Source organism: Quercus lobata, chromosome 12 (genome assembly GCF_001633185.2).
Source record: "Quercus lobata isolate SW786 chromosome 12, ValleyOak3.0 Primary Assembly, whole genome shotgun sequence".
NCBI classification, from domain to species: domain Eukaryota; kingdom Viridiplantae; phylum Streptophyta; class Magnoliopsida; order Fagales; family Fagaceae; genus Quercus; species Quercus lobata.
The window spans coordinates 24,150,142-24,220,601 of record NC_044915.1 but is presented as its reverse complement, the minus strand read 5'-3'; the positions used below and the strand labels follow the sequence as shown (position 1 = coordinate 24,220,601).

At 33.2% G+C, this 70,460-nt stretch overlaps 8 protein-coding genes across 13 annotated transcripts; 6 read left to right on the top strand and 2 right to left on the bottom strand.

Annotated features, from left to right (window-relative positions):
* Positions 1–17,378: 17,378 nt before the first annotated feature.
* On the top strand, positions 17,379–18,532 carry LOC115971398 (glycine-rich cell wall structural protein-like). The gene is made up of 2 exons (XM_031091300.1): positions 17,379–17,961; positions 18,266–18,532. Exons 1-2 carry the CDS (start codon positions 17,702–17,704, stop codon positions 18,363–18,365), a joined length of 360 nt encoding a protein of 119 aa, XP_030947160.1. The 5' UTR covers positions 17,379–17,701; the 3' UTR covers positions 18,366–18,532.
* A 1,621-nt stretch (positions 18,533–20,153) lies between these two features.
* Positions 20,154–25,185, bottom strand: LOC115971397 (tubby-like F-box protein 3). 4 transcript variants are annotated; one of them, XM_031091298.1, is made up of 8 exons: positions 25,007–25,185; positions 24,843–24,921; positions 23,929–24,315; positions 22,191–22,278; positions 21,895–22,024; positions 21,639–21,815; positions 21,021–21,503; positions 20,204–20,552 (listed from the first exon to the last, which is right to left on the bottom strand). In XM_031091298.1, the coding sequence occupies exons 3-7, from the start codon at positions 24,280–24,282 to the stop codon at positions 21,032–21,034; spliced, it is 1,221 nt and encodes a 406-aa protein (XP_030947158.1). In that variant the 5' UTR covers positions 24,283–24,315; positions 24,843–24,921; positions 25,007–25,185; the 3' UTR covers positions 20,204–20,552; positions 21,021–21,031. The 4 variants fall into 4 exon arrangements, with proteins under 4 accessions (XP_030947156.1, XP_030947158.1, XP_030947157.1 ...); XM_031091296.1 differs by having other exon boundaries at positions 20,154–20,552; positions 23,929–24,921; XM_031091297.1 differs by having other exon boundaries at positions 24,843–25,185.
* A 4,671-nt stretch (positions 25,186–29,856) lies between these two features.
* On the top strand, positions 29,857–37,584 carry LOC115971396 (sodium/hydrogen exchanger 2-like). 3 transcript variants are annotated; one of them, XM_031091294.1, is made up of 16 exons: positions 29,857–29,998; positions 30,307–30,409; positions 30,882–31,089; positions 31,210–31,328; positions 32,101–32,198; positions 32,381–32,440; positions 32,891–32,937; positions 33,039–33,233; positions 34,050–34,096; positions 34,641–34,707; positions 34,809–34,909; positions 35,045–35,146; positions 35,335–35,473; positions 35,551–35,613; positions 36,072–36,155; positions 37,014–37,584. In XM_031091294.1, the coding sequence occupies exons 3-16, from the start codon at positions 30,919–30,921 to the stop codon at positions 37,338–37,340; spliced, it is 1,620 nt and encodes a 539-aa protein (XP_030947154.1). In that variant the 5' UTR covers positions 29,857–29,998; positions 30,307–30,409; positions 30,882–30,918; the 3' UTR covers positions 37,341–37,584. The 3 variants fall into 3 exon arrangements, with proteins under 3 accessions (XP_030947154.1, XP_030947155.1, XP_030947153.1); XM_031091295.1 differs by lacking the exon at positions 30,307–30,409 and having other exon boundaries at positions 29,857–29,994; XM_031091293.1 differs by lacking the exon at positions 30,307–30,409.
* Positions 37,585–41,203: 3,619 nt separating this feature from the next.
* Positions 41,204–41,734, top strand: LOC115970430 (uncharacterized mitochondrial protein AtMg00310-like). Its single transcript, XM_031090067.1, has one exon. The coding sequence runs from the start codon at positions 41,204–41,206 to the stop codon at positions 41,732–41,734; it is 531 nt and encodes a 176-aa protein (XP_030945927.1).
* Positions 41,735–41,761: 27 nt separating this feature from the next.
* Positions 41,762–43,278, top strand: LOC115970429. The gene is made up of 3 exons (XM_031090066.1): positions 41,762–42,226; positions 42,325–42,639; positions 43,237–43,278. Exons 1-3 carry the CDS (start codon positions 41,762–41,764, stop codon positions 43,276–43,278), a joined length of 822 nt encoding a protein of 273 aa, XP_030945926.1.
* A 3,588-nt stretch (positions 43,279–46,866) lies between these two features.
* Positions 46,867–50,431, top strand: LOC115972580 (protein NETWORKED 3A-like). The gene is made up of 3 exons (XM_031092912.1): positions 46,867–46,973; positions 47,926–48,040; positions 49,551–50,431. The coding sequence occupies exons 2-3, from the start codon at positions 47,950–47,952 to the stop codon at positions 50,228–50,230; spliced, it is 771 nt and encodes a 256-aa protein (XP_030948772.1). The 5' UTR covers positions 46,867–46,973; positions 47,926–47,949; the 3' UTR covers positions 50,231–50,431.
* Positions 50,432–50,786: 355 nt separating this feature from the next.
* Positions 50,787–51,682, bottom strand: LOC115971987 (classical arabinogalactan protein 26-like). The gene has a single exon (XM_031092116.1). It carries the CDS (start codon positions 51,532–51,534, stop codon positions 51,121–51,123), a length of 414 nt encoding a protein of 137 aa, XP_030947976.1. The 5' UTR covers positions 51,535–51,682; the 3' UTR covers positions 50,787–51,120.
* A 13,915-nt stretch (positions 51,683–65,597) lies between these two features.
* Positions 65,598–69,625, top strand: LOC115969877 (probable indole-3-pyruvate monooxygenase YUCCA10). Its single transcript, XM_031089512.1, has 4 exons — positions 65,598–66,281; positions 66,406–66,639; positions 67,793–67,918; positions 69,151–69,625. Exons 1-4 carry the CDS (start codon positions 65,670–65,672, stop codon positions 69,313–69,315), a joined length of 1,137 nt encoding a protein of 378 aa, XP_030945372.1. The 5' UTR covers positions 65,598–65,669; the 3' UTR covers positions 69,316–69,625.
* Positions 69,626–70,460: the final 835 nt, after the last annotated feature.

Sequence of the window (70,460 nt, the reverse complement as noted above, 5' to 3'; positions counted from 1 at the left end):
TACATTAATTAATCCTTTTTTTTTAAGCAAGTCATAAGTCATGAATAAGCCCCATGACTCTGTATATATAGTACCACTGCACATCATCAATTGATACAAACAAAATCATAGAAATTAGCATCACGTGACAGAAAGCTAAGTTCGATTATGTTAATGTTTCAAAAAATGACTTTTTATTAGTGGAAGAGTCTCAATCTTATAATTAATTAAAGCTTAATTAAGCTCCATCTCTCTCTGATATTCATGTGCATATACTTCCAAAATGTGTAACAGTGTATCTCTTATATTAAATAAATTAAAAAAAAAAAAACCCATATAGTAGAGAGCCTTTTTCTAAGCTGAAATATAGTTTGTGTGAGCATAGAGCAAAGGCTTGGGGCAAGCTTTTGTTGACCAAAACTTGATAAGAGAGCGGGGGCCTCTCATTTTGACTACTGTATAATATGGCTCCCACATAGGCACATCTTTATAAAAATGATGCACCAACGACTCTTTTTAATAATTTTATTTTGAGGATTATAATCATCGACTAAGGAACCTTTGACTATTTATAGCCATGATAAATGGTGAAAGGCTAAAATAAGTTAATACTAATTATTATTTCATCTATCATTCAATTTCAATCAACCTTTTTGTTTTGATTTTTTTTGTTGGGGGGGGGGGGGTCTAAATGATTTGAAGTATATAAATGTTAATAATCTGAAATTAATTTAAATAGTGACAAACATGGTAGCTATATAAAGTATACAAAATTTGAAATTCAAAATTAAGTCATTAATGAGAAAATTGAATTGATAGGATCCAATATCAATTTGTGAGATTTGATTTTGTTGAATGACTAAATCTATGAGTCCTACCCAAACTATTATTGCTTGATTGATTACTGTGTGTTGTTATGATTTAGATAGTTATAGCCATAATGATCATAATTGACTTAGTTACATTATTAATAGAGAAAAGTTATATGGGGCCTATTCAGCATAATTTTAATTTTCGGCTTCAAAAAAGTATTTTAAGTGTTTCGATCTAGTGTTTAGAAGAGGGAATACATTGTGTTTTGGTCTCCTTTTTTTTTTTTTTTTTTTTTTTTTTTAAATAGTAGGTTAATAATCTCCAAGTTCCTCTATACATAGCTAGATATATTACAGTCCTAAATTTACTCTCTCAAATGAAAGACAGATCCTACTTTTGTAAAGTTGAATAGTTAGATAAGCTTTTTGTTGAAGTTTTATTTTCTTATTTGTTAAAAGTCGACAAAAATAAAATTATGCTTAAAAAAAAGTTTTAAAAAAATGTACATAAACAAATATGCTAAAAAAGAAAGAAAGAAAATTTAACTCACCTTTAGACGCAGAAAACACACTAATGTTATAATTGTATTTTGAAAAAATAATCTGAACTCACCTTTAGACACAGAAAACACACTAACATTCTTGAAATAAAGTTTTCAAACTCACAATCAAAAATCACTTTTCAAACATGGAATTATGCTTGTAAGTTCAATTACTTCGTTTAATAATTAATGTTAGGTAACTGTCAATGAAGATCAAACAAAAATATCTCTCTGTCTGCCAAAAATTTTCCGCATCTTTTTTTATCTTTTTTCTTCTTTTGCTTCCAAGCGTAAAAACAAAGATTTGAAATTGTCCAACACTACTTACTACCAAAAAAGAAAAAAGATTGGGAGAAATTACACATGTTAATGGGTATTCGATTTCACTCATTAAGGGGTAATCGAGCGGATCTCACTGCATTGGGAAATGAAAAAGGCCAATAAACAAATACCGATTCCCTAAAGAAAGTTGATCAATTGCAATAAACAAACTCTATCTTAACCAATCCGCTTTCTTAATATATAAATTTTCTTCAACACTTTTATAAAATTAAATGATTCTTTAACAAATATTTTTAAAACACCCGTTAACCGAACTTGCTTAATATATAAACTTTATGTTATCTTTATTTAATTTTGTTAAAAAAAATAGTCCAAAAAACTTATCCGATAGCAAGAATCTTTGGTTTTTACCCAATCAAGTGTAGCCCAAAGTTTGACATTTCCTACGAGGGAGCAAAAAATGAGTGGACTAACCCCTCATCCCCTAGTTCATAAATAAAAAAATAAAATAAAATAACCCACAAAGTAAAATTGACTAACTAAAAAAAAAAAAAAACCAAATCTTATTACAAAGCCCAAAAACTGTGCTTTTCTGGGGCCCCCAATCCATCAAACAAAAAACTGGCTTGAGGTGTGAGTAGATTTAGATGGTGGCCAAAGCCAAGTGTGCCTGCCCCTATTGCCGGCCTGCAACGTCCAATCAAACCTTAGAGATTGTGACACCAACTTTTGCTTTTCTTTTTCTTTCTTACTTAGCGTGAAGTTGAGCTTTACAAAACTTTTTACATTGTGGTTTTGACGCAAAAATAGAAAAAAGAAGATAGCTTTACAAAAGTTAACAGCCCTGATATGATTATCACCGACAGTAACCTCTCTTCAAAACTTTTTACGTATGTCTTTCTACTTACGTGTCCTTCTCTCATTTGCTCTCACTTTCCCTTTCATAAATAATAGTTGACTGTGTTTTTCTTTTTATTAATTACTATATTGTAAACGTTGTATTCTTTATTAGTATTTTTTTTCCTAACCCAAAATATTACTTCGGAACTTAGGGGGTATTAGGTATGATATTATAAGTAATATTTTTCAGTTTTTAAACAATATTATATATATTTTTATATAATTTTTTACTTATGCATATTTTTTTAAAAATGTAAATAACACTATTAGAATAATGTCAGCAAACGCCGTCTTAGACTTTTGACGAAGCAAAGGGTTGCAATGTTACCTAATTTTTTGGGTCTAATCAAGTGTAGATGATGACACTTGGCGATATGGGTATTATTGTGCTTATGTGGGTCATGGATATGCTAAGATTAGAAGGAATATAGATTAGAGTCATTAGACTTAATTGGTTTGACCAAGAATAAAGCACAATTGAAATGTGGGCATAGGATCTTGAGGATAATCTTAAACAAAGACTTTTATCTACGAAGTGAATGTGATAAACGAATTTAGACCTTGGTAATAAGTTGTTAGAACTTAGAAGTAATTGCTTAGAAAAAAACATATAAAAGTTGTTAGAAGTTAGGTTCAGTTTAGACCAACCAAAGCATAAGTTAAGCCTTGAGTCAGAATGTGATCCAGCCTTGAGATATTATTATTGACCTCAATTTTGATGGTAAGATATTACAAATTATTTTAAAATAAGTGAAGATATGATTACTAGCTTAATGAGGTATTATTGCTTTTTTTTTTTTTTTTTTTATGTGAAAAAGATATGTGAGAAATTGAGAACTCTTTTTCAAATCATCAAGCAGTTTTGGCAAGTAGTACACACCTCTTTCTTTTTAATTGGTGGGGAATGAGCATTTTAATCCGAATTCTACTCATTTATTTTTTTTTTTTTTGAAAGAATTGAACAATATTATTGAACTATAAAACTATTAACAATACCTTAAAGTAATTATTAATACTAGAAAAAATTATAATGATGTAGGTAGTAGTTGGTTTAGAAAATAATTTTTATGACAACATACATAAACCCATAAGCTGAAGATGGCTATTTTTTTAAAGCTATTATTGGATATATATGATTATCCGACGATAAGATAATTGTTTCATCGCTAGTTATAAGTTGTATCACATTTGAACATGTTTTATCAATTTTTTTTATTTTTACAAAACAGTAATATTTATTAGAACACACAAACACAAAAATAGTATATAGAGTTTCTTCGCTAAATGAAAAGAAAAATGAAATAAAGAAAGGATTTTTATAAATTTTGATTAGGTTTTTCTTCCCTAAATGAAAAGAAAAATGAAATAAAGAAAGGCTTTTCCTAAAATTTGATTAGGTTTGGGATAAGGTATATATGCATCTGAGCATGAGAATATTAATGACCCAAAAAGGAGAAAAAAGATACCAGTTTCTATCCACTTAATTATGACTCGTGCAACACTTTTTTTTATGACTCGTGCACAACTTTGGTTGTGATTCTTATGAACTACTATTAAGTTAGTGGATACATAGATATGATTTTAACAAATAGTAATAAACGAGTTGAAAAAAAAAAAAAAGCCTTGCCAATGTGAAGTAAGCAAAGCATGAAACATGAAAAAGTGCTTCTTCAACATCTGATTAGCTTAGCCATATTTCAAAGAAATATGGAGCAGTTGCCTCTCCTATAGAACCATAGTCTCACACCAGTTGTTGATTTCACCAACAAAAGTAGCAGAGCCCATGTTCTATAAAAATTGTCTTTCTAAAAACCCTTTTTAGCTAGTTGGTCCACTATAAGACAAATTTAGATTCGGCATGCTTGAGTTTGATCAAATAAACTATACTGTTAAACTAGTCAATAGTCATGCATGATTTGGTAGAAATTATAGATTCTGATTTTGTTTTGACAAATTGGGCTAATGACACAAAGTACACCCACATGACTATTTTGAAACATACCACACAAAAGATGGCAAAAGTGGTAGCTAGCTAGGCATTCATATTGTTCTAAGGTGTGTGACCTTTTTCTCTAGCTCCAGCCAATTGTCATAAAGGACTTAAATGGTGTTATAAAAATGCAAAAGTATAGTTATTACCATTAATTGCTAGTATGACCCGTTATGATTAGTGTATAAAAATGTGGGGTTACTTAAAATATCCAACCACAACAAGCCATATTAACGTTTGTGAAGAAAAAAAACTGCGAACAAAAAATTGTACACTTAGGCTGCGTTTGAATCGACTTCAAAGTGATTCCGGAAATGATTTTCCGGAAAATAGGTGTGTTTGGTTGGTCCGGAAAATTCTATTTTCCGGAAATTGAAATCCGTTGACCGAAAAAAAAGGCCTTTGACCACGGAAATCAATTACCACTTCTATTTTCACTTCAAAGGATTTCCGGAAAAAGAGAGAGAGAGAGAGAGCGCGCGCGCGTGAGAGGAGAAGACCAGTCCGCGCCGATCTCCAGTCCGAGCTCCAGTCCGCGAGAGGATAAGACCAATTCGACGACGGCGATCGACGCTTCGCGAGATCGCGCCGTCGATCGCGATCTCGCCTTCGTGAGATCGCGCCGGATCGAGATCGTGATCGACGGCGCGATCTCGCGAAGCGTCGTTCACGAGATCGCGCCGTTGATCGCGATCTCGCATTTGCGAGATCGCGCCGGATCGAGATCGCGCCGTCGCGAGATCGCGATCTCGGATCGCGATCGTGTTTTCTGGATTTGTGTTTTCTGGGTTGTGGCTTGTGTCTGGATTTGTGTTTTCCTTTCTTCTTTTCCAAACACTAGAAAATATTTTCTGGAAAATTTTTTGAAATGCAACCAAACACACAGAAATATTTTCCTTTTCCAGAAATTAGCATTTCCGAAAAATATGTATTTTCCGGAAAACATTTTACGGCAACCAAACACAGCCTTATTCCTTAGCATTACTCATGAAAATGCGAGTTGAATAAGATAGAGACATAAAAATGTTTGAAAATTCAACCCTCTTCAAGTGGGTGCACAAAGGCACAAAATAGTTAATGGTAAACATCAAGTGATATATGCGGTAAGTTTTAAGGACCCACTAGTTGGGAAACTCTCTATCACACACACAATGATATAGCTTTGAGTTATCAATTCCTTCTGTAGGTTTTTAACAGTATGTATCATGGTCCCCTGCTAAACTCATTTCTTTCATTTAATGGCCCCCTTGTGGTCCTGATTATGAATCCCCTTCCCTGATGGATACAAGGGCTATAATTCATTGATTAAGTTACTTTTGGCCACTCATGGTCCCCCTAATATATGTGGACCACTCATCCAATGGTCAATCTGTCCAAAAGCCTTTGCTTCTGGGGACCAATTTTTTTTCTCTCTTTTTTCTTGTGACATTGATTTCTTTGTGTGCCATGCACAAGAGGCTGATATTGATATCCCAGGTGAAGGGCCATCCGGGGAATATGATATACCAGCTTGACTAGAAATGAAAAGATTGGGGGTACTGATATAAGGCCCAACAGTGCCAAGAATCTATCTAAAATGGTTTCTACTATATGAAAGTACATCTATAATTTTAGCAATAATGGGTTAAGTAATGGAACATGCTAATAGTGAAGCTTGATTTATAATCAAGTGAAATGATAAACTGTTCAAATTACTATATATTCACTTAATAAAACCTTTTTTTTTTTTGGGTAATAAACAAGTAAATATTTGATCCCCCAATTTTCTTTTTCAGGGGCATGGGTTAGGGGAGCAATAAGGGTCTATTTAAGGCTAGAATCTAACCTATGTCTTAAATTCCCACACTACTACACTCTATATGTTTATATTTGGATGACAGAGGAATAAAATTGAGCTCCACAATTGTTGCTGCACAACTTGAATGCTTGTATGCTTGAATTTAAGCTCCCAGCTGCATGTAAGGAAAAAAAACATTATTGTTGCTGCAATGATTATTAGTTAAGTTCTGCCATCTTTGTTCACACAATTTTTTGTTTTTTTGTTTTTATAAATAATTATTGAGGTGATATGTTATGATTGATACTAATAAAAATGATAGAAATGAAAGATCTATCTAAAAATGATACTAATTAAATCACAATTTATTATCTCAATAATTGTGAACATTTTTGTGTCTTATTGGATGTACGATAACTCCCATTTTCCTCACAAGTTGCTAATAATTTTCTGAAAATGGAAGATCCAAAAACCTGTCCAAATTAAGGAGTAGACAGCTTTACACCACTAAATCACAAATGCTTGTTCTAAAAGTCTAAACAAAAACCACCCAAATTCAAAGTCCTATATCTCTCCTTTAAATGGCTTCCAGGCCCTACTTTCCACTTGTATCAACAATCGGTCACAAAAAAAAAAAATGCATGTATTATTGTATTCTTTTTCATTATTACTCATTTATAGTATTTAAAAATCCCATCACTTTAGCTTGAGCTAGTCCACATCTCTCTCTCTCTCACAAAGTTTATACAACCATCATTAATTGTATATAGGTACGTGGCGGTGAGGGGCGGCATATGCTTTTTTGAAGATAGCTTGTATCATATAATCATGGTGTTATTTTTCATGTTTATGGGCACCAATACTTTCAATCTCCACAAACACGTGGATTGTGGAAATTTAATGTATGGCAATTTTTTTGGATCTCTTTCTCATAATACTATAGATATTGGACCATGTCGTTAGGAAGCTCAAGTTGTTGAAAATTGATATGATATGCATAATTGTCCTTGACATTATTTTTTTCTTTTCAGTGCTAGTAGTTGTGTACACGGTATACAGAAAAAACACACACACACACACACAAGAAATAAACTATATTATTGTACTACCAATTCCTCAGTGGATACGTTTTGAGTACATAACTCTATGACTTGGTCTTAAAAAAAAACAAAAAATAGATTACTCTCTGTTTTATGGAAGTTGACCTAAATGAACATGATCTTAATTAAGAGTTGTTTTGTTGAAATGTTCATTACTTATTTGTTTAAACTTGAAAGTGTGTATAGCTCTAAGATATTACACCACCCAATAACTTGTTATAGAATTTATATTTTCAAAATCTCATCGTTGAATTACATGTTCTATATGTTTTTAACATATATGCCAATTTTCATACCAATCGAATTTAATTTACCATTCGATTTATAAACTATCTTTTATGCATTATTTTAAGAGTAATCCTACAGACACAAACTATTTTACAACATTTTTATAAAGTGTTGATATAGCCAAACTCTTATTGGTTTTTATCTAGACCTACCATTAATATCACATTTTCATTTACCAATAATTACTCACCACATCAGCAATTTGTAAAAAAATTTGTAAAATAGTTTGTATCTTTAACATTATTCTTATTTTAAACTACAAAAACTTGAATTTAAACAATTGATTGATGACATGGCTATTGACATCCAATTAAAAAAATATTGGGTGGTGTAACATTGTTTAAAGTCACAACAAGTGTAACTTGAACTCAACCTCTCTCTATATATATAATTCAATATTTATAATGGGGGTGCATTTAAACATTGGAGATATTCATTGAAAATCACTAGAAAGTGTCAATTGAATTATAGCACAAAGATACAATAATTTTTTTTTTTTTAAAGAATGGAAAAGTTAACGGATGTCCTATAGCCATTGATTTAGAAACAAATTTTTAAAATATTTTATGGGAAAATGATAAACAATTTTTTTGACAGATTTTTATATTTTTTATTAAAATTGTATCAAAACTTTCTTAAAATAGTTTATTAACAATTACTTTAAGGACATCCGTTAACATGAACCAACAAAGAAAATTTTGAAAATACTATATATAAGTGAATAAACTAACCAAAAGAAGAAAGAAATCCAATGGTTCAACTGTTTAAGTATGGCCTTTATGCATATCAAAAAACCAAAAAGTATATGGTCTCTATGGAAATGCCTGGCAGGCCCATTAAGATCTGGGCTTATGAGAAAACCATTACTGGCCTGAGAGAACAATCACAAGTTTGGGTCCAACACCATGATTGAATGTAAAGGAGCTTGGATTTAATGGTCCTTTAAATAACTACCAAACCCAAACCTTCGAACAAAACAACAACGAAATTGAGTTGAAGAGTTGTCTATTGGGCCAATGGGCCTTAGACTCAGTCGGCCATTCTAAATAATTAATGATTGCTAGTAGGATTGGGCCTCAGACTCTCAGTTGGGTCCGTATCAATATTACCTATTGGGTCAAATTCGCAAAAAAAAAAAAAGGGGCCTAGTAGTAATAGTCATCTCTCACTAACCAAAATACATAAAACCATAAGGGCACTATTGCAAATTCTCAAAACAATAAATACATCTTATTTGTTTTCAGTCTCAGAGTTCAGAAACCAAACCCTAATCAAACCAGACCTTCATATGTTCCTCAAAAATTCACTGTAAGTCATTAGTTTGGGCAATCCAATCACGCTCTTGTTTGGTTGCCTATAAACACTTGGTTCAGAAAACCAAAAATGATTTTATTTTATTTTTGTTTTGTTATGTTTTTGTTCTTCCCTATTTTATTTTTCTTTTAATTATTATTTTGGGTTTGAGAAACAAGAATCTTATCCCATCTGAGCATAATTCAATTGGGTTTTTTTTTTTTTTTTTTAATTTGGAAGTGTAAAGATTCAATTTTTTTTTAAGCCTAGGAACAGAGCAGAAATTGATATGATTGCTTAGAGTTTAAAGATTTTACTTTGATTTCTGATTTTGGGGATAGCTGAATTTGCTTTTGAATTTTTTGTTCTTTTTGGGTGGAAATTGTTATTTGCTGATGATGACAAACATTAAGGCATGAGCAGCAACAATATTATTTGCGCACTGTGTAGGAATTACTACATGGGTTGTTTGTTGCAAATGAAGAATGTGCCAAAATGCTAATCTGAGGCTCTCACTTGTGCATTCTACTTTTGTAGAAGGCACTGTATGAAAAAAATTTTAATTTTCTTTTATTAAGGAATTTTTCCCATTGTTAGAGACAATGGAAAAACTGCGTTCTTAAGATTTACAGGAACTCCAAATGTCTTTGTTTCTGTTATTGTCCTCTGTTTATTCACTTCAGTTAAACTGGCTTAGATGTTATGGTGGGATTGACTTAATGGCACTAAAAACCCAAAGCTGTGGTTGATTTTAGAATGATTGAAGAAGGACAAAATGGAGATCCAGAAATGGCTTCCTTTTCATCTTTCTTAATTCTAAATAAGAACCTGTTGGCTGGACTGCTGAGATGTCTGTTGTAATTGCCATGTATTGATGAGTTGCACTACCTGTGATGACTACATTCGTACATGAGCTACAAAAATGCTTTGCGCACTAAGATTATCTAGATTGGTTGTTGAAACAATGAATAATGTGTCAAAAGGCTAATCTGAGGCATTATTTCTTAAGTAGTTTTACAACATAAGCGCATAACTTAATGAAAGTAACCTGGATTCACCATGTAATATAGAGTATTGACATATCGGTATAATGCCACATTCATGACTGAAAACAATCACACGCAGGATTGAGGATGCTTGAAAACTGTGACATCCCATATGAAAGTGAATACCATGCTCAAGGCTAATTCTACCGTAACCTGATATACTTTACATTTTTCTCACATTTGACAGTTCTATACTTATATTGTGTAGTTTGAATATCACATGTAACAGTTATTTATCACATTCGGCGGTTTGTTTGCTTTTTTCTCACGTTTGACGATTCTATTCTCATATTGTACAGTTCTAACATCACATGTGACAGTTTTTTTGTCATATTCGGTGGTTCCCTTTCTTTTTTCTCATATTTGATGGCTCCATGTTCACATTGTGCAGTTCCAACATCACATATGATAGTTCTTTTGTCATTTTCGGTGGTTACCTTACTTTTTTCTCACATTTGACGGTTTCATCCTCACATTGTGCAGTTTTAATATCACATGTGACAATTCTTTTGTCATATTTGGTGGTTCTATTTTTCTTTTTCTTTTTTCTCACATTTAACAGTTCCATCCTCACATTATGCAGTTCTAACATCACATGTAACAATTTTTTTTGTCACATTTGATGGTTCTCTTTATTTTTTTTCTCACATTTGACGGTTCTATCCTCATATTGTGCAGTTCTAATATCACGTGTGACTTCTGTTGTCACATTTGGTGGTTCCTTTTTTTTTTTTCCTCACATTTGATGGTTTCATTGTCACATTAGGCAATACCAACATGACATCTATCTGTACTCTTGTCACATTCAATAGTACCCTATTTTTTTCTCACATTTGACTGTTCCATTATCACACTGTGCAGTACCAACATCACTTTTGACCGTTCTTTTGTCACATTTGGTGGTATCCTAATTTTTTTTTTTTCTCATAATTGATAGTTCCATCATCACATTGGCAATACCAATATCACTTATGATCATACTTTTGTCACATTCAATGGTTTTTTTTTTTACTTACATTTGACAATTTCGTCACATTAACCCGTACCAACATTACATATGGACGTAGCCAACCCAATCCAACCCCACTAAATTACCTAATAATCGACAAATATATATAACAAAAATACTCCTAAAGTCTCTAGAATTCCAAAATACCCTTAAATATACTAAAATTACCAAAACACATTCTAACAATTAAAAATTACCAAAATAATCTCGAAACTCTCAAAAATTATTGGGATATCCTTAAAACCTAAAAAATGGCCGAAATGACCCTAAAATCTAAAAAAATTACTGAAATGCCCTCTAAACCTAAAAAATAATTGAAATACCCTTAGATACTAAAAAAATGGCCTAAATGACCTTAAAACCTAAAAAAGAAATGACCTTGTAACTTAAAAGGTGACAATAATGCCCTTAGAACCTAAAAAACAACCGTAATGCACCTTAAACCTAAAAAATTACCAAAATGCCCATAGAACCTTAAAAATTACCGAAATTACCTTGAAACCTTAAATTTTTTTGAAATACCCTTGAAACCTATAAAATGACTAAAATACCTCATTAAATTTGAAAATGACCAAAATACCCCCGAAACCGTCAACAATTACTGGAATACCTTAGAACCTACAAAATGATCAAAACACCTTTAAAACCTAAAAAATGACCGAATGACCCTAAAACCTAAAAAAAATGTCTGAAATTACCCTAAAACATAAAAAAATTATCTAAATAACCAAAAAAAACTAAGGCAATAACCAAAATTACCCCTATAATACTTGAAAATGACCAAAACACCTTCAAAAGCCTTAAAATTACCAGAAGACCCTTAAAACCTAAAAAATAACTTAATGACACTAAAACCTAAAAAATGACCAAAATGACTCCGTAACCTATAAAATTACTTAAATATGCTTAGAACCTAAAAAAATGACCATACTTTTGTCACATTTGTTGATACTCTAATGTTTTTCTCACATTTGACAGTTTTATCGTCACATTAGGCAGTACCAACATCACATGTAACAATTCTTTTGTCACATTCAGTGGTTCCTTAATATTTTCTTACATTTCACAGTTCCATCCACACATTGTGTTGTTTTATCATCACATTTAACAGTACTTTTACATTTGGGCCCACCACTAAAGTTTCTTTTTTACTCACTAATAACCGCTCATCACAATAGCAATTTAAAAAAAAAAAAAAATTGTAGCTCTAGCATTTTCCTCCTTTTAAAAGCTATTAAAAAAAATTTAGATCTAAAATCTAAAACAAAATAAATATCCCAAAAAATTAGCCAAACCACAATAATTACTAATAGTAAAGTTAAAAACAATTAAACTCAATTAACCAATTTTAACAAAAATGATCAACCCGACCTAATGAGAATCAACAAGCATTCAAAGATCCATTGCATGTTCCAGTTAGGCCTATTACTAAAGCAAGATCCAAGAAGATCAAAGAAGCACTTAATGGGCTGATTCAAACGCGGGACATTCCAAGCTGGGCCCAAAGGAAGATGAAGGCGTAATAAATTTAATTCAAGCTATTAAGGGCTGATTTGGCTTAATTGAGCTTGATTTAAGGCGTGGATTAATGGCTAATTGATTTTCCAGCTCCATATCAGTTAATAGATATTTTTCCTATTCTGGAGCTTCTAATTTCGGATCAAATCTACCTTAATTTTAGGCTTTTATTACTTAGAACGTTTTTTAGCTATTTTCCTATTTTGGATTTGCTAATTTCAGACCAAATCAACTTTTATTTAGGGTTTTATTATTTAGTACGTTTTTAGGTTTTCTATTTTCAGTCATGTCTTATAAATAGCATGCACTCATTGTAATAGAAGAGATAATTATTGAATAAAAATCAGAAAAGGTGAGGCTTTGCTCTTCTTTTGGTTCTTCAAGAACTGTGAACTTATCAGGCATTCTTCCTTGTGGCGTTCAAACTTTATACATTTGGTTCGTGATTCAATTATAATCATTGGATCAAGGTGTTGTACTTATACCTTTGGTTTGCGTTTCGATTATAAACGTTGGGTCAAGATTTCTATCAAAAATTTGAATTTTAGCTTTCTTGGGCAAGTATTACAATATTTTTGTTGGGTCTCAAAGCATGTCGATTGAGGTTCGCATCACGACCCTTTTAAAAATTTTAAACTAAATATTTTTATCCTTCATTGTTTATCATTTTGACCATAATGAAAAGTGTCAGCCTCATTTGAGTTAGCAAAGCCTCCACTAGCTAAGTCTAAGAGAGCCGTAATAGCAATGAAATGTTTTCTTTGTTAAAGACATATCAATGCCACAAAAGGTCAATTTTAACATAATTGGCTATTAAAAGGTCAATTTTCATCTCTCTCTACTTTGTTCATTCACATTGGCTGCTGACAATAACCCACATAACTCCTTAGTGTAAGCAAGACCTATTGATATATGTATTAGTATCATAAATAATATGATGCGGTAGATGACCACTTGAGAAGAAGCAATTCAAACATAATGTTTGCTCTTGTATTTCTTGATGAAGTTGTTTTATAGACTCTAAGTGTGCCTTTCCTCTAAATTAAAAAGGCAGCTCATTTTACTATTCAATTTATTTTTGCTACTATTCATAAGCCTCACTACACTTTTTGGTACTATTCATAGGTCTCACTATATTATTTCAGCTAACTTTTACCTTTATCTACAATACTTTCAATAAAAAGTTTTCAGTTTTAACAAAATAAACGGTTTCCAAATAGACCCTAAAGATTCTTATATATGAAAGTGTGATAGCATTGAAGGACTCAAAATGGTGGTCTTGGTCAAACTTTGATTATTTTAATGTTTTTTGCCCTTTAATATTCACTTCATTAACATGAATCAAACAAAAGCTGGTAGGGTCTCTACCATCTCATTCTTCTGATGGAGGAATTTGTTTCACACAAGAGACATATGTGGCTCCCAACATAATGGCTCTTCTAAGACCACAACTTTTTTTTTTAAGTGCTAAGACCACAACTTTTACCATAATTTGATGAAGTAGTCAAATGTGAATGATGTACAATTACTTTTATATGAATCCATTACTTTATGTCCACTAATCACAACTGACCACTTCAAAGTTGTGTCTAAATGCTTTATAAGAACCCAAAAAAAAAAAAAAAAAAAAAAAAAAAACAGCCAGAATTATCTTGGTTTCTTCCATAAATCTTTGAATATACCAATTAACTTTCTACGTATCTCCCTTGATATCTCACATCACATTCAGGGCATACCGCCCTCTAAAATAACATAGTTGAGGTCACTTTCTTGATGTTTATATTTTTCTAATTAACATTAATGTGTGAGATTAATAGGGATATATTGTTTATTTATATCTATTTATATATGTTTTAAGATATGCTTTACATCATCTTAGTGGCATTAGCTTGCTAGGAATACAGACATGATTTTGCCAAGCAAGTACATGTTCCAGCAGGGTAATTTGAATAGGCTTCCTTCAGAGAAAACACCAATGTTACACAACCTACAAATTTCCATTAAAGTTTTATTGGCATCAGCTGAAAATCGATAGTGTCATAAAACAAAAGCAAAGCAGTTATTCAACAAAAAAAAAAAAAGAAAAAAAGAAAAAAAGAAAAAAAAGAAAAAAAGGAGACTTCTTCTAGATCGCCACAAATACAGAAAAGCCTACCCAAAGACAAATACATTGAACAAAGCTCTATTTCTTCAATATGGCTCAAGAAATACTCTAGCTAGCTTGGTTCATTTAGAAAGAGTAAAATAAAAATCCAAAAATGTTACAATTCACAATTGCACGAGCTACCAGAGAATCTCATGAACCTAATGTAACAAATGTTATTTTTGTTATGTGACAAGACTATTCCAAAATCATATTCCAATAGTCCTACTATTTGAGTCACTAATAATATTCCATGTTCAAGAATTGTCACTAAAGGATCCGGTTTTTTGAACAGAAAAAAGCATTATGTGGGAATTAGTTATCAATCTCCACAAACTAGAAAAGAGAGTAAAAAAAGTCAGGATTAAATTTTTAATGTTCTTAGACTATGTAGGTACCACTCCTAATTCTGTAACCGGCAGATTGCATGCAAACCCTGCAATATTTGCTTACCATAGATTATATGCATGAGTCCAAGGTAAAAGGAAAGAGTGGAATTGAATTGCTCATCGAATGTAACAAATCCCAAAAATGAAAGCTATAGGAAAATAAGGGGAATGTAGCAAGACCAATTCTAATAGCAATAGCATACCCAATGAGAAAGGGAATCAAGCCTCATAAAATTAAAAATAATTTACACTTGACATAAAAATTAAAAAAAATATATAAAAATATAAAAAAAAAAATATGTAAGACTCTCAATGCAAGTCCAAGATTCCTATTCAAGATATTCCTTATGAAAGCCATAAGAGAGGTCTCTAACCATGCAAACTCCAACTCTGAATGACCAACACTAACAGGGCCCCTTTGGCATGTGTTCACCTGTATAGTGTTATCAGGACAGTTGAGCACCAGCATCTGTCAACACCTTTTGATTCTCAATGCAGCAAATGTAGTTGCAAGTACCAAGCAAAGGCCAAGCTCTACTTAGGCAGAATTGCTAGAATAACAATACCAAATCTAAAATTCAAGAAATAACCCTCACTTGATGCCACATGACTTTTCATGCATGCTCCAGGTTTAAGGAAGCAGACGCCTCTACTGAAACCATACTATTTAGTAAGTTAATCTAGATGTAATGAGAAAACATAATAATATAAGTTGTCTACCCCCTAAGAGACATTTTAGTTTTTGGTAACCACATCTGGCCAACAAATCACTTAAGTTCTAACCATCTTGGCCTCTCCAGCTCTCTTTTCTTTGTGACACCACACCACCAAATTTTCATCAAATCTCATAGGCAACATTTGAGCAACATGAATCAACTAAGATAATCAAATTCTTTATGTTCCCAGTAATTTCTTGGTGATTTAAGTACACGGTCTCCACAATTTGTCAACTAAATCACAGTAGGTTCATTTGGACTGTGGGTTTGAGAACTATTTTGACTATTGAGAATTTATGTATGAGGAAGATGTTGACATAAATAATATAATGTTTACAATTGATAATAAATAGTTGAATACCATTCCTATGGATTTTCCTTTGTAACTTTTTCCAAACCTAAACAACGAGGAAAAAAAAAGGAGATTTGACCCCCCCCCCCCAATTTATCAAATTCCTCATGGAACTCATTTTCTGTAACAGTGGAAACATAAAACATTTAGAATCATGACCATTATAGAGCAAGACATATATTAAATAAAAATGATCTTATTTTTGAAATATAGAAATCATCTGTGTAATCAAAACTATATCCTGGCTATGAGTTGTCACTAAAATAAAATGATCCTATCCAATCAAGCGCAAAGTAGTGCAACCCAAAATCTGACATCTAGAGAAGATGAGAGTAAGTTTAAAATGTTGGTTTGAAACTTTCGATTTCAACTTGCCTAAATCCCAAACTAAAAGAATAAAGCCCAAATATTTTGCTTTAGTGAAGGATCTAAAATCAATGATATTCAAACACCAAAACCACATCCTTAGGGAGTTTAGGGTTTTGAAGTCATTCAAATCTAAGAAACAAAAAACCACATATGAAAAGAAAGAAAGAAGAAAAAAGTGATTCTGGTCGTTGAAAAAAAAAAAAGAAGAAGAAGAAGAAGAAAGAGTTCACACCTTGCCTTGCCCATCTTGGAGTTTGCAGAAGCAGTCTCAACTCTTAAGAGCATCGACATCGTCTTTACTTGATCGCCTTAGAAATCAGAATTGAAGGAACGCAAAAAAATTTTGGTTGCTTTTATATGCTTACATGTTCTACCGACAACTAGTAACCATTAAATTTAACTAAACAGCCAAGATTAAAGCCAATAGAATTGTGTGGTTTAGATTCAAAAAAAATTAAGGGTACCGACGAGTCTAAATTTTCTATCCCACTCTTCCTGCTTTACTATATACTCCACAAATGGAAACATGTCATATGCCCATCTATTTAATTAAATGCTAAATTTATGCATTTTATTATTTCAATTACCTAAATATGATGGGTTATTTATTTATTTATTTATTTTAAGAAATTGAAATAATAAAAGACATAAATTTAACATTTAATTAAATAGATGGATATGTGGCATATTTTTATTTGTGAAGAAGAGTGGAACAAAAGATTTGGACTCAATACCGACACCGTAGGATGAGTATGACCCATACTCAATATGCAACTTGTATCTTATGATCTATCACAATTGTAATTGCTGTTTCCCACCTGTCTTGTGCTCAAACACATAAATGATAAATCATAGACGGACTAGTGCAGCTTTGAATGGTAGGTTTGAAACATGGTTAGTTGCATGTTTGACTGGCAGCCTTTCTATGTGAAAGGCTGTACATTTTATCACACGAAGCTTTTAGATTAAAGTCTTGAAACTGAATTCTTAAGGACTAAGGCAAAAGCTATATTCCGGCATAGATTTCTTCTCTTATATGTGCCACCAGACTAGTTTCGTAAGTTTCTTCTAAAATCGGGTGCATCTCAAGGCTTTTAAAATCTCTTGCTTTGGCATCTCTCTTGGTGGTATTGGAGGCTGCAGCTGTGGTGGTAGACTAGTGCTAATTGTGTAGAACTCAGCTCTAGTCTCTAAAGATGGGACCTGGTGGAGGTGGTGGCGGTGGCGGTCATGGGGGTGGTGGTGGCGGTCATGGTGGAGGTGGGCCTGGTTGGGGTGGCGGTGGCGGTGGCTGGGGGGGCGGCGGCCCTGGAGGACCTGGATGGGGTGGTCCTGGAGGACCTGGCTGGGGTGGGCCTGGAGGTCCAGGCTGGGGCCCTGGACCTGGAGGTCCTGGTTGGGGACCTGGCTTTTTTGGTGGTTTTGCTGATGGTTTATGCAACATGGTATCTTCAGTGTAAGTGCAATTTCCCTTTTGTATTTAGTTTTTGCAATTATTACATCTAGGACTTTTGTAAGCAGCAGATAATGCTGACTTATATTACATTAGTATCACTTTGAATTTGCCATTTTATCCTCACTAGTATAATTTTTCCTTTTTCTTATACTTACAACAAAGTTTTGAATTATAGGGAAGACCACTGAGTTTTAAGGATCTGGGTGGTTAGCATAAATTATTATCTTTTGGATTATCCATTGACTGACATAGATTCTAAATTTTGTTTTATGTGTTTTTTTTTCCTCCTCTCTGGGGACTGCAGATTATCCTGCCTATGCTGTTGCTGGTTGCTACAAGACTGCTTTGGCGGACCCCGTGGCCCATATGGCCCAGGAGGGCCTGGCGGGCCTCCACGTTTCTGATTGGTTTATTTTTACTATACTGCAATGCTCATGTTTTACTTGAGTCCATGTAATAATGTTTGGTTTTATGATATTCCACTTTATATCCTTTTTTTTACTCTGGATTGTGAAAAAGGGAAACGAAATGATTCTTGGATAATACAGTTTGAGAAGTACCTCTTTTTTTCTTTTCTTTTCACTGATTTTCCTCCAATTTTGCAATGATCTCAAAGTATTGTTCAGTAAGGTTTCGTTTGAGAGTTTATAAGGGAATGAAATGGAATGATCATAAGGGAATAAAATAAAATGTATTTAAGTAAGAGAAATAAATAGAATGAAATAGAATTAAGTAATCTTGATTAAATGTTTTAAAATAAATGAATGGAATATAAGTAATCTTATTTGGGAGTAACATAGAGAGAATGAAATGAAATCATTTTATGACAATATTACTATTAGGCCCTTATTTTAAAATAAATGGTTGAATATATAGGGGTATTTTTGGAAGTTTTAGTAAAAATTCATTAAATCTAATTTTATTCCCTTTCATTCCTTCCAATTTTAGAGGAAATGAAAATTTGAGGTTTTAAAGGAATAGAGAGAAATGAGTATTCCCTCCTACCCACTCTATTCCCTTTCACTTAAACTCCCAAATAAGCAAATGAACTTTTCATTCTTTCCATTAAAACTCCCAAACAAGAGAAGGGAAGAATATTTTAAAATTATTTTTTTCATTCTTTTCCATTCTCTCCTCCCAATCGAGGGAATGTTTCTTCAATTGTATAGTATGGTGCCTATTTTTTACCAAAAAAAAAATAGTATGGTGCCAATTTTAGTTTATGAGACATGTTCCGAAGTAAAGCCGTACACAATGATGCAAAATATTGAGTTTAGCCAGCAACAGATAACTTTCTTTTTGCTGCCGAATAATTCTTAGACTTCTATCAAGGTGGTAGCTCTAAACTAATGCAAAAAGACAATTTAAGCATCATGGTGGATTTCAATTGAGTAACCCCCCATTATTGATCTCATCCTTATATTGTTCTATACAGCCTTATTTTATTGTTTTGACCCCTAAAATAAAATTTTGAACATTCTAACCCTAAATTTTGTTTAATTCCAATTGAATAAGCTTGAATATAATCATTTTAGTGCTATTTTCACAATAATTTTACAATATAAGTTAAGTGACAAGTTTTAATTGGTTTTTATCTAAACCCACAAATGACATCAGTATTTTATATATCTTTAACAATTTGTTAACTAAATTTTGTTGTGAAAGTGTTATCTCAGTAGCTAGCTATACTCTTAAAATTGCTGCTTCATTTTTTTAAAATAAATAAATCATTTCTCTAAACTCTGGCTTACTTTGTCATTGGCTATAGAATGAAATTGTTTTTCCTGCAATTTTCTTTTTCATTAGCAAAAAATTACATAACTTTTAACACACAAAAATTACAACACTATTGACCCGCCTAAAAAAAAATATATGGAGCCGCCACGGCTCTATTTGATAAAATATCTACCGTGAATAGGAGAAACTATAGCATGGCGCCCTATTAAAGTTGATGGGATCACACATTCCCTATTTGTGTATAATAATCATATTATTTGTACATCTCAATTATAATAAAATAAATAAATAAATAAAACACAAGAAGTTGGTTCTGTTACACTAATTTTCTATAATAATAAAAAGTGGATGCATTCGTGCTTCAACAATACAAGCACATGGTTTACTGAACTCTTTCCATTTTTATTTGCAACAAAAAGCTTTCAACAGGAAGATAAAACACACATGAGATCAAGTCAAGGAATTGTTAATAAACATAACAGTGTCAACAAAATTAAACAGGTAGTAGGATATAACCACTATTTATATTAGGGTAAAAAAAGCCTCTAGAACACAAGAACAGTATTAAGAAACTCACAAACTAGTCCCAACTCAGGTATCTGTCCAATATCTCACACTCAAAATACACTAGACAAGCACCAAAACGACCCAAAAGATGTACTTATGTTAACAAGAAGGCAACCAGCATAACCATGTTTAGCTGGTAACACCAACAATTTATGTACAGAGAAGAAAAAAAGAAAAAGAAAAAAAAAATCCTAAATGCATACATGGCAGCTTGAAGAAAGCTACTGGATTACTAGAGACTTGAGTTTTTGTTGACTGATGCCCCATGCTGCAACTAGCCTTCCAACCTGTCAGACAAATTTCAGGAACTTTATCAATAGAGGATTAGTAAATTTCTGGATTAGAACTATGTTCCAAGGAGCCTATAATGTAAGTTGTTATTCCATGTGAGAGCTAAAATCAACCTCATTAAAAGATTTAGTGGGGGAGATTTGTCATTATTCAGATTAAAAGCTCAAGTCAAAGACACTCTTAACTAATCATACACGATTCACAACTACTGCGACATTGACAGTTAGTTGTATTGGCAAGTCACTACATTACAATATAAATATTTCATTTTAAACACACTATCTTATTTTGAACTTTTGGATTACTTGTGCACATTCAGATTTCAGACAATGCAAAAGGCACTCAACCATGGAAAAATACTATTATATTAGTACTATAACATTTTTATAATTATTATTGTTGTTTGCTTCTACTCATATAGAAATTAAATATAGAGAATTTATATAATGAAACAAGATTCATACCTGCTTGTCACTTATTCACAAGCAATCTTTGTGTCAAAGCTGCTAAGACATATGGCAAATGCTTGGAAAGCTGAGATTGGATACTGATAATCCATTGTGAATACATCCTTTCCCACCTTTCCAAACTGGAGAATGACATTCTCATGCTCTGGCCCAGCAACTCCATTGTCGGTAGAAGCAACCAGCTGAAAATTCTTAACTGAAGCAACAGTCACCCGTCCATTGAAGTTCAGACACCAGCACTGGAGTTGTTCATGCCACCTAGGGGCCTTGTTCCTTAAGACCAGCATTCCTTCAGTTGGAACAGATGAATGTCCAGATCGGAAACTATCTGTCCGGATTGATTTTGATCTGAAGAAAGGGAGGGATGGAAAACTATCCACACTGCCAAGGAGGAATTCAGTCGGTGTGGGAGCCACACCTCCTGGCTCAACAGCAGAGTTGGGAATCGCATCCATGACACAGTGCATTCTTCTAGGACCCCTGGTTTCCAAAATATTAAAATCTCATTTTCACATAGAGAATATAGTGTAGTAACTGACCATGACGGTTGCCAGTTCTGTGTTGTTTTTCATTTTCTATGAAGAAAAAGAAGTACTTCAGCACCATCTTTCATACCTGGAGCCCAAGACATTCACCTCATATGAAATATGAGCAATGGAATAGTTGCCAGGAGGGACTTTGGGGGTGACTTGTCTATTAATTAGCCTGGTAGAACGACATTTGGTGACTTTCACTCCAGCATGTGGTGGTTGCGCATCAAATATTGTGAATTTGGTACCCAGAAAGTTCGATCTATATCACAGAAAGTGCAATTTACACTTAGGCCAACAAGATAAACAAGAACCAGTCCTGTCATGCCAGCTCAACATACCTCAATTTTCCAACATAGGTGCTACTCCCTTTTGACACATCATCAGAATTTAAAGAGATGATGTAATCTGTGTGAGTAGGACGTCGACACTTCCGTGCAGCAAGAAGGAACTTTCCATCATCAGTTGAAGCTGCCAAGATAAAAATGCAAAAGAGCAGCTCAGAGATGAGACTAAAAGAAAAGCTGAACCTTTCCTTTGCTAGTAGGAACCTAACTCTGTACCAATCAGACTAATCTCACAAAAGTGAAATCAAATATAACATATACTGAAAAGAAGAAACGTTTGGTTATTTGACCTTGATTTAAGCCGAGGTAAAGATAATATGTTTGGCTGCTACGATTCCGTTTGATGAAACACTGAAGGAGGGAGTCCCTTGGGCCAGGCTGCAAAAAGATAACCAAGGATTTTGAATGTTAGCTGGATGACAAAAGGCCACATGCAATAAAGATTATAACCTTACAAGAAAATACTTGATAGCAAGGTTTTCTGAGGAGGATAGCTGGCATCCAGTATTTGCTAACATATGAACATCATGAAGTACTTGCAACAAAATTCAAAATTTCAAGAATCACAAATATAAGCAGGGCTTGGATAGTCTTTAGAAACTAACCATCATTTAGAAGCAGCAATTCACTCCAAAATGGCAAATGCTACTGCTAATAAAGCCATTCCCCTGACTACATTAATTTTTTTTGTTTTTAATGGAATGCTTTTTTTAATTGGTAATAACACATGCACCCAGTGGATCTTGAACCCTCAACCTCACCCTCCAACTTACTCTCACAAGAGGAGGAGGTACCATTTAAGTTGAGCTCATTGGCATTTTTATCTAATGCTTTAGATTCAATATATTCCAAATCCATGTTAATGATCTGAGAAATTGACCATAACCGTTTCAAGTTAAATCATGTATCAACCCATAATTAACATGGATTTGGAATATATTGGCCAAATGTTTTACTAATATCACAAAACAAAAAGAAAATTAAATCCACTTTACATTTAGTTCTCTTGAGTGTTGTAATCTACATTGGTCTCACTTTATGGAAAGATGGGAGTTTGCTTCATTTTTAAAACCATGTTTTGCACCTGTGACAATAACTCTCTGTCTTGATGGACTATAACTTTCTTTTTCATTCCCCTCTTTTCTGTGTACAATGCGAGTGGATGGATCGCATTCTAAAAAATGTTTTAACAAATATCTGAATGACACTGGACCAGAATGCATTGATGTAAAGGTCTCCATTGATTGCTTGGTTGGAACCATAGAGGCATTGATATTTATAAAATGCCTAATTTCCCAGATTATCAAACTTCTAAGCAATATGCAATCTAACTTTTCTGATTTAATAATTTCCAGATTCCTCACAAACATCCCCAAACAGTTCTTATAATAACAGAGTGAGAGCCCATGTCTACTTTTTCTTCAAACCCAGATCTTCCCCCATTATCACACTGATAGTTGTATACGGATTTTCGTTCTAAAAAAATGTTGCAGGAAATTGGTACACAAAAGAAAGAACATTATAAATTGCATGACCCTTTTTTTTATAAATATAAATCACAAGATCTATTCTAAATTAAACCCATTAGTATGTGGGATCATGCAACCAGTGGATCAAATAGCTAAAGCTCAAGCATATGTTGTGCTTCTGGTTCCAAGCACCACTGGGTGGACACTGGACAAACTATTAAAACCAACCTTCTGACTCCCCAAATTCCAAAAGATTATGAGGCAACATCTTTGCTGACAAATGAAACTAATAATGTCATTGTTTATAGACCAGTTCCCACTATCCATTATAAACAAATTGAAAGGAAAAAAAGTCAAATTTGAAAATCCACTTGCTGCTCTTAATAGCTAGGAAGGTACATCATGTGAAATTTTCATTTCTAATTGTGGAATTACAATGATGGTAAGCATCTAAACCATACAGATACGACTGTATCATAACAAGAAACAAATATAAGGTAAAAACACAATGAAGAGGAACATGGTTGAATCATAAGCAGCAACTCATGTATGTTCAAACCTGCTTCAAGGAGATTGGAAATGTCAACTTGCCAGAAACCTCAGGGGATTTCACAATTTCTTTCATGATTTCTCTCCAATTCCTGCAAACACCAGCACAAGCAACCACATTTTTCCGGGGAGGCCAAGTATCTTCAGAGGTGTCTATCCTTATTAGCACATCCCTCAAAAGTTCCGGTGGCAAGTTAACCCAACAGCTCTGCTTCAAAGCATCAATTGTTGCCACCGCAGAGCTATCCTGGACCACCCGGTGCGACCTGGATCTCATCCCAGACACAAACTTCACCTCAAACCCTTTCCTAGAAATGCTCCCAAACTCACCTCTCATGTCCTGAATGATACTCTTAAACGACATTTTATGTCTCTTTAGTTCTTGACCTTTCTACATCTAAAATAACACAAAACTTAATATCAAAACATTCCCAATCCCTCCAAATAACCCACATTTCTCACAACATAATGAAATATGACCTCAGTATAAAAAAAAAAAGAAAAGAAATATGACCTAGTAAAACTAATGAAAAACCCCACAAATCTCAAAATCCAAAAGTCTTTACTCAGATGAAAATGACAAACTCAGATTCTTCCCCTAAACCATGAGAATAAATCAAAATCACTCCAAAACCGGTATATACACAACACTAAGCCATAAACACCCACATTTCTCACGAATTAAAAACCAGTAAACAAAAGCTTAGAAGCCCCAAAAGCTATAAATCCACAATTTGATCATTTTGACCAACCATCACCACAAATTCTCTTCCCCAAAAAATGTGAATCAACCATAATTCATTTTTAAAAAAAGGCATGAACCCAGAATCAAGCAACAGAAACCCAGAATTTAGATCCAAAATAAACTCAAAACTTAACCAAAGCTATGAATTTTGACCAATAAATTCAAAAACACAAAAATACCCAACAAAAAGTAACGAACTAAACCGCCAAATGCAACCAAATTTTGCAGTTTCTCTCAAACAATCACCGACCAAACACCCTACAAAAAGAAAACATTAAAAGTTTGCAACAAATAAACAGCAGTTTACAGGGATTGAAACAAACCAACAAACAAACAAACAAACCTCAAAATGCAATGCACTGTTACAGAAACTTGTTAAGGCCAAGAAAACCAAAGGGGAGTGATACCCATCAGTTACCATAGAAAGAAAATGGTATCACAGTACAGTCTACAGAAACATGTTAGGGTTTGTTTGGTCTGTGTGTCAGTGTGTGGTCCCAAGGGTTCCTTAGGACCACTGTGTTCTCTTGATGGATGCCTTTATCTAATGGCCACTGGCATGGTATGTCTCGGGTATTGCTCGGGTCAAAGTTCGGATCTTTGGGCCAGGACCCAAAAGACTTCTTTTTTTCTTTTTTTTTCTTTTCTTTTTTTTGCTTTTCCTTTTTCTTTTTCTTCTAAGTTCTAAGGAGGTGGCATGAATGTCGGATGGATTCTACTGAAAAGAGATAAATACTCGTGAAAGATGCTACATATGATCCTAAATAGTTACAATATATTGCTAATTCTGTAGTTAAAGTCATTTATACCGTCTTACATCCTTAAGTACTTTGTGCATAGAGAGGTAGTAATTAAGTTACAGCGCACTTGAGATGTCTATTTTAAAAACATATAACTTGAGATGTCTATTTTAAAAGCATATAAGTATCAAACTATTCCACGCCACAGACATAGGGCAATTTGCTTGTGATAATTTCTTAAGGGTGACTCCAAAAACATTGGGCAGAAGACTTTAAACTAGTAACTCATAGATTGATAGACAACATGAGGCCTATATGTAAACTGTTAATTGTCTAAATACTTTTTTTTTTTTTACAAGAATTGTCTAAATACTTAATCCCTTAGATTTATGAATGTTAATATAATTCTCACACACGCGCGCGCGCGCGCACACACACACACACACATATATATATATATAATACACACATATATAAAACAATAAAAATAGATGATTAAGCATTACATTCAAAATATCAAGAAAATTTCATGTTTTAAGGAAAACTCACACAACGGTTTTGTGTAATTTCCCAATAATAAATACAAAAATTTGCAAATACAAATACCTGAGGTCTTTTATTTATTATTATTATTATTATTTTTTTTTTTTTTTTTGAGAAGGGAGGTTAGATATGATAGAATTTTAACTTATGAGACAATTGAATATGAACATTTCTATATATGTAAACACACGTGTGAGTTGAGATGGGTTTTGCTTGGGCTTGAGATTGCTCACTTCTTCTTGTGGAAACCAAAAAATATAAATAAAAAATAATTTTCTTGAGACAAAAATAAAATATAAATTGATGGCTCAGTATCTTGTTCTTTTACATACTAGTTATTATTTTAGATCGATTATACTTTGCTTTATGGTTGAATGAAAACTATTTATGTATGCATAGAAAGAAACATAGAATGAGTATCAAAAGGCCTTTCCTTGCCAAAATAGGAGAGACATTACTTTTTCACGAAACACAACAAAAAAATAAAGCGCTACTATGGTAAATTGGTAATAACCAATAAGTGATTGGTTTTGAAATTTCAATGGCAAAATTAGAAAAATCCACTCTTAAGAAACTTCATAGAAAGGACGAAGGGCCTTTTTTTTTGCCAAATAATACATTTTGTCTAGGATTATTTGGTAGTTTCTTGAAAAAAAAAAACCTTTTATGTGACTCGTCTCCTATTTGATGTGGATTAGTGTAAAAAACATGTTGAAATCTATAGTATCTTTTTGTTTGCCTGTGTTAAAAAAAAAAAAAAAAAAAAAAAGGCATTATATATATATATATGTATTAATAATTTAATAGATAAGGCTCAGAGAAAATTTTATTATATTTTAATTGGATTCTCAATTTTGCGTCACGTGTCCTATTTAATTTTTAATTTAGTGCGCCAAGTGAATTATTGAGCGTAACCAATTAGATCCTAAATTGGATTTTAATTAGAGTCCAATTTTCCGCTACGTGTCCATCTAAGTTTTTAATTTTTGTAGCAAGTGAATTATTAGGTTTAATCGAATTGGAATTATCTTTGAAATTTTGGTTTTGATTGAATAATGAAAATTGCAGAAGAAGTATGTTCCAATATTTGGAATCTTCTGTATATGTGTTGTTGTAGTTTAAACTTGGTATCTGAATTGTTAAATTGTTAATTCACAGTTTCATTGTTCATCTATTAATCGTGTATAATAATATTGTTATTTGCAACCATCATGATATGATATCAACGATGTGATCATTTTGAATGCTTTCCTTTAGAGTTTAGATAGAGTCTATTTTATGATTAAAAAATTTTACAATTAAAAGACTTTTGAATTTTTATTTTTATTTTTAATTATTGGATACGTTGGATCTTAAATGACTTCTATTAAACTCCATCCTTTATGGCATCATTAAAAAGAAAACTCATATAGATAGGTATTAGGACATTTCTCATAAAATCATTAGATCTTAATTGGCATGTCTCACCAATTTTTAAGCTACTGGAGAATTCTATTAGAATTTTGTCACATCAAATTGTAGTGTAAGGACCAATTTAGCATCCTTTTTTTTTTTTTTTTTCCTTTGAAAAGGAGATCCAACTGTTAAATTATAAAAGCTTCTAAATCTGGATTTTAATTTGAATTTTTTGATAATTTACCTACTTGGTACTTGGTAGTTCAGTTGTTACCATTTTGTTCCTATATTTATTTCTCTAGTAGCTTTTGTTAGCATGGGCAAAACAATTGGATCCAGGGAATTCTTTGCTAGGAGAAGCCAAAGCAACTTGGTGTGCTGCTATGAGAGGTTATAGTAATATAATATTGGAAGGTGATGCTCTAAATGTTATTGAGCCCTTGAAGAATGTAGATTTTGTCCCTCACTAGAGTATCAAACCCATATCTGATGATATTTTGTATTTCACAAAAATTTTTGTAAATGTTTCTTTCTCTTTTATAAATTGAAAGGGCAATGTCCCTGCTAATCTTCTTGTCCAATGGGCTGCTTTTGTATCTTGGTTTGGGCCAATTCCCATCTCCATTCTGCCTTTATCTGTGGTGAAAGTTTTAGATAAAGATGGTTCCAAGTCCAAACCTTTTTGTATTTCCCCTATATTGAGTTATGTAATAAAATATTTATTCAGCAAAAAAAAAAAAAAATACTATCTTGTTTTTAATAGTTACAATAAGTTTGAGGCGGGAGGGAAGGGGGGTTTGAACACTGTAACAATAATTAAGAGCACATTATACCACTTACACTTTTCAAGAACTATTGTTTATTAATTAGATTAAAAACTCAATTAAGAGCAATGCAGTAGCTTGAAGATTGACCATACACGAGTTTACAAGAAAAAAGAGTTATAATATTAGATATGGTTGAAGGATGTTCCACCTTTTCTTATCGATTTTCTAATGCATGACATTTATAACATGAATGTCTGATACCAAATTTTGCGTCATTAAAAATGATATTTGTTTATTAGAAAAACAAAAAACACTTATGTAGAGGGTTGGAATCAACAGACCGATCCAAGTTAGAAACTCTGTAAAAACTGTATTCAAGGGTCATTCTGCCATTAAATGCGGTAGGTTGAGTGTATATAGTGCATTTAATGTGGAAGTGATGGGTACTTTATATGGGAACTTCCCGTTTTCTTTACCTGAACATCTCTACTTATTTCCTCGATCTTCAGTCTTCTGGCTCAGGTGGCTTATCTAAAGTCTCCTGAGGAGTGTTCGCTACTTAGACTCCTCAGGTGGTTCATTTCTTCGGTTTCAATACCTGGGCTCTTATCAACGTGTTGGGCCGAAGTTGATGAGAAGTTGGGCCCACCTCCTCCTCTGGTTGGACCTAATTGGCAATATTTAGTGTTCAAACCTTACCCTTCCACAACTTACATGACAACATCCTATAAAAAAAAGAAGTCAAATATTTTTATTTCATGTTATCTATTGTTTATTATGGAAAAGAAACCCTTGCATGACAACATCCTATTAATTTTATATAAAAAAAAAAAGTTAAATACTTTTATTTCGTAATATTCATTCATTTTTTTAGCCTAAAAAAAAAATATTATTCATTCATTCTAAGTTAATTGATTGAATTTTATAACATTATCAATATTTTAAGTAGAGATCAAAACAATGACAATTAACAGTTAAGTAAATGAAAAAGTATAAAAAAAAGGTGGTAAATATTAATTTCAAAGATGAAGGGATAAAGTTCTAAGAATCTAATTTATTGCATAATGGAGTTATCCAATAAATTCTAAAAATGTAAGAATAAAATTCAATCGTTTTACATTTTCCTTTTTAGAAATACTATTATACTTCTAAACTTAGAATGACCAAGTTTTAAAATGTGTTATAGATAATACTAAACTAGTCATTAATAATAATTAAAAAAAAAAAAAATCAAAGTTAGTCGGTATTGACATAGTACAACATTATCTAAGTATTAAAGAAACGTCATATTCATAATATTTTCACCACAAATTTTAGATGATATATTTTTTTTCTACCAGCAACAATATGCTACCTAAGATTAGTATTAAAGTCAATAAAAATTTCATTTTCTTGAAATATCCGAAGTGACAGGCTGTCGTCGACAAAATTAGCAGTTCTTACCAAGAGTCAAAAAGTCAATTCAGATTTTTCTTGCCCGTGAGGCAAAAAAACATTAACAACAACAATCTTAATTTAACTAACATTAACATGATAGCGTAGACTTAACAACAAAGGGCCCCACCAAATTAAAAGATTTTTTTTTTCTTTCTTAAAAAAGAAAAGAAAAACAAATTAAAGGTTCTTTCTTTTAAAATTGTTTGATTTTGATTTTTGATATTCACAAAATCTGTCGGTTGAAAATGAACAGATAAAATATCTACCTCCCGTGTTCGTTACCACACCGTATAAAAATCTGACCGCACCTTCCTTTCGCGCCGTGGGCTTCAACTTTTCTTTATAGCTCTCTCTCTAGATAGAGAGTCTCAACTCGTTCTCTCTCTCTCTCTCTCTCTCTCTAGAAAGAGAAGCTCAGATTCGCTACAGATTACCATGAGAAGCGACTTGTAGGTAGATTTTTCTCTTTTTCTTTCTCAGTTTATTAGTCTTTAGTTCTTGTTTGGTTCTTGAGAAAATCGAGTAAAGAGAAAAAAAAAAAGGAGGAAAGTAAAATCTTAAGTTAAGTCTTAAGCTTTTTTGTTTGATGGTTTTGTTTATGATAATTGGTTAGCGGCAATGATTCTGAGTTTGCTTTTTTGTTTTTGGTTGCTGAGAAAACGTAGGGAATGAGAGAAAGTAAAAAAAGAAGGGAATGTGAAATCTTAGGTCTTAATTTATATTTATATTTTGCTTGATTTTGTTTTTTTTTTTTTTTAAAGGTGGAAGAGAGCTGAATTGGTTAGTTAGTGAAAACGATATTGAGGTTGCTTTTGTGTTTGGTTGCCCAGAAAGTGAGGGATGAAAAGAACAGAAAGCTATGGCGTAGGTGTTAAGTTTTCTATTGTTCTTTGCTTCTGATTCGTTTAGAGCTGAAATGGTTGAGTATAGAAGGAAAAAGGAATGAATCTAAGAAAAAACAAACACAAAAGAGAAACTTTTTGAGGCTTAGGATATTTTGGTTTTGCTTCTTTGTTCTAATTCACATCTTTTTGACTTTAAAAAAAATGCTTTTTTGTTTTCTACTGAAAATAACTGAATTATTCAGTTTTATTTTTTGAACTCTTTTTTAAATGTTTAAATAGAGGACATTGTTTGGTTGTATAATCACATCTCTTTTTAGCCTTTTAGGTTTATAAAAATGGTATAATTTGATGTTATATTGTTTCATATTCATATTTATTTGAAATTTTCATCATGTATGTTTATAATTTGTATATAGTTATTATGGGAAAATGGGGTACTCACTTTTTTAATATACCTATGAATTTATGTATATCTTTGTGTCTATGAACAGAGAGTTTCTTGTGCCTATTTGAGATTGAAGTGGCTTCATGGGTTTCAGTATGAGCTCTTTTTTTATGAACTTGGGTGTGGCAGCCCCTAATGAAACTTCGGTCAATTCTATTACTTTATTTGTGTTGCTTCTTACTGCTTGTATTGTGATCGGGCATCTTCTAGAGAAGAGTAGATGGATGACTGAGTCGATTACTGCCCTTGCCATTGTGAGTTTCTCTAACTGATATACAATTAGTTGGTGGCTTGCTAGTTTCGATTGTAATTACCCATGATTTATGTAGTATTATGGAAGTCTGTGGAGTCATTGTTTTTGGGGTTGATTGCAGGGTCTCTGTACTGGAATTGTAATTCTACTAAATACTAAGGGAAAAAGCTCACACGTCTTAGTCTTTAGTGAAGATCTCTTCTTTATATATCTTCTTCCACCCATTATCTTTAATGCTGGGTAAGTTTGGTTCTCTTTATCACAACCTTTACCTTTTTGGTTGATGCTTTTTGCCATTTTCAATACATCTCAATGATGCTACTTCTGAATATTACAATTGATTTCTATGAAAGATTAAATTCCTGTTTATTGTTAGGAGGTTTAAGTATATTATATGGAGTTGTAGCCGTGCTGCATTTTATTTGCGACTAGTAATAATGGTTCATTTATTTATTTGTCTGCATTCCAAATTTGATTTGAAGTGTAATTGGGGAAGATGCAGGCTCCAGATTATTTTCTTCCTACCTCCTCTTTTTAGCTTCTGAGACTTAGCCCATAATCTAGATAAAAGGTTACTGTGAAACTACAGTGTCTACTGCTGTCAGCAAACCATACATTCAATTAATGAACTTGAAATTATTAACAGCAATAGTCTTCCTGATGTTCCTATTCATATTCCTCCTTGACCTTAAACTCTAGATTTTAGAACATCTCTGCATTTTGAACTCTTTACCCATTGTATCTGTTTTCATGGACTACCGTAATCAACAACAACATAAAGCTTAGCTAATTTCCTCCTTAGCTGAGTATTTATATACCCCGTGCTTATATTTGAGTTTGAACTGTTATCTTTAGCTGTCTGGTCTTCATTTTAGTCAATTTTATTAATTTGTGTGAACTTTGGATGGATTGTGCATATCGTCTTTTTAATGCTGGTATTGGAGAGAAATTTATGAATGTCAAAGATTGAATTTTGGTGCCTTGTTTCCTGACCAGATCCTTTCCTGTTCAGGTTTCAGGTGAAAAAGAAGCAATTTTTCCGAAACTTTATGACAATCACTTTGTTTGGTGCTGTTGGTACTTTGATATCCTTTACCATCATATCGCTAGGTATGTTGAGAATGTGCAGGCATGCTTACATCAGATGGATATGGCAACATGCAGTCTTCAATAAAATGTTGCATTATTTGATGTAATTTAGCTAACATGCATATATATATTACCTAATTGGTATCGATTCAGAATATGCTCTTTTTTTTGGTCATGTTGTAACTTACAGAATCTTGATCCAGGTTCAATGCAGCTATTCAAAAAATTGGATATTGGCTTCCTGGAGATTGGAGATTATCTCGGTAATCTCTCACTTTCTTTTGTTAATTTGCATATGAATGCTTGGCAGACGTAGATTTTCTGTGGGTGTTGGGTCTTTTGGATAACATATATGAAGTTGGGGTTCAGACTCTGCATGCCTCTTTGCTCTATGGATTGGGTTGGAATTTAACCCATGCACAAGTGTTTTGATGAATCCCATTGAAACTCGAAATCTTTGGCTCATTAAAATTCATGGTTATGTTTATGTAAATTTTTTGCTAAAACAAATAATATGTGCGCTATCTTTAATGTTCTCTCTCTAATTGCCTGTGTATGATACCATTTCCATTGCTCTACCCATGATTGGTTGCAAAAAAATCCCCTGCCTCTTAAAAGTTATATCTTCACTTAAAGCTTAAAATATGTTATGCCTTGTACTGCTTTATTCTTTGGACTCGGTCCTAAATATTGCATTTCTTCATTTTTTGTAGCAATTGGAGCTATATTCTCAGCTACAGATTCTGTTTGCACATTACAGGTATAAAAGTATTGTCAAGGTGTTGGCTTTATGTACAATAGCTAGAAATTAGTGAATAACTAGATAAACATTCCTTATAAAGTTCCCCTATGATATGGCAGGTGCTTAATCAGGAAGAAACACCTTTCCTGTACAGTGTAGTCTTTGGGGAAGGTGTACTCAATGATGCCACATCTGTGGTACTTTTCAATGCAATTCAGAGATTTGACCTTTCTCATATCACCTCAACCAATGTCATGCAATTCATTGGCAATTTCTTATCTTTATTCTTCACCAGCACGGTGCTGGGGGTAGCAGTGAGTCCCTCTCTCTCTCTCTCTCTCTCTCCCCCCCTTTGTGTGTTTTTGAGCACACTGCACATGCATGTATGTTTGCTTATCTTTCCAATTGTTTACACTGCCTTATTACTGCTATTTAAGTTCAACAACGTAAATTCTCCTTTTTCATTCTGTGTGATAACAATTGGAGTATGAATTGTGTTTCTCCGTGCTCCTGGGACCATTTAGCTCACCTTAGCAAGGATCCTAAATGAATTAGCAAACTAATATGCTCCATTGAATGAGGTGAGAGTAGAAATTCTTGGTAACATCTGAGTATGGGGGAAGTTCTAATCACTGGGCTTTTCTATATCATGAAGATTCAATGGTGATAGAAATCCAATTACTTAAGCCCCAGGTTTTTCTGGAAGAAAAATCCTTTTTTTTAATAAGTAAGAATGTTATATATAACAATGGCTACTCTATGCATGAAGAACATAGAGAAACCCAGAAGATACAAGAAGAAGAAAACAGAGAAAAAACAAAAAAGAAAAGGTGATGGTGCATGTGATGCAGTCATGCGGTTTTAGTTTTATTTTTCCTTTTTTTAGGAGAGGGCGGGGGGGGAATCACTTGGCTTTTCTCATTGGAAAGATTCAATGGTAGTAATTGAGATCCAATTACTTAAGCCTCAGATTCTTCTGGAAGGCAGTTTTTTTTGGGACCAAAGTGATGTTGTATGAGATGCAGCCATGCAGTTTTAGTTTTAGTGTATTTTTATATTCTTTTTTTTGTTATTTTATTAGGCATGGGGAATTATATCTTTTATTGACATTTTGTATCTTTTACTTACAGGTTGGATTGCTTAGTGCATACATAATAAAGAAGTTGTACTTTGGCAGGTAGCGAAGGGCAAGAATTGCGATTTGCTTATTATTTAATTCAATTGATCTGTTGTATTATTTGATGTATAAAAAAGTTATGCTTTAGTTTGATTGGGGAACTTTAGGTGTAGTTCAGTATTATTATATTGATTGGTGTGGTGCACCTTGGATTATAACAGCTATTTGGCTATAGAGAACAATTTAGATATGGAATTAGTATTCTAAATATTATTATGATCAATTTGGAACATAAAATCAATAATTTATTTTCTATGAAAAATTGAATAATGTGGGATGAATTAAAGTTTTATATGCATAGCAATTGTCCGGAATGGCCCATGAATTTTAGCATGTGAAGCTTTTAAAACTATTTTTTTTCATTACCAGTGTACTGGATGTGCTGGTATTTCATTGTTGTGATTCTCTTTTGAAAAAAAGGAAGAAAAAAAAGAACTTCTGATCTTCTGTTGTATCAAAAAGAAAAACTGTATACAATATGTTCCTATTCTTTTACATATTTATTTATTTACTTGAAATTGAAGTCATTAAAATTTTTTGGTAGGCACTCCACTGATCGTGAAGTTGCTCTAATGATGCTAATGGCTTACCTTTCGTATATGATGGCTGAAGTAAGATTTTTTAATCTTGAGCTGAAACTTTTGTTTCAGGTCTAGTTATTGGGTTTTATGTCACTGACCTTTGTATTCTAATGATTGTTAATACTTTCCAGCTATTCTATTTAAGTGGCATTCTTACCGTGTTCTTTTGTGGGATTGTCATGTCGCATTACACCTGGCATAATGTGACTGAAAGTTCAAGAATCACAACTAAGTATGTTAACTCTGTAAATAGTTTCTTAAACTTTTGAGACCCACAAACCCTCCCTCCCCTTCATCTCCCGTCATATGATATGTTTTTTCTGAACATCATTAAAACACTTATTTTTCCTTTCCTATTTATGTGTAGGCATTCTTTTGCAACATTGTCATTTGTCTTAGAGATTTTCATCTTCCTATATGTTGGTATGGATGCCTTGGACATGGAGAAGTGGGAATTTGCTTCCAAGAGGTAATATATACAAGTGTTCAAAAGGATAATGCAATCAAGCTTATTCTTCTCTTGTTTAATCTAAATATGTTGTTCCCCTTGTTTTTAGGATCATAAAAATGTTTAATTTCTTTTATATTTATCACAATGCTTTTCAATGTAACTTGTTTTTTTCTTTTTTGTAACTGGATCTTCATTCTAATTTTCAGTCCTAAGACATCGGTTGGTGTGAGTTCGATATTGCTTGCGTTGGTTCTGATTGGAAGAGCAGCTTTTGTATTCCCTCTATGTTTTATATCCAACTTAACTAAGAAGTCTCAGGGCAACAAAATAAGATTTAAGCAGCAGGTAGTATCTTTGGTATTATTGTGTTGAGTTTCCCATCTCCCTGAATTCTCAATGAATCTTTATTATAACTCAAACAGGTGACCATATGGTGGGCTGGACTCATGCGAGGTGCTGTATCTGTGGCACTTGCTTATAATCAGGTAAAATGGGGACAAGTTTACTGTGCTACTCATCACCAGTGTTAAGGCATCCTGCACATTGAGGGAGTTAGGACATGCATAGGTTACTCCACTTTGTGTGTAAGTCATAAAATGGGATGTATGCTTTAGTGGTGAGGATGTCATTTTCCTTGTTTCTTGGTGCATTTTTCACCCTACTACACTATATATTCTCGTTGGTCCTACTGTTTTCAATACGTAGAACTAAATTAATGATACATGGGATGAGATCCCCTCTCATTGAATCCTCCAATTCCTTCTAATTTTTATTTAGATGTAAGATATGTGGCATTTAAAAATCAAATGAATGCCAAGTGTTGCTTATCTGGCTAAAAATGGGAGGAAATTAGAGGGGATCCTTTACCATGATACAAAATGTCATCTTTGTTTATTTGTGGTGGTTTTTACATTTGATGAAGTCTGTATTATGATGTGTGCAGTTTGCTAGTTCAGGGCATACTCAATTGCCAGGGAATGCAATCATGATCACCAGCACCATTACAGTCGTTCTCTTCACTACTGTGGTAAGAGATCTCATTCCACTGAGGTTAAAAATTCCTAAACTTTGGACTGCTCTCTAGTACTTGCCATAATTTCCAATTTATGTTATTTAAACACGGTGATTTCCACTACTGGGTTAATGTGGTTAAACTTTTAATTGACATTTTGTACGTGGATAAGAGGTTGGACATTAGTTCAATGAAAAGTGCTTCCACCCAAGTGATGTGTCATGAGTTTCAGCTCATGAATTAGGTTCTCCAAAATTGGGGGTAAGGTTGTTTACTGACCACCTCTCTTGTAGTCCCTGCAAAAGCAAGAGTCTTATGTAGTAGGTACGACCTTTTATCTACAATAGGCAAAAGCAAGAGTCTTTTGCAGTATACTTCACAGCCTTTGATCATAAGTGGCAGTCTCACTCCCAAAGGGATCCCCATCGGGTTGAGTGGTGCTTGGTTTAGGGAATTATTACCACCATGCTACAAAGGTGGTTTTTTTTTTTTTTTTGGTGAAAAGGAACTTGTATAAAAGAAAGAGCAGAGGCCGAAGCCAGCAGAGGCCAAAGCATTTATGTTACCTTTTATACTTGAATAAGTCATATCTAGATCATCCTGGGGTACTAGATAGTTCTCTGTTAATGAGCTCCTTATTTTCAAGTTTTCCTGTTTAGTTCCTTGGATTGGACTTGCTTCTATTTAGAACATCATAAAGGCTAGTTGCAGCCCTAGCCCATCCAGCAAGTTATTTGTTGTGTGCAATTGTGACCATTGTATTGGCATGTCGTTTGTAGTCTCTGAAAGATGATAGCTATGATAGGATTTTCTTTGTTAGATTTATTTATCATGTTCATTCTCCAAGTTATCATTGATTTGTGGACATTTCAGGTGGGTGGATTATTGACAAAGCCTATTGTAAGGTTCTTGCTACCACAACAGAAACACTCGAGTGGCATAATATCCCCTGATTTGTCATCGTCAAAGTCTTTGAATCTTCCACTTCTTGGCATCAATGGGCAAGAACCAGAAGGTAACTTAAGTACCAACGTTACCCGTCCATCTAGTTTACGAATGCTCTGGACTACCCCAAGTCGCACTGTCCATTGCTATTGGCGAAAGTTTGACGATGCTTTCATGCGTCCTGTGTTTGGTGGGAGGGGTTTTGTTCCTTTTATCCCTGGTTCACCAACGGAAACGGAAGGAATTATCCATTAATGGGAAATAGGAGAAATATATGTAGTAGATATAGAATTTTGAAGATATCTTCTAGTTACGGTATTTGGCGTTCCACCGGCATTTTCTTGTGTAAATAAAATTAAAAAAAAAGAAGTGTTATTATACAATTTCACTTGGAACGCTCATTACTGTGATTCAAACTATAATGTGGACACTGTTTTTTTGATGTATGAACTTTTATATAGATATCCAAAAACAAAAGAGAAATATTATCATGGTAAAAGGCCACAACAATGGAGTCTGACATAAAAAATAAAAAAAGGGTTATGTAATGCCCTGCCGTACTGACTGGGGAAATTGTGGTCTTGAATACTTATTTAATTTTTATTTTCTTCAGAGTTTTTTAAGTCAAAAGAAATAGGCCATTCTCGGGGTGTGAGAGTTTGGTTTGCATTAATCTGCATTCTGCTATTTGTTGATTATAAATTGCTGCCAAATTTTGTCCCAACTTAGAAATACACAATATAAGAGCATTCGCATCAGGTATATATTTGGCATTTGGCACATCAAACACTAATATATTCATGAGATGTTCCAAATCTCAAAAAAAAATTTCAACATACTACAGTGCAGTTTCATTTATGGAACTGCATTGTAGCATGCTACAAAATTTTTTATTATTTGTTTATTCACTCCGGTGGACCCGTATCTCTCTCATTTATTCACTCACACACTCTCTTTCCTCTCATCTGGATTTTTGCTCTCTTTGCCCGCCATTTCTTCTCTCTCTCTTTCTCTCTCTTCCCTCTCCTCCCTGCTCAAGATCTTTGTTTGCCTCTCTTTGCTTCCTACTCTAACCAAACCCAGATTGGAGCCATATTTGTCTGAAGCTGTGTCGTCCTCCACAGCTCTTGCTGCTTCATTCTCCACAACTCGCCGCCAACCTCGAAGCATTTTCCCTCATGTCGCACCGACAACCTTCTTGCATCTTCCGACCTCCCACCTTCGGATCTCTCTCAATCGGGTTGTGGGTGTGAGATTTGGGATGGATTTTGATGTGCTGTGTTTGTGGTTGTGGGTGGTGGTGCTATGGGCAATTTTGGGTTATGGATTGTTGAGGTGGTGTGATTTGATGGTGGATTTGGCAATGGTGGTGTGATTTGTTGGGTGTTTATGTGGTGTTTGATGTGGTGGTTTTGGTGTCTTTGATGGTGGGTTGTGGGGTGATGGACGGTGGTGACTGGTACGGTGGGATGTGGGGAGGTGGGTTTTTTATTTTGCATTTTTATATATTGTTGGTTTTTTTAATATTATTTTAATATTTGTATATATTCTTTTAATGCTATTGAAGAATAGAAGATGTGGTGTACATTGAATTGTAAAATGGTGTGTTAAAATAATAAAATAGTCTTTTGGATGTGTCAAAATAGCTTTTTTTTTTTTCCAACTTTTGATGAGAATGCTCTAAGAAATAAAATGAAATTAGTCTTTTATGTTGTAAAAAGGTTAGGAACTTTGGAGTTTAAAATTTAAATAAATGATTTATCAATGTAATCAACTAACCAATAAATTCTTTTAATTACTCCATATCCTATTCATTTTTAAGAATCATGTCTAATTATAGTTTACCCCTTCTTATATGATAATAAAATATTGAAATGATATTTTGATACCAAAGGTGTTTTTTCCCTTCTTAAATTTAGTGGAATTATGGTTATTATTATAATAGTTACAAATTACAATAGGGAGAGAGGATTTGAATCCTAAATTTATTTGTTAGAAACATTAAAAAGTGTCAATTGAATTACAAAGCTCTCGATGGTTTTCTATTATTCTAGTGGCTAAAGTGGGTAAAAATGACAAAATACCCCTTTTGCCCAAAAGATCCAGCAAAATGCCCATGTTTTGAAACTATCTAGCGAAATGCCCTTGTTTTGAAACTTGATTTTCTAAAAATCGAGTTTCAATGTAAAACTCGATTTGTAGAAAATCAAGTTATAGGCAATCAAGCGTAAAAAAAAAAAAAAAAAAAAAAATTATGGAATTCCATTTGAAATTTTTCAAGGAACTCGAGTTCCTTACTGAAATTCGATTTTTAGAAAATCGAATTTCAAAACAGGGGCATTTTGCTGGAACTTTTGGGCGAAATGGGTATTTTGCCATTTTAGCTGGCTATAAAGTGTGTGTGGTTAGTATTTGTGGTCTTGTCCTTAAGTTTATTTTAATTATTTTATTATATATATATATAGATTAGTTGAATTAAAACGCTTATAAAAAAAATGCTTAGTTGTTTTGAATTTATTCATTTTTTTTTAATATTACATTATTTGTTCACTAAGTATTTGAATTCAATTGGAATTCAATTAGAAAATCTAAAGTATTGTAGGTTTGTACCTAAGGTTTTGATAAACTATCTTTACAAATTTCCTTCAAAATAAACTAGTTCAAAGAAGGAGTTACTGTGGAGAGCAAAAGAATCGGCTGCCAAAGGTGGAGACTATGAGCCAGTTGTCACCCTTAGACGTGATCTCAATGTTTTGCTTGACAGGGAAAGCTGGATGTGGAGACAGAGAGCAAGAACACAATGGTTGGCGAAAGGAGATAAGAATACAAAGTGTTTTCATGTGGTGGCTACTCAGAGAAAAAGAAGAAACTTTATAAAAGGAATTCGAGAGAAGGAAGGGGTATGGCAGTCAGAGGATGAGGTAGTGTCTTCAATTTTTGTTGACTTTTATACCAGACTCTTTACGTCATCAAATGCCCATGATATTGACCGAGTCTTAGAGGGAGTGAATAAGGTTGTTTCTGACAATATGAATGCCGAATTGTTGATGCCTTATAGCAAAGAAGAGGTGGATGTAGCTATTAAACAAATGGCATCGTTAAAAGCACCAAGTCCAGATGGGATGCTGCCCATTTTTTATCAGTCCTTTTGGCAAAATGTGGGCTCAAAAGTTACTGAAGCTATCCTCTCCTGTTTGAATTCTGATGATTGCCTTTTGTTTTGTAGGTCAAACGCAGCTGAATGCCAAAAAATTCAGCTTCTTCTTGATTGGTACGAAGCTGCATCGGGCCAGCAATTGAACAAGGCTAAGACCACTATCGAAGACCACTATCTTCTTTACCTGAAATACTTCTGCAGAGGTTGAACAGGAGATTAAGGATCTTTTGGGAGTGCCGGCCATAAAGCAATATGACAAATATTTGGGTTTGCCATCTCTTGTGGGGAGGCAGAAAAAAGCTTGCTTCAATCAGATTAAGGAAAGGATTTGGAATAAGATGCAAAGTTGGAAAGAGAGACTATTATCTCAAGCCGGGAAGGAAGTAATGATTAAGGCCGTGATCCAATCCATCCCCACTTACCTGAAATACTTCTGCAGAGGTTGAACAGGAGATTAAGGATCTTTTGGGAGTGCCGGCCATAAAGCAATATGACAAATATTTGGGTTTGCCATCTCTTGTGGGGAGGCAGAAAAAAGCTTGCTTCAATCAGATTAAGGAAAGGATTTGGAATAAGATGCAAAGTTGGAAAGAGAGACTATTATCTCAAGCCGGGAAGGAAGTAATGATTAAGGCCGTGATCCAATCCATCCCCACTTACTCTATGAATGTGTTTCGCTTGCCACTTAGGTTGATTAAAGACATTGAGTCTTGATCCGCAAATTTTGGTGGGGGAATCAAGATAAACACAAGGAAGATGCAATGGGTGAAGTGGAGGACGCTCTGCTCCTCAAAATCTCTTGAGGTATGGGATTTCGTGATCTTCGACAATAATGATGCACTCCTTGGTAAACAGGTGTGGAGGCTTTTTCATGAAAAGATACTTCGCTTTATAAAGTGTTCAAGCCAAAATATTTTCCTTCGGTTGTATTCTGGATGCTGAGATCAACCCACGAAGCTCTATGAATGTGTTTCGCTTGCCACTTAGGTTGATTAAAGACATTGAGTCTATGATCCGCAAATTTTGGTGGGGGAATCAAGATAACACAAGGAAGATGCAATGGGTGAAGTGGAGGACGCTCTGCTCCTCAAAATCTCTTGGAGGTATGGGATTTCGTGATCTTCGACAATTTAATGATGCACTCCTTGGTAAACAGGTGTGGAGGCTTTTTCATAAAAAAGATACTTCGCTTTATAAAGTGTTCAAGCCAAAATATTTTCCTTCGGGTTGTATTCTGGATGCTGAGATCAACCCACGAAGCTCTTTTGCATGGAAAAGTATAATGCAGGCAAAGGATGTTATTTGTAAGGGTGCAAGATGGCGTGTTGGGGATGGCTCTTCAATAGATATATGGAAGCACATGTGGATAGACTCTTCAGGGGGTGGAAAAATACTTTCTCCTCGGCTGAACTCATCTTTGGTTGTAGTAAAGGATTTGTTTATCATTGGAACGAAGATGTGGAATTCGGACCTAATTGATCAGAATTTCTAACCTTGGGAGGCTGAATGCATAAAGAGCATGCCTGTTAGTTTTCATACTGACAGGGATTCACTTATTTGGCCGTGGACCTCAGATGGAGTATACTTGGTTAGGAGTGCTTACCAGATTTTGGCTAATGATTCTCTCTTATCCCAGGCAGGTTCATCCAATCCAGATGACTCAAAGCCCTTGTGGAATGGTATCTGGAAACTCAAGGTCCCTAACAAAGTCAAGCACTTCATGTGGCAGGCAGCAAATGAATCTCTACCTACAAAGTGCAACCTCTGTGCACGACATGTCCTACTTGAAAGTAGTTGTGGATTGTGCGAAGAGTTTCCAAAAGACGTCATACATTGCCTATGGCTGTGTGATCACGTCAAGTGTATTTGGCTCTCAGATCAAACCTTCCACTACCCACGTACAAGGAAGTTTAGATGCTTTGGTGACTTGGTGTCCTTTGTGTTATCAGAATTACCATCAGGTACTGCTGCGCTATTTTCTATGGTAGCTTGGTGTATCTGGACTAGACGTAACAAGTTGAGAGAAAGGCAACCGTGTGGGATGTTAGAGAAACTGTGAAGAGAGCGAGGGAGTTGCTGTAGGAATTTACTGATGTTCAAGACACTCCTGTACGGTCTGCTATTCCTCGGGTGGAGGCGAGATGGAAGCCACCTAGTGCCGGGCTTTTCAAGATCAATTTCAACGGAGCTGTGTTTGCGGATAGGTCGTTGGCTGGGCTGGGTATTGTCATCCGCGATGAGTTCGGGCTAATCATCGTGACCCTTAGTCAGAAAATCCCTTTGCCAAGCTCAGTGGAATTGGTGGAAGCTCTGGCAGCACGGTGTGCTCTTATTTTCGCCCAAGAGATCAACATCTTCAAGGCCGAGGTGGAAGGGGACTCCTTGAAAGTCATTCAGGCACTCAATAACCCAAAGCCCAACAGAACTCAGATGGGCCACATTATAAGTGATATCCAAAGATTAGTTGCTGGCATGCAGAGTTTTATTTTCAATCATACACGTAGGGGGGGGGGGCAATAGATTAGCCCATTCCCTTGCAAAGATAGCAGTTTTAGCTGCTGATACAGATGTGTGGTTAGAAGAACTACCACAAGACTTGATTGATGTATTTTAGTTTGATTTGTCTTAATGAAGTTGACTTACCTTTCCCTCAAAAAAAAAAAAAAAAAAAAAAAAAAAAAACTCCAAAATGTAACACTCTTCAAAGGAATAAAGAGGTAAAATGGAATACTCTAATGGAGATGGATGACTTTTATACTCAAGAAAGTGTAAGTGCCCGTTTGGCATAAGTTTATTTGTTTATTATTATTATTTTTTGGATTGCTTTTAGCTAAAAGTAGACTAAAGTATATGTATATTTTAAAAAATGAGAAAAAAAAAAAAGTTTTAGAAAATTGTATATAAACAAAACAAGTTAAAAGTTAAAAGAAAACCTGAGGATAAATTGAATATATTTGCAAATAAAGTTAATAAACACCAAATTTTCTTGAACAGATACCCATAGTAGAGGCCATTTGTCTTGGTGGGTTACTTTAAAGTAAGACCATAAAACAAGAATCCTATTTGTCCCTTCTCCCATAAATCCTAATAGGATAATAACTTAGGAAGTTCAACATTATTTTGTTGATTAAAAAGATAGAAGAAAGTTAAACATTATTAGCCCCAAGGAATATAGAAGGCTCTTTATGATATTTTAATTATTAGCCCCAAGGAATATAGAAGGCTCTTTATGATATTTTTTTCGACCGTTGCACTCATTTTCTTTTGACCCCACTTGGGCCACTACGCTCCCCCACATGATTCATCATACATCTCACCCATAAATTAAGCTTTCAACCTTCGATTCTTCGTTACTCAAAAAAAAAAAAAAAAAAAAAGTTTCAACCTTCGAGCACGGGTTAATCCATAAATACCAAATATCTCTAAAACACCTTTGCGACTTTTATGCAACAATATTATAAATAAATGGATTTCAATTAGTTTGAATAGTAATTTTTTTTTTTGTTGGATATTTATTGAACAGTAAATTCTTTCCCCCCTAATAAGGGCTCTTAGATTGAATTCAGCTTATATAAAACTAGCCTTATCATATATACTCTGCGTGTGAGATGAGTTTTTTTTTTGGTCTAATGTTATAATTTTTTTTTTAAAAATTTTTTTGGATAAATTTGTTTTGAAGACATGGATTAGTAGTAGAATGTCTAATTTTATAGGCATTTTAAATGAAGTTGAAGATATATTTTTACCTGGTTGTCTTTAAGTTTTTTCTCTGTTAAACCTAAGGTTTAAGGGTATTTCTAAATCACATAAAAGTTCAGTCCAAAGAGGGGAATCCTTTTATCTATACTATATTCTATATTATATATAAGATGATTTTCTATTTAATGAAATCTATCAGTTTTGTTGCTCTAAAAAAAAGCTGATTTGCTTTCAAAAAAAAAAAAAAAAAGAACTTTTATGTGGTTCAAAAATACCCTCATTAATGAAGGGTAACTTTATTTAGAAATATGGTTATAAATGTTAAATAACAAATTTCATTTTGAATTCAAAAAGAAAATTCTTAAAATTTTGGATTTTTTTTTTCCTTTGCATTCAAAAAAGAAATTACTGCTTTATTTCTAAAGTTTATCCTTTTAATTTGTTTGAAAAATATAAAAAAATATTTTAAAATTATAATAGATGCAAATTATTAACCTTTACTCAAAAAAATAGAAGAGTCTCACACATGTGTTCAGAGGTTAGTAGATAGTATAAATATCAATCAGTATATTAGCTTAATGATAAATAACCATTATTATAAAATGAAAACTATAAATTTAAGTATTTATTAAAATAAAAATTATATTAAAATTGAAACCACTAGAAAATTGGCCAATTACATATATTAAACTCTCAAAGAGTGGGATAAAATATTTCTATTCAAAAAATATATATATATTTTAGGAAAATATTCAAAAGATTTGAGGGGTTGTTGTTGTTGTTGTTTTTTTATTTTTTATTTATTTTCTAAGCCTCTACGAAAGAAAAGCTTGGAGTTCAAATGTTCAATTAATTAAGGTTGGTTTGGATAGCACGTTCACGTCCACGTTTGTTCTCCTTGCGTGTTTTCAGCTTTTTTTTTTTTTTTTTGGGTAAATTCCACAAACCTACCCTGAGGTTTGGACTAATACCAATAAAGTCCACAACATTTAAAAAGTGACCATTTTAGTCCTTTTTGCCAAACGGTTTGTAACACCGTTACATTCCCTCTGTCCTCTCTCTAACCCCTCTCCTGAGTCTTCTCTCTTCCCTTTCTGTAATTCAGAGAAGAAGAAAAAAATTGAAGAATAGAATCCACAAAGCCAACGACCCGACCCAGCAAACCCACAAAAAGCCAGTGACCACCAACCACCAACCACCAACAAAACCCACAAAACCATCAACCACCAGCAAAGCAACGGCATCAACAAAACCCACAAACCCAGAACCACCGACCACCAACAAAACCCACAAATCCATAAGCAACACCAACCACCCCAAAACAAACCCAGAACCAAAAACACTAACCAAAACCCACAAAAAACCAAATTCTCCATCACCAATCCTAACCAAAACCGACCCACTACAAAACCCACCACCACAGCGCCACCGCAAAGAGGAAGAGAGAAGAGAAATTGCAAACCCACCACCACGGCGCCGAATTTGAGTAGAGGAGATTGAAACGTCGCCAGAAGTCGCCGGATCTGAGTGGAGGAGAGTGAAACGTTACCGGTCTAAGCTTAAACATCGCCGGATCTAAGTGGGTTTTTGAAAATACTTCGGATCTGAACCAAACTCATCGGATCTAAACAGATCTGAGAAAAATCGTCGTCGGAGCTAAGCGAAGGATGGCTGATCGTCGCCGGATTTGAGCAGAGGATGGTTAATTTGAAGTGGTGGTAGGTCGGGTCGAGTGGCTGGGTTGCTCGGTTTGGTCAGAGGTTATGGCCTTAGATGAGGAGAGAAAGAGAGAGGTGATTCTGGAGAGAGAAAAGAACAAGAAGAATGAAGAAAAATAAAAAGTAACGGTGTTACAAACCGTTTGGCAAAAAGGACTAAAATGGTCACTTTTTAAATGTTGTGGACTTTATTGGTATTAGTCCAAACCTCAGGGGAGGTTTGTGGAATTTACCCTTTTTTTTTTTTTAAGACCAGAGCCTGGTGCACACCAAGGCATATGAATAGTAAAATGAAAGAGTGAACAGTAATTTTTTACATATTTAAAAATTATTTTGCTACAGTGTTTTCAGCAAAATAAGTTGTTTCCAAATGCACACTAAGGGTCTGTTTGGATACAACTTATTTTTGCTAAAACTGAAAACACTGTAACAAAATAATTTATAAATGTGTGAATACTATTGTGGGACCTGTGAACAGTGCATTTTGTCTCTGCATAATAAATTTATGTGATTTTACTGTTCACGCGTTGGAAAAAAAAAAAAAAAAAAAAAGGAGAGAAGTTGAAAACGTGAACGTGGATCCGCGTTTGCGGATCCAAACGCTCACTAAGACAAGATTGCCAGTATCATATTAGGCAAAAATCAAGGTACGAACAAAATTTCAAAAATGAAAGATTTTAATTTTAATTTGAACTTTTAAATAATTTTCCAATAATTTGTTAAATACATTGGGATAGAGACACCTAGACTAATTTTAAATAGCTTAAACATAGTATGAAGTGATTTTTTTTTTTTTTTTTTTAAATTTATAACAGTTATAAATGGACATGAAATTTATTAATATATAGTTTTTATTTCTATCCATTAGGTGTAAATTATCATTTCAAATTTTTATTTGAACAACAAAGTCTCCAAAATCACGTGTTAAATTTAAATCTACAAGTAATTTGAGGATAAAAGTCAAAAAGAGAATAAATTCAGCCGAAGATAAGATAATTATTTTATTTTATTTTTGAATGCATTTGATTTTTATGGGAAAAAACGTAATTTTCAGCAGAGCGTCATTCATGCCTCGTGGGCTACGACTTTGTTTGGCATAGAAATACACGTGTCAAAATCCCAGTGGCCAAGACCCAAATTTCAATTCTAGTACGAGACAAACTAATTTGGAACTCGAGGAACTCCCATTTAAAACTCGTATTACACTCACGACTACTACACACGCACACGGTCACAGAGACAGAGAGAGAGAGAGAGAGAGAGAGAGAGAGATCCAACTTTGGCTTCTCCGTGGAGAAGATCAAACAGTACCAGGTACCCTTTTACTCTTTCTTTCTATATGTGTCTGTGTCTGTGTTCTGCTTACTAGATTTGTTGTGTTTCCTTAACGTTTGACAATGGTGTTTTTTTTTTTTTAGTTGTTTGGTTTGGTTTGGTGGGTTATACTTATGAAAACACCAAAAGCTTGCATCTTTCTTGTTCTTGTTATTGTTCTAGTTCTTATTTTTGTGGTGAAGTTTCAAGTGATTGGTCTAGGTGGACGTAGAACACTGTTGCATCTTTCTTGTTCTTGTCACTCAGTTCTGTTTTATTTGAAACTTGAAGATACTTTTTTTTTTTTTCCTAGTGTGAATTTTCTAGTAATGAAAATTTAATTGCTTTTCGGGGGTTTATTTGGTCAGTTTTTTTTTTTTTTTTTTTTCCTAGTGTGAATTTTCTAGTAATAGAAAATTTAATTGCTTTTCTGAGGTTTATCTGGTCAGTTTTTATATATGGGAAGAAAATTATAAGGTATCAAAAAAAAAAAAAAATCATCTTGGCCTTTTAGGAAATAAAATGTTTATTATATTGGCTTTTTTTTTTTCTTTTTTTTTTTTAAAATTTTTAATTTACAATTCTTTTCTAGTCGCCTATTAATAGTGCTGTTAATGACGGTTATCTAGTGGTACTATGTGGTATCACTGGTTGTTGGGTAGGTTCTTTATAAAAAAAAATTCTTTTTGGGAAAAAAATCTGAGTTTTTGAAAAATTAGATTTCCTCTATAAGCTTTTTAGGATGTAAATTACAATCTTCTATTCCTGGTCCGCCCTCTTTGACATGTGCTTTACCAACACATATCTTTTATATAAAATCAGGCTAATTTTGTGAGTTCTGAATTTTTAAAAGAAAGTTTGAATTTTTATTTTTTGGGTGCTTGATATGTTTTAATTTATTTCTGGGAAATAAAAGTTTGAAATTTGAGATGATGGTATTGATTTTGTACAGGTAAGGAGTAATAAGATAGTGGGAATGATGATGAGGAAGCAAACATCACATTGGTGGTGGCTTGACAGCCACAACAAGTCAAAGCGCTCTCCATGGCTTCAATCCACTCTTGCTGGTACCTATCTTATCTCTCTCAAGTCTCAATTTAGTTATTTCCTTGTTGAATTTTTTTCACCACTTGGAAAATTTCGTTTAAGGTTAAATATATCATATATCATATATATATATATATATATGTTCCTCAAATTTCAATATGTTGTAATTTAATTCTCGAAAATTTTAAAAGTTATAAATTTCATACTTCTGTCAATTTGTCACTAAATTTGTTCTAGATCATGTCAGTTTTTTTAAGGTGCCATGTCAATATTTAGTGTCACATTTACTATTTTTTCATGGTTGATGGAGGAAAAAAATTGGTGCTTTTTAGGTGTGTGTTGATATCAAGTGGGCCCGGATTACTGGTTTTTTGATTCCTGACCGTTGGAGAATGCGTATTAACTATTTGTTTTTTGAAAGTTTGAGTTTGAAATCTTTGTACTTTTGTGGCCTAGTGTATTTTACTATTTTTAATGGGGATTTGAATTTTGACATACAAGTGAACAAAAGGTGACTGAGACTAGTGGGTGGATCTCCTCAAATGAATACATACAAAATATCTTGATCTAGGAATCGGATTATTCGCTTAAATCAAAAGTAATTAAGAACAACAAAATATGTAATAGCGGACAGCCGTGGGTTTTGTGTGAATGGTATATTTCGACGTTGAAGTCTTGAGTTAAGTAAATTATAAAATACTACTCATAAAGGTAAAGGGACAAAGGGGGTGGGGGGTTGATACTGAAAAGGTTAGGGACAAATCAACTCAATGGGTGGCTTGCTGTAAGTAGAAGATATCTCACGAATGTGGAGGGTTCACATACCTGAGAGGGAGGATGCATAATGAGACAATTATTGTGTCGTAGGTTGTTCGTATCTCTAGTCTTGGATCAAACAAAGATGTTAACAATAAGAAAAGTTTCCACCATTGTTTGGTATATGCCATTACATTAAATATATTGATTCATGGATATGAATAAGTTCCAAGTCTCTAGCTAGTACAAAGCCATAAAGACTATAGTAGCAAGCTAGCTGACTAACAAAATAACAACTTGTATAGTGATGAAAAAGATTGTGCATGACCTTGAGTTAAATGGCTAAAGGGGTCCACTCATATGATGAACTGGTAGACTTGATTATTGAGAATAGGATTGGGGGAAATGAATTTTGGAGACAAAGGACCTCGGGATCTGGGAAGTTTATGGCGCTGGTTCTAATAGGGGATATGTTAGTCAGTGATATGATGATTGTAGGGAATGCAATAGTAAGAGCACTCACTGTTTTCATTTTGGTCCTCTCTGTTTTGATTACCCTTTAACGTCTTGTTTAATGTAAAGACACTTTCTGAACATACAAAGCAGATTCTGAGTACTAAAGAAAGTTGGAAGGTCCATGGGACCCTATAATAATTCTTTGATCTTCCCTTTTTTTATTCTTTATGTTCTCCTTTTCTCCTTTCTAATATTGTTGGTTAAACATGGTAATTGGCTTAGTTTTAATTGATGACCATCTCTATTCTTATATGATAGAGCTAGAGGAGAAGACAAAGGCCATGCTAAAATTGATTGAAGAAGATGCAGATTCCTTTGCTAAGCGTGCAGAGATGTATTACAAGAAACGACCAGAGCTAATTAGCATGGTTGAAGAGTTTTATCGTACTCACCGCTCATTAGCTGAGCGATATGATCAACTTAAGTCCGACTCTGGAACACGCCTCCTCACAACCTTGGCGTCCCCATTTTCTTCGTCTAAATCTAAACCAGAAAAGTTAATGAGTGTGGTGGATCAAACATATGACAGCTACTCGGAGACTTGTGACACTGAAGAGTTAGCTGAGTCTGAAGTTGATGATCCTGAAGAGGAAGATGAACCTCTAGTTGATGATCAAGAAATGAAAGAGGAGGAAATTCCAAGTGGGGTCTGCAATGATGAAGTGAGGAAGTTGAAAGAAGAAATAGAGAGGCTTAAAGAAGAGAATAGAATTCAAAAGGATCAACTAATGCAGAAAGATGAAGAGAAGAGAGAGGTGATAAGGCAGTTGAGTTTGGCAGTGGATATGCTCAAGGACGAAAATGTGAAGCTGAGGAAGCGTGTGGCTAGAGACTCCAACAACAAGAAACGTACCCCTTTAGAGTTCAACAAATTGAAGGGAGCATTTCTAGGGAAGTTATTCAATGGGTTTTCCAAGAATACAGTTGTTGCTTTGTAGATGTGGTTATGTGTTGTAGTAAGTTTTTTTATTTTTATTTTTTGGGGTGGGGGAGAAATGTTGTAGTAAGTAGTGAAGTCTGTTCTACCAAAAAAAGAAAACAGTAATGTAGTATGTAATGCAATCTATATAGATGTATATTGGGGAGATTCCCCTTCCAACTCAAATTAGAAAGTTAATCTAATGCATCCTTTTAAAGTATTTTGGTAAATAATCCCATACAAGTCATTATCAGTAGTACTTTACCCAAAAAGAGCCATTATGTGTAGTGCAAATTGTTTGAACTTTTATTTTGTCTAATGTACTTTTGGTAATTATTAATTAAGCAATAGCCACTCGCCTTCAGAACAAAGCATAGCCACTCGCCTCTTAGCCTCTAGGAGACCTATTCACTGATGCTGTATCAAAGGGTCAAAGTGATTTATGGCTTTTTAAACTCAATTATCGAAATCAATGAATGATAGGTGAACCTTTTTGCAGGATGTTTACCTGTTGAATGGGGATGATAACACAAAAAGGAAGAAGAAAAAGAGGGGGAAAAGGAAGAGAAGCAAGGGGAAGCAATCACTGTTTCAGTGGTAGAACACTAGGATATTTCTTTATAGTAAATCTTCCAAACCTAAAAGAAAGGGAAAAAAAAAAAAAATCAAGATCCTCAATTTACCAACTTTCCCATTAGTGACAATAAAATATGGGATTGGAAGAACAACTACTATTTATTTTTTACTTTTTGGCAGACATTATATTATCACAACTTACAAACTATGCCTTACACTTCATACCTAACATCACACTTCACCAAACCAAGTAATACCAAAACAAAAAAAAAAAATTATACAAACATAAAGTGGAAACACTAGTAACAATAATTGGAGCTGTCAAACAAGCCCTCACATACCAGGGAGCTGCATTATGCAAGCAGCCAGCAATCCCAACAATACAACTAAGTTTAGAGGCCCTGATGGAGCAATAGAAACTGTGGAAGATTCTGGCAAAGTCCCAGATGGTGGAAAGGCCGAGTCTGGTCCGGGAGCAACTGTAACATCCGGGTTTGGAGGGCTCTGGCTTGAAGGAATTGTAGGCACTGATGACTCAGATGGAGGAACTGCCTCACCACCAGGAGAAGGAAATAGTGGAGAAATGTCTGGGGATAGAGCTGGAGAGTACACAGGAGCACCTGGCAAGACTGCAGGTGCAGCTGAAATAGTTGAAACTTTGATATTTAATTCAGAAGCTAAGGCTAATGAAGAATAGTAGGACATAAATATCATGAACATTGCCAAGATTGAGGAAAAGGAAGCCATCAATGATGATAGAATTAATTCCCTTATTATGAAGTATAATAAATGTGTCTAAGAGAAAGGGAGAGAGTGAGGGTTGGAGAGTGAGGAAGAATATGGGAAGAATGTGAGTAGGTTCATGATTAAGGCTTAAAAGGTCTAGTGGAAGTGCTGGTGGGGACTAAATGCTATGTGGCAGAAGATCACTTGGACCTGTTGTGATAGTACAGCTTGCATTTTCTGCTAAGGGACAAGGTCCATATGTGATTTTTGTTCAGAAGAACATGAGGATGAGTTGTCTTTTTTTTATCCTTTTTTCCTTTTTGAGTATTGTTAAATGTTGCTGCAGTAGGCACCTATTAAACAATAAGTCAAAGGGATAAAATTTTTTTTCTAAACTTTTACTTAAGTGTTTATATATTTTGATGTGAACTTATGATTAGTGTATAATAAAAGTAGTGAGAGTGATGAGTTCATGTGAAAGTAATATTGCTTTATTCACAACTAACACCTCAGCAAATTTATGAAAAATATTTTTTTTTTAGATTGTCCTATGAAATCGTGTCATTAATATTTAATTTAAGACAGGTAAGCTTAGCACTTGGCATAAAAAATTTTATCAATTGCATGATAATTTAATAATTACAATCACTATAAAACATATGAAAGTTACAATTTAATCTTACAAACAGGCAGAGACGTAAAGAATATTGAGCATTCCAACCCTATGGACCCGGGAATTGGATTTAACTTCATGTTTTTAACTCTTAATTGGATTACATATGGAATAAGGTCAGCTTTACTGCCATGGCTATCTTGATAAACTCATTGTTAACTCTTTAAACAGCTTCGTTTCTTGAGAAAAATAAAAAATTAGTGTGGGATTAAAAAATAAAGACGTGAAAAAAAAAATTGTTTAATTGGGACTAGTGGTATTATCAGAGCTTATAGCTTTTCCCTTCCCCCAATATTGTGATTGGGTTGATGATGCAGCACATAATTGCCAGGAAAAATAAAAAGAGCACAGTCCCAAAATTTCACAACCTATAGTTGGTTTGGAATCACCACCAAGCTTTATGGAAAATTTTCATTGGAAATGTGTAGTAGGGATAGGGATGATGACAAGAAGATAAGAGAGAAATGGAGGTGTAGTCATAAGAGTATTGAGTTAAGAGACTAGTGTTTTAGAGAATAATAATAGTATATATAAGCCAAGGGAGTATTGAGTTAAGAGACGTGTGTTTTAGAGAATGATAATAGTATATATAAACCTTCCGGAGTAGGGTGGGATATTTTTACCATCCCTAACTAAGGCTTTTAAAGTAACAAATAAGAGATGAACAACATAATAATTACATTAAATTCGGAAATAAAAATAAAAATTCAAATTAAACAAGATCCAATCTTGGCTCAATTAAAGTCCCTTAATCCCCAACTGATATATTCTCTCTTTAGAGTTTAGAGTAGGTTCCTTCTCAAAAAAATAAAAAAAGAGTTCAGAGGAGGTTTGGAATGTGATGCCCTCTCTCTTTTGTTGTCCACATTTTTTACAACCATAGGACACCATGTAAGCATGTGCTTTCTGACCCTTAAGAGGCACATAACTAATCCTGGTGGGGTTTATCTGTTTGGTGAATAAAGACAAATGTTAAGATGATGATGCTGCTGTTAAATTTTTATATTGACAACTCAAACACTGGACCATTAAAGACTCTTGGAATCTTCTTGTGTGATTTTTGATTTATGCATGAAACATAGTCTAAAATTAGTAATATTAGTTTGACAACAAGAGGGTGATTCTCATTCCATTTTTCTACTAAACAACCAAACTACTGCAGGGAGAGATGGATTCCTTGATCTTTTTCCCCTCTCTAACACTCCTTTTCATCCTCTTTACCAGACAAGATAAAATATTTGATAAATTTTTGCTTATTTGCGTTTTGTTTACCATTATTTGACTTAGTAGACTTATGTGGTATGTTCTTACCGTTGGTGCGAACATAGTTACCGCAATTTATTCTCATTCTAATTTTTTTTTTTTTTTTTAAGGCTTTTAAATGAAATAGTTGCCAATTGCCACATGTTATTCATCTGTACATATCTAAAAGTTGAGATGTAGAATTTAATGTTGCAGTACTCTTGTTGAGCTACCTCATACTTTAAAAAAAAAATATTCCTTTATGATTTTTCTATTTTATTTTATATAAAATAATTAAATATAGTTTATGGAAAAACTTGTTAATGCACTCCATTACTATCTATTATCTAACATGTTACTATTCATTTGTTTTAAATGTAAATATTTAATTCTCCAAAAAAAAAAAAATTTAACTATTCAGCTATCCAAATTGATTTCAACTTTTCATTTTCTTCTTTCTAATTCCAAGTAATTGTTAAAATTGAATAATTCATTATCTTTTTAGTGGATATATGCACGTGTTTGATTATTCATTACAAAAGTTACTATTTATTAGATGCAAATGTTTGACAATATTCAACTATCCAAATTGATTTCAACTTTTCATTTTTTTTTTTCTAATTTCAAGTAATTGTTAAAATTGAATATTTAAACTTTTCATCTTTCTATTCTTAAAAAAAAAAAAAAAAAACTTTTTCTCTTCCTCCAACCTTTCCACTCCCTCTTTGTCTCTTTCTCTCCCCACTACTCTTTACTTTGCCGTTAAACTTTCTTCATCATTTCCTCTTTTTTATATTTTGACTCTTCTTCTCCCCATCTTATTTTGTATAAATTTGATATCATTTATTCCATTCAATCTATATTTTTTCCACACAAAAACTTTGAGTGCTCCCCCTCTCTCTCTCTCTCTCTTGATTTTTGTTCTTTCTTTCTTATAACTCTAATTTAGGTTGATGGTTTTTTTTTATTTAATTTTTTATGTTGTATTTTTTAAATTTCCCATCACAAATTTTTCTTATAGCTTTGGTTGAATTTTGGTTTGGGTTAATATGTAGTTTTTCTTTTTTATAAAAAAAAATAGAAATTTGAGTTTATATCAAAACAAAATATACATGGCTACAAATTTGAATGTGCCTACCAATGGACTTTCACTAATCAAAGATGTATTCACAATGTTTTTAGCTTCATATACGTCTTTTGCATTGTTGCATCCCATGTGTTTGGTAAAATTTCTTTTAGAAATCTTATATGTTTTTCTCAAATCTATTTGTTATTTTTATTTTGGTCATTTTATTACAAATAATTAGCATCTCCACCATCAAATTTTTAGTTAATATGAAATTTCTTGGTAAGCTTTTAGTTTACTTAGTTAACCAACTTTACTGAAAATGCCAAAAAGAAAATAAGATAAAGTATAATTTACTCTAGAGTATCATTATACCATTAATGTTTTTATGTATATATACTTAAAAAATTCTTTCTTTTTGCATTTTATTTTATATTTCCACTTTATGATATATGATTTATTGATAATAATATATTGCATAGTTATCTTTATTTACTTTTTCACTTAGTTTCAATTGTGAGGAAGAAAGAGATGTGGATCTATGTTTTGGAAAAAAATATACCTATAAGAGTTGAATCGCATATATCTGTATAGTAATAAACAAAATATACATAGTTACAACTTGGTCTAATAGTTCTCACACTATCAATTTTTAAAAAAATAAAAAATTATTGTATTGTATTTTCATACATATCTCACTATATATAATACTTGATTACAAAATATATTTTGTTACACTACAAAAAACTTCTAATTTAAAACATAATTTCAAATAATACATAATAAAATTTTAAAAATATACAATCTAATATATTAATTCAATAATTATCCAATAAAAAATAATCAAATCAAATTTTCCTGTGCATCGCATAGGTTTGCGACTAGTTTATATAAAAATGGGAGGAAGTTGGATGTCTTTAAATTGGAGGTGAGCCTCTCCCATTACAGAGTTACAGTAACCCTTCTCTCTCTTAGTTTTTTTGTTTTTGTTTTTGTTTTTGTTTCCTTTCAAAACTTAGTTATTGGAACCCTTTACCTAAGTTTTGTTTTTCCATTCTCATGTTGTGAGTAGGATTAAAAGACCGGAAGTATTAGAAGGAAGCTTTAATAGAGTTAGAGGACATTCTAGAAAAGAATATGGCAAATGTGAGTTTCTTCTAAGATTAAGATCTTTACATGAGATGCATGTAAAAACATTCTGCTGACTGTAGTATATGTCCTAAATAGACAAGAAATAAGAAAAAAGAATTGTACTATTTTAGGGATATCTAACTATGGATGCCTTTTTGTGTTAATAGGTTGCGGCCCATTCTGCTATGTTCAAGCCCATTGAGTCGTGGGTTAGGAAGTTGGGATTGGCCTAATACCTTAGCAGGACCATGCTATAGGCTAGTTTTTGCGCAAGCCGAGCGCTCCAAGGGAATAGACAACAAAGCACAAAAAGCAGCGAGTTGGATTGTGGTTAGGTGGGCCAGCTACAATAGAAAAAAGTGAAGTGGCAAAAACAGCTGACATAGTTGAAAAACTGATACAACAAATATAATAAGGGGTGCCACGGTAGACCAACTAACACAACAAGTATAATAAAAGATGCCATGGCAGAACAACTAATACAACAAATATGATAAAGAATGCCATGCCAAAACAACTGATACAACGAATATGACGGTAGAACAACTAACACAACAAATATACTAAAAGATATCACCGCAAAATAACTAATACAACAAATATAATAAAAGATGTCACGGCAGAACTACTTCTACAACAAATATGGTTTCTAAGGAGTGAGATTATATGTATTTGCAATTGAAGTCATGTGTCAAATCTTTCCGCCAAAAGTGAACCAAGAAGGAACCTGAACCCCAACTTGAACAACCTTGTCATAGACTTCTGCCATCAAAGTTGTGCATTTTGGAAAATGAGCCAAAATGACTATTCGTTACCACTTATGGGATTCTAGAGAGTGGATTTGCCAAGAGGGAGGGAAAAGATGTTTTATTGATGCATGCCTCTTTTCTACCGTGTGTTCTCTATTCCTTTACCATATACATTTTTTTTTTTTCCTTTTCTTAGTTCTTTCTCTTTTAGTCTTTTTACTATTCTCTTGCCGTGGGTTCCTCCCCCCTTTTCATCTATGGCTACTGTCCCCCTTTATAATGGGCTGATTCTATAAGATTTCACCATTTTACCCCTGAGGTTTTACCAACTGTTTTTGGTTTATCGTGGACATCCCTTTAGGACTGCCCGTAGACCCATTGGTTGCCCAACCACTACCACTACTAGGTAAACCCAGAGCATTCTCTTTCTTCCTCTACCCATTCCATGACAAAATCTCTCTTTGTTTGATCTTGCTATAAGTCTTTCACTCCTTGCTTGAATAGATAAGGACTTGGGTCTCTCATTACCTACCTCTATGGCATGTATCAGGTGGTCCCAGTTGTAGACCCCACATTTTGAACCCCTTACGACTCAGGCCCCCGTTCCTTAATGATGTCGAAATTCTAAGACCTAAGGTTGGTTTAGGGCCTAATTTGATTACAAATTGACTTGAGAGATGTTAAAATGGAAAATATAACTTTTTAATGAACAAAAAATCTATTTTTGGAAAATAAAACCCAAAGGAAACCCTCGGCTTGCGTACACAGCCTTAGAGCCTGCATATGCAAGCACAAGCCTATGCATGCAGGTAAGATTTTAGAAACCTATGAAAGGTAAGCTTTCTGCATTAAAAACTGAGGTTTGGAACAAATCTCACACACAGAAATCCCATGGGAAAATACTAAGATTCACTAGAAATAGTGAATCAAAGAGGGAGTCTTTCACAAAACATCCTCAAGTCAATTTTATTTGATTAGGGCCTTTTGTGGCCTTGATCTTTGAATTTTAAGATTACTAATCACATTTTTATTGATTGGTGAATAGATTTGACTGAGGAAAACGGTCAAAAATCAAGCCTAGGAGCTTTTTGCTTTGAGGTATTCTTTTTAAGCTTTCTCTTTTATTTCTACTTTTAATTCTATTTTTGATCTTGTTTGTTGCTTTGTTTATGTTATAACATGTTTGTTTAGATTAGGGTTAGGCTATGCTTTTCCTTTGTTTTGAGCATGATAGGATGTTAGATTTAAGCTTTCAAGTCATTTTCTGCTTTTCTATTTTTGGGTTAGGATTTAGGGGGTGTCTGCATGCGCATGCTTCTTGCATGTGTACGTAGCCTCGAAGTATGGGTACGCATACAACGGGCTTGCTTACGCAAGCCTATGTATGCATACACATACTCGTGCTCAAAAACCTTAATTTAAGTTTTCTACTTTTGTCCCTTCTTTTATTTTACGACACATGACTCTGTTTTAGCCTTTTTGTATGCTTTTGAGTTTTCTATTTCTCTGTTCACATATTTGTTTGTCATTGTATGTTAGATTAGGGTTTTCTCTTAAAGTTTTTGCTTTGATGCTATGCCATTCATTCACATGTTCATGCATGATGCCATAGGTGCGGAGTTGCTGCAAAGGTAAGTCATGCATTTACAATGTACATGCATGGTCTTGTTTAGGTTTGATGATACAATTGTGTTCTTAATGTCTTGGATGATGACATGGTTTATTGGCTTTATTTCTACCTTGATTTTAATGTTCATATACACCTGCCTTGGATGTGATGACATGATGCTAGATGTAAGCTAGAGTTTATGTTATGCCATGTTAGATAAATGCTAGGTTGGTTTGACATGTATACTAGATGTATCTTAGGGTTTATGATGTGAGATAAGAGCATGATTAGGGTTTGTGGTGTGATGAGATGCAATGATGATATGACATGTATGCTAGATGAATGTTAAGAGATGTAGTGATAGATGTATGTTAGGGTATGTGTGTGTGTGAGAGTATAGATGCAATATAGAGTGTGCCTTTAATGGGATTAGGACATAAGACACAATGAAGGGTAGCCAACATTAGGGTTGGGCGGTTTTGGGTTCCTAACACCTTCCTAAGACTGTATCTTAACTCCGAACCTATATCTCAGGTAGTGTTGACACCCTATTTTACAACCCGTATTTAACCTCACATGGAGGGTAAAAGGGTAATTTCACATTAAAAATATGCATTTTGATTCTGGTCATTAGATCTTTAATCTTATTTCACCAAAATTATCTTGATGTTGTAACAATCAAATCGACTGGTAATGAGGCCTAATCGAACCATTAGATTGAAAGTTATCATCAAATCAAGTTTTAATGGTTGAGATGCACTATCACAAATTGAGTCCGACTATATGTGATTATGAACAATTGATTTCAATTGGTTATAAGTATAATCAATTTGAAATCGATGATGTTTCATAATTTGATTGGTTAGGACTATATTTTATGGTAGAGTTACACATACTTAATTAACTAGATAGTTAAACATTAATTATTCAATAAGTAATTTGTGCAATTATCTTTTAATTAGGATAAATTTGGAACCAATTAAGTCTGAAATGGGAGTGATTGGAGTCATTTAATATTAATTGGGAGCTAATTTGGGACCTATTAATGTTAATTGTGCTGAAACCATTTTCTAACAAATGACCTCCGCTCACCATTTCATCGATATCTCTCAGAATATTTTGAATCTGTGAATGAGGTTAATTTTCCCAAAAACTAGATATCCAAGGCTTCAATTTTAGTACAAGAACAAGACAATTCCGATCAGAATTGTGTCAAATATGATTATTCAAATTTGGCTCTAGAGGCTGTTATAGCAGCTACGAGAAAATCGAATTTTGGCTTGCTTCTCACTCACACTAATCTTTCCATTTAATGCACCAGATTTCCCCCAAGGCTAAAATGAGGTCTAGGTTCATGATTCTTTGTCTACCCTCATTAAATGACATTCCATTCATATTTCCTCCACCACTACTATATAAACCACCATTCTCCTTCATTCCAAGGCACAGAAAAAACCCCCCTCTCTTCTCTTCTCTTCTCTTGAGTTCTAGTGAAGTTGAGTAGTCTTGTCATATCTTGGTCTTCCTGAGACTCAAGGTATTGAGTGAGACTTACTCTCCCTCTCCTAACTCTTCTTTTCCTCCACCCTTAGAACCTCCATCAAGAGTCTCCTCCTCCACCATATAGATCTTGCATGAAGGTATAATCCCCTTCCCTAACTGTTTATTTATGTTACCATGATGAGAATTTAAGATTAAAACATGATAATTCCCTTGAATATGTTTGAATGTTCTTAATTGTTCTTATGTGTTCTTCACATGTTCTTGGTTGTTCATCACATGTTTATGCATATCACTTGATTTAATCTTAAATCCACATCAAAAATATGAAAAACATGCTTGTTTAATAATTTTTTCAAATCCTTGAATCTAGGTTATCACCATCCACATACATTCACTAGAATTTATTTTTTTAATCCAAATGCAATGCTTAATAAATTGAATTAGGATTTATCACATGCACACACATCAAATTCAACATGCAAATTGATTGATAACATATTGGATGATGTGATATGAATGTTGGCCACCATAGTCTAGAAGACCAATTTCACCGGGCAAGGTGGATGCCTAACACCTTCCCACCTTGTAACATAGCCTCCAAACTTAGATCAAGGGTTGATAGACCAATGCTTATCTATGTAATTTTTGATTTTTAGATTGTAATTAGGAAACAAAGTCATGTACTTTATCTTAGATTGTATCTAGGACCAAAACCATGTAATTTTTCTATGATCAATATAAATTCAATTACAAATTAATAAAATGATGAATTTTTCAATTTTGGTTTTCTTATTTATTTCAATAATTAAATAAGTGGCGACTCTATTGTAAAACCCTTAATCTAAAGGGGAAAATCTAATTAGTCGAACCTCCATTTTGAGAGGCAATAACATGACTCCACCCATTCACATGAGTTTGGCCCAACATTCCATAAAAACGGGCCGGGGGCGCGGTTTCTCACAGGTAGTAAGAATCAAAGGGTCATTCCTTAAGAGGATGCTATATATATGGTTTCTAGACCATTGCAAAAACAAGGTAGTGACTCCCAACACTTTTTGTTGTGTCCACACCAGCCGTCTACTTCCTCTTTTGGGCAAAATGCCATCTTAGTAAGGCATTTTACCTAAAGAAGCTATGGCTGAAAACCCAAAATAGACTTTTTTCCCCCTACCACCAGATCATACCTTTTGAGCCCCTTGATCGTGGGCCTATTTCTCTTGTATTGGTTGAGTACAAATTCGTGGAGCTTCGGTCATCGTGTGCATGTTCCACTATCCTTTGTCTTTGTTTTCTTTCGTTCCCAGGCTATTTCTACCATAACAGACTAGCCTTGTTTCGTTCTATTGCGTGTCTCTTCTACCCGTGCTTATCCTCTACAGAAAAAGGGCATGGGCTTTTGGGCATGCGTTATTTCTCTTCATCCCTTCTTGGGCTTGTGTGTTTACTTGGCATAAGCTCTTGTCAAATCAATTCATTGAGCTTTTTCTCTTCTTCTTTCTTATTTTCCTTGGCCTGCATAACCCATTGACTTGAATATTATTCTCCTTTTTTTTACCTCTTTTGTGCTTATGGGCTTGTTGGCTGTCACTTCCTACCATATTGATTCATTGGGCTTTTACCTCTTTTCTTGGACTCTCATAGCCCATTTACTTTACTTTTACCTCTCATTATGTCCATGGGCCTGCTGGTTGTCACTTCTTGCCATGTTGGCCCATTGGGCTTTTATCTCTTTTCTTGGGCTCTCACATTCCATTTACTTTACTTTTACCTCTCATTGTGCCTATGGGCTTGCTGGCTGTCACTTCTTGCTATGTTGGCCCATTTGGTTTTTACCTCTTTTCTTGGGCTCTCGTGGCCCATTTGCTTCTATCGTGTTTCTTTCATTCTTTTCCTCCTTTATCTTCCTTCACTATTGGGTTTTTTTTTGTTGTTGGGCCTCTTGTCAAAAACGGGTATCAACACTAACCAATCCTTATATATTGATTCATAAGTCACAACACTTTGTATTCAACACTTTGGCTACACTTTTTTATTACTCAAAATCTTGATTTATTATTGGACAGATTGTAGTTCAAACGGGTACTCCTAAGGCAAATCTCAAGACTCTGTGAAGTTCAAACAGGATGATTAAGGGTTTGAAATTTTATTCTTTTTCCCCTTTCAAAATTTTATTCTAGAAAAGTGATTGCATTCTTGGGTAAGTAAGAGGGAATACAAATACAATGCTTTAACAAAAATGAACTAAATTTATTTATTATAAAATTTGTCTATATAATTGTGTTGTTATCAATCTACCACTTGAGTTTGCAATTTTGACATGTTGGATTTTTTGTTGGAATTACAGATAGAAAAAAAAAGTGATTTACGAAATCTCTTGACAAAGGCAATGACATTAGAATTGGTACGTCCCTTTAAGGTTATTTTTAATTTTCCCTGTTGTTTAGATTCTACCAAGTGGCACCTTCTATAACTCTTTTATTTAAGCCAACCATTTTTTTTTTTTGTTCCAAGTTATTACACCTTATTCGTTATTTCTCCTCCTTAATCCTCTAAGGGCAATTGTATCAGTGAGTCTAAAATACAAAAAGTGTGACAATTTACACAATATAACATAAAAATCACACACATCAAACCTTGTATAGCTTTGTAAATATCCAACTAGCTTTGTATCTGATTACTTTAATATTTTCTCTCTCTCACCCTTGTTAGACTCTCTGTCTCTTCCCCTTGCTCTCTTTATCTCTCCAATGTCCAAAAGATCAAGAAGAAAGAAAGAAAGAAAGATGAGGATGAAGAAGGAAGACCACTGCAGCCTAACACCACCCAACCACCTAACCACCACTACCACCCAAAAACAAAACCCAATGAAAAATCCAAGGAAAACCCATTCGGAAATATCATTGGTTTCCTTAGACAAAAGCAAAATTCCCACCATTTGGAACCAACACCGGTTTTCTTAGCACTATCTAAGTCTTCTTGTTGTCTCTTGCTTCATTCCCAACTAATTTGAATACCTAAGATTCACCATATAAACTTTAAATTAATAATGAAAAGTAAAATTAATGAAATATAAGAGAGAGAGAGAGAGAGAGAGAGAGAGAGAGAGAGAGAGAGTGAGTGAGCGAGTGAGCTTGTCCATAGAGGGTTGGGTGGAGAGATCTGGTTTTCAAATTTGAGCCATGGAGGCTAGGTGGAGAGACCTAAGATTTTCAGATTTGAGAGAGAGAGAGAGAGAGAGAGAGAGAGAGAGAGAGAGAGAGAGAGAGAGAGAGAGAGAGAGTGTGTGTGTGTGTGTGTGTGTGTGTTTTGACATGTGTGGTGTGTGTAGAAAAAAAAATTATTTAAAGAAAATAGAGTGTATAATAGATGGTCTGATATTGGTATTTTTACAAAATAATTGTGTAAAATAGAAAAAGTAAGTTTTTATGCTAAAATAAAAAATAAAATTTTACGCATACTGATGCCTTAATGCTCTAACGTTTAAATTTTCAAGTATACCATTAATTCAGCCCTGATATGTCTAACCCTTCAATTGCTCGCCCCTTTCAATATCCAAGTTATATTTTAGGATTTACCATACTTCTAGCCCTAAGTCTTAACAAAAGTCTTTAATAGGTTTTGTAATTTTTTCATCTCTCCTCTTCGTTCTGTAATTTTTTCTAACATGTCACCAAAATATTCTTTATGACTTCAATGTGCTTTTATGATACAAGTATAAGTAGAGGAAAAATATAGAGCATTAATAGTTACTAGACTCATTATATGCGCTTCGTGCATGTGATGAGGCTTTTTATTTTTTTATTTTTTGGGTTTAGTGTCATAATTTTTCATTTATCTCAATTTGAGATATTTTTCTCTTCTATCCAATTAAACCACACACATAGTAATTTTTATTTTGGACATAGAAAATACATTCATTAAAATGAAAAAAAAAAAGATAGTACAAACAGATGTGAAGAGAAAACAATTCAAACACCAACATAAATAAATAAATCATTAAAAAGAAAAAAAGAAGCACATTAAAAAACACTTTTTTTTTTAATAATTCAAAAATAAAGAAGAAAAGATTTGAAAAGACAAAAAAAAAAATGTGAGATTAGAATTTAGAAGAAAGGAAACCAAAAAAGAAGAAGAAGAGAGAAACGTTTAAGTCTTGATAAATGGGAAAAAAAGTGAAATCATTGGGTTTAGTGGTCCTATTTTAGAGCCAAAAAAACAAAAAAACTTGTGTCTTTATTTTTTATATATAATTTTTATTTTGATAATTTAATTTATAAATGGATAAAACAGTTTGAAAATCAATAGGAGAGTAATCCTATTTTTTAGACAATGTTTTAGTGGGAGTTAGAGTTGTATTTTTATTGGATTATCCTTTAGTTTTGTCTACACTTAAACATAAGGGTGTATGAACATTTTTAAATAAAAAAATGAGGACCCTAAACAGAGGAAGCCCCTTATACACTACAAATAGTAGTGTGGACAAAATTTAGGTACAGTAACTTATGTGTTGTTTCTTAAGTTCCCCTCTTAAGATTTTGTCATGTAGCTGCTTAACTAAAAAATAAATTTTCATTCCATGAGAAAAAATCCATATGACAGAATTTTAAGAGAAAAACTTAAGGAACAACACTTAAGGACTGTACCTAAGTCTTGCTCATAGTAGTATAGATAAATATTTCTCCTTTTATGAAATACAGTAAATACATCTGAATTAATGAAATATAATGGTATAATCTAGATATATATATATATATATATATATATATATATATATAAAACTGAAACCTTTGAAACTTCCATAATTTTCCACATCATCATTTTAATTTTAAAAAAATTTAATTTTTAAAACTAAATAGTGAGAGAGTCCTAACAGAGTCTCTTTTATATATATATATATATAAGAGATAAAATCTTTGAAAACCCTAAAACAATCTCCTCTTATGGTGTCATGCTTCTTTGTTTATTAATTAAAGATTATGTTGGAAGCCTATATTATTTGCACCTTCAAAGTGTTCGACAATGTTTGAACCAAATTTTTCATCAATTAGGAAGAATTGGATAAAAAAAACTTAGAAAAGCTTTCCATCCTTACTGAAATTGTCTCGCAATAATGATTTTTTTTTTAAAAATAATTTGTAGGTTCTGAATGTTTTGATTTTTAATTTTATTGTCTTTTGAAAGTTTGACCATCTAAATTTTTGGGTTCAATTTTTTGCAATATTTGAAACAGTTTAGCAAATTTCAACTGTTATAACTATGGATTATTCTTTTGAAGGTAACATATCTTTCTCTTATATTTCTCTATTTGGTAGTCATATATATTTTGTTTTGTTTCAATAATTTCTAGGCAGTGCCAGTAAATTTTCTGATTTGTTTTCCCCTTTCGAATGTTTTAACATTAGAACTTTTTAGTTATTTTTTTTTTCAATACCTAAATTTGGCTTATTCATCAAATTGTAACTCAAAAAGATAGGAGCAATTCACGCAATAGTATAGTTTCATAATCAATTTAAAATTTTATAAAATTATTTTAGTCTATTATAAATAGGTAAGTTCCCGTGCGTTGCACGGGTTTCCGACAAGTTAAGAGTAATTTAAGAAACAAAAATGATGTGTAAATTTATACTCCATAAATAAAAACATGCCATATGTCTATCTATTTCATTAAATACTAGATTTATGGCATCTATTATTTTAATTTTTTAAAATAAATAAATAAATAACCATCATATTTAGGAAATTGAAATAATAGGAGGCATAAATTTAACATTTAATAAAATAGAAGGATATGCCACGTGTGAGTAAATCTTTTATCCAACTCTTTCTGATCCATTATATACTCCACAAATAAAAACATGCCACATGTTCATCTATTTTATTATATGCTAAATTTATGTCTTTTATTATTTCAATTTCCTAAAATAAATAAATAAATAAATAACTCATTATATTTAGGAAATTGAAATAATAGAAAGCATAAATTTAACATTTAATAAACTAGATGGACATGTGGCATGATTTATTTGTAAAGTATATAGTGGAGTAGAAAGAGTGAGACAGAAGATTTAGACTCCTATAAAAAGGTAACTCAATTCCATGTTATCTAAGCCTTTGCTTAGCTCCATTTACTTCCTCCTTTGTAATAACAAAAGACAGAAGCCTAAGCAAACAGTGGCTCAAAAAATGGAGGAACAATTAACAATAATAGTTGGATCAGGCCCTTCTGGGCTTGCCACAGCTGCGTGCCTAAGCCAGCAATCAATCCCGTACATAATTCTTGAGAGAGAAGACTGTATTGCCTCTATATGGAAGAAATATTCCTATGATCGTCTTCACCTCCACCTTGCAAAGCAATTTTGTGAACTCCCTCACATGTCATTCCCTGCTTCTTATCCCACCTTTGTGCCCAAAAAGATGTTCATACAGTACTTAGATGACTATTTCTCCCATTTCAACATTAGTCCTATGTTCCAAAGAACTGTGGAGTCTGCTGAGTACAATGAAGTTTCCAAGAGATGGATTGTTAAGGCTAGGAATGCAAGTTCAGGAGAGGTTGAGATATATAGTGCAAAGTTTTTAGTGGTGGCCACTGGGGAAACAACCAACCCTTATACCCCAGAGGTTGCAGGGTTAAACACTTTCCCTGGTGAGGTTCTTCATTCTACTCAGTATAAGTCAGGGAAGGAGTTCAAAAACAAGAATGTTTTGGTTGTTGGGTCTGGGAATTCTGGAGTGGAAATTGCTCTGGACCTTGCAAATCATGGTGCCAAAACTTCCATTATTTTTCGAAGCCCGGTATGAAATTAACCACATCTAACTTAGATTTAATTCTTCTTACATGGGTCATCGTTATTAGTACAAAATCTAATATATCTATGCATCATGGTTACAATTACCAATTATTGGATTATATATAGAGGCTCATTTTCTCTCAAGGGAGATGGTGTACTTGGGCTTAACCATGTTGAAGTATTTTCCTGTTAGCTTGGTGGATTTCTTGATGGTCATGCTTAGCAAACTGGTTTATGGGGACCTGACCAAGTATGGGATAGGAAGGCCTACAGAGGGTCCTTTTTATATGAAGGTTAAGTACGGCAAGTATCCACTTTTTGATGTTGGTACATATAAAAAGATCAAGTCAGGAGAAATTCAGGTAAGAATTTTGAGTGAGGGAATGGTTCAGGTACTTAAAAAAGTAAAATTAATTCTTTAGAATTGTTTGTGGTATCAGAGGTAAAGTTGATCTTCACTAATTAAAACTATAAGTTGGATTAGTTTTTACTTGTTCTGTAAGTACACGGATATGCACTGAGTTCAAGTTGTTAGAGGATTTTCAGTAGATCCAATCTAATGGCATCTTGTCATTGTCTATGAAATTAAATCTTCAATTCTTCAAAAACTCTCATTGTAAGAAAAGAAATAATAACTTTATATGTTAGGTGGTTGAATGAAAAGGATACTACAATTTTTTGGGGGGCCAATTGTGTTCTAGTCTAATGGATACCATTCCGCAATCACTTTTCTAATTTGTTCATGGCGAGCAAAGAATTGACTACAATGATTTTCTTAAGAGCAATACTATATACACAAAAAAATATGATAATATTTTTTTCAATAGTTGAGTTAGGAAGTTTATAGCTTGTTCTGTTATATTAGAAGTTGTATAGAGTATAGATTTTCAGTTTATGATCATATGTAATGAGCATGCTTGATCATTGTTAAGGATTTTCAGTAGATCCAATCTAATGGCATCTTGTCATTGTCTATGAAATTAAATCTCAGGTCAATTCTTCAAAAACTCTCATTGTAAGAAAAGAAATAATAACTTTATATGTTAGGTGGTTGAATGAAAAGGATACTACAATTTTTTGGGGGGCCAATTGTGTTCTAGTCTAATGGATACCATTCCGCAATCACTTTTCTAATTTGTTCATGGCGAGCAAAGAATTGACTACAATGATTTTCTTAAGAGCAATACTATATACACAAAAAAATATGATAATATTTTTTTCAATAGTTGAGTTAGGAAGTTTATAGCGGTTTAGTATTGACATCAATTTTTTTTATCTACTACTAACAATCTGTTATATTAGAAGGTGTCAAATTTCTTTTGTCAATATATAGAGTATAGATTTTCTCTTTTCTGAAATGGTAAAGTTTAGAAGACCAATGAAAATCTTATACAATACATTTTACTCTATCTTTTAAGCTCTTGTTTGTCCTTTTTCATATGCCTTTTTTTTTTTTTTTTTTAATGAGAAAAACATGCTTGTTTGTTTTATTGATCTGATCCACATGTTATGCAGGTTTTGCCGGCAGAAATAATTAAAGTTCAAGGCAATGACATACTATTCAAGAATGATAAGTTACATCCATTTGACACCATTATTTTTGGTACCGGATTTAAGAGGTCGACAAACTTGTGGCTTAAGGTATTTGACAGAGTACTCTTTGTGTTAGCCCTTTATTTTATTTTGAGATTTTTTAAAATATAATATTATTTCTAATTTATTATTTACTTTTATTTGAAAGGTAATATCCTGATTTTTACTTGTTTTATTTCAGTTTAAATTAAAGTGTAATTTTGAAAGCTTAGACCTATTTATTTGAAAGAAAAATACATAAACGATATTTTTTAAAATTTGAATTTTCTAAACAGCAACAATAACATGGAACTAGGAAATATCCTACTGTAATAGTAGGTGATGAAGTTGTCCAATTTTGTCTAGGAAAAAAAATATAATAAAGAATATTTTAGTGAAGGAAATAAATTCTCCAATCTTTTTAAAATATTGACTAAAGTACATTTTTGGTCCTTAAAGTTTAAGATTATTTTCATTTTGACCTTTTAGGTTTCAAAATTTTCATTTTGGCCATGCATGTTTGATTAAGTTTTTTGTTTGGCTCTTTACCTTTCAAAATTTTCATTTCTATGAAGAGTCAAATAGAAAATTGAATCTAACATGAAGGGCTAAATTGAAAATTGAATTTAATATGAATGGTCAAAATGAAAATTTTGAAATGTAAATGGATATGAAAAGAAAATCAAACATGAAAGGTTAAAATGAAAATTTTGAAACATAAATGTTCAAAGTAAAAACAAATCCAAAACTTAAAGGTAAAAAATGTACGCTAATCTAAAATACTCTGTATTGTGTTTTTGGTAGGAGGACTGACTACTGAGGACTCAAGAGAAACCATCAATCAAATGTTTTTATACCTAAGGCAAATATAAACATAAACATAATCGTAAATGATAGTAACATAAATTGGGGTTTATTTGGTTTAGGAAATTAGGAGTTGACTCAATTATTTAAGATTAATTTGGTGGATCTATTTTACTGGTACGGAGGACCATTAGGCAAGTGTGACATAGTCCTTCTAGATGTGTTAATAATTTCTCATTTGGTATGGTGAAAAATGTGATTTAATTTGGTTTATTTTCCTTGTTAAATACAACATATAAAGTTTCTTTTTCCCCCTTAGATATATCTAATATCTTATTCAAATTTCACTTATTAACACAAACTTCACAAGAATTCCACTTTTAAAAATAACACTAAAAAAATTTAACTTGTACCAAATAGATACCATACTGGAACTATTTTTTTTTATTTATTTAAAAAGAATGGTTCTCAATTAACAATTTTATTGTTATAAGCAGGGGGATGAATATCTTTTGAATGAGGATGGACTTGCAAAACCCGCTTATCCTAACCATTGGAAGGGAAAGAATGGCTTATACTGTGTTGGACTATCTAGAAGAGGGTTATATGGAGCTAGTGCCGATGCCCAAAACATAGCCAATGATATCAAGTCCATTACATAATGTCTCAAAAAAGGGAAAAGAGAGAGAGAGAATAATAAAATAGGTTATTGTTGTGATATAATCTAGTTTTGTTTGTTGCTTTGGTTAAGCATGAGTATTGTGAGAATTAGAAAGTGATGCAAAGCAAGTGAAAACTGAAAAGGACTTTTTTCAAGAACTTTAGAATAAACAAAGAGGAACAATAGAGAAGAAGTCTACTCTAAACAATATGATCATTCTATAATGTATTTAGAATTGTTAAATCATATTTACATTAATGATTGTGATAGCTAGACATGCTAGAGGGCTGAGTTATCTTAGTAAAATCTACAGCCTTCTTCTTAAAAAAAAAAAAAAGTCTCTCTCAAAGGATCATACGTAAGTTGCTTAAATTATAAACAACATCTTTAAATGAAACTTCAATCTCTGGCATCAATCATCAAGCTTTTATGAAACTTCAGCAGCTTATTTTTTTTAAAAAAAACTGTACCAGAGCGTGTACTATATTACATTTATATAAAATTTAAAAATGTTAGTTACAGTTTGATTATGTACAGAATGTGTAGAAAACAACTTTCGGATTTGGCAAAGCTGAGAAATACCAAACTAATTTGGATGGATAATTAATTACAAAAAATCAAAAATTCCTTTTCAAACTGCAACAACAAAAATACTGCAAGTCATCACATAATATACCCATCTTGTAGTTAACTCCTGTGTACCTCGAGTCCTAATTTGTAATCTTTCAAGGTGATGGACCCTTGGTGATTGATGCCATAAAGGCATAAACAACCAATCCTCAAAAGAATCAGGAGAAATTAGATTTCAAGTGTTTATATTCAGTAAAGCTAGGAACACAATAAAAATTCACTAACATTTTGTAACGTTCCCGAATTTTAGTCTATCTCATCAGAAATGCACCATCATATGCAGTTTAAGTTTATTTGAATGGCCCGTTAGATGGTAGATTAATTTGAAAATATTGTGAAATTATCATACGTTTTGCCGGCACTCTGAATATTTTCTCTATATTTGTTCTCATCCCTTTAGGATTTTTTGTTTGTAACCTAAGAGATGCTATATTGTTGCCCACAAAATTGAATCTTGGGCTGGCTCTTGTACTGAGTAAAGAACTATAGATGTACATCTCCTCTCTCCCTCCGTGG

Excerpts from the sequence above, each read along its gene's own strand:
- LOC115971987 (XM_031092116.1), bottom strand. The coding sequence starts at position 51,534 with ATGGCTTCCTTTTCCTCAATCTTGGCAATGTTCATGATATTTATGTCC.
- LOC115972580 (XM_031092912.1), top strand. The coding sequence starts at position 47,950 with ATGATGATGAGGAAGCAAACATCACATTGGTGGTGGCTTGACAGCCAC. Across the intron at positions 48,041-49,550 it reads GCTTCAATCCACTCTTGCTG|AGCTAGAGGAGAAGACAAAG; the intron begins GTACCTATCTTA and ends CTTATATGATAG.
- LOC115971398 (XM_031091300.1), top strand. The coding sequence starts at position 17,702 with ATGGGACCTGGTGGAGGTGGTGGCGGTGGCGGTCATGGGGGTGGTGGT. Across the intron at positions 17,962-18,265 it reads TGCAACATGGTATCTTCAGT|ATTATCCTGCCTATGCTGTT; the intron begins GTAAGTGCAATT and ends TGGGGACTGCAG.
- LOC115970430 (XM_031090067.1), top strand. The coding sequence starts at position 41,204 with ATGAATGTGTTTCGCTTGCCACTTAGGTTGATTAAAGACATTGAGTCT.
- LOC115969877 (XM_031089512.1), top strand. The coding sequence starts at position 65,670 with ATGGAGGAACAATTAACAATAATAGTTGGATCAGGCCCTTCTGGGCTT. Across the intron at positions 66,640-67,792 it reads TCAAGTCAGGAGAAATTCAG|GTTTTGCCGGCAGAAATAAT; the intron begins GTAAGAATTTTG and ends CATGTTATGCAG. Across the intron at positions 67,919-69,150 it reads CGACAAACTTGTGGCTTAAG|GGGGATGAATATCTTTTGAA; the intron begins GTATTTGACAGA and ends TGTTATAAGCAG.
- LOC115970429 (XM_031090066.1), top strand. The coding sequence starts at position 41,762 with ATGCCTGTTAGTTTTCATACTGACAGGGATTCACTTATTTGGCCGTGG. Across the intron at positions 42,227-42,324 it reads CTGCTGCGCTATTTTCTATG|GAATTTACTGATGTTCAAGA; the intron begins GTAGCTTGGTGT and ends GAGTTGCTGTAG. Across the intron at positions 42,640-43,236 it reads ACTCCTTGAAAGTCATTCAG|ATACCCATAGTAGAGGCCAT; the intron begins GCACTCAATAAC and ends TTTCTTGAACAG.
- LOC115971396 (XM_031091295.1), top strand. The coding sequence starts at position 30,919 with ATGGGTTTCAGTATGAGCTCTTTTTTTATGAACTTGGGTGTGGCAGCC. Across the intron at positions 35,474-35,550 it reads AAATAAGATTTAAGCAGCAG|GTGACCATATGGTGGGCTGG; the intron begins GTAGTATCTTTG and ends TAACTCAAACAG. Across the intron at positions 35,614-36,071 it reads TGGCACTTGCTTATAATCAG|TTTGCTAGTTCAGGGCATAC; the intron begins GTAAAATGGGGA and ends TGATGTGTGCAG.
- LOC115971397 (XM_031091296.1), bottom strand. The coding sequence starts at position 24,282 with ATGTCGTTTAAGAGTATCATTCAGGACATGAGAGGTGAGTTTGGGAGC. Across the intron at positions 22,279-23,928 it reads TTCCAATCTCCTTGAAGCAG|CCTGGCCCAAGGGACTCCCT; the intron begins GTTTGAACATAC and ends ATCTTTTTGCAG. Across the intron at positions 22,025-22,190 it reads TTACCTCGGCTTAAATCAAG|CTTCAACTGATGATGGAAAG; the intron begins GTCAAATAACCA and ends TTATCTTGGCAG.